Raw genomic sequence first — 72089 nt, forward strand, 5'->3', positions numbered from 1 at the left:
ATGCTTATCTATGTAAAATCTGCCAGATTCTGACTTTTGGAAAGGATCCACTGAGAACATGATGGAGATGGAAAGAGACTAACAGAAAGCTTCCACTGCTCCACCCCACTGCAGCCCTCCCTCCATGAGCAAGAAGGATTTTTCTTGTACAAAAACCAAGGAAGTCATTGGGAATTGAGCACCTTAAAGAATCCAGGAGATGAAGTGACCTCTTCATAGCTCTGGGAGGCTGTCTAGCTTCATTCATTTGGCACATACATATGGCAGTAACCCTGATCTAGGCATTGTTGTCACGGGGAGAAAGCATCAAACAAACCTGACCCACCCTCTGTACTTAGACAGCTGCCATTCTGTCTCCAGGGCCCTCAGGGAGAAGACCACAGGGAAGATATGTATGGGTGAGAAGGTGAGAAAACAAGAATCTGTGAAAGCCTCATTATGCTCAGGAAAATTAAGGTTTTTTTCATTCATGAAGAACACTATGTACCAAATTAATAGGTGACTAAATGGGAAGAGGCATTTTCAATGCTTAAAACTACAAAGGAATGAATTATTAGCTGGGAATTTCTGTAAATTGGTAAGTCAGTTTCTGTCATAGGAAGACAGGTAAAGAATATGAACAAGCAACTTAAGAGCTCTCAAAGCCAAGTTCTTGAAGGCATATTAAAGATAGTAATCAGAGAAATTCAGGTTCCATTGACAATATTAAATTGGCAATATTAAAACTGGATAATGCTGAGTGTTGCCAGGGAAGCAACTTGGCAAAAAGCTTCATGGGGAGTAGATCGGTACAGCCATTCTGAATAATCTGGCATGATAAAGACAAGTATACATGCATACCATGGTGCAGTAATTTTGCTACTGACAATTTATCCCAAAGAAAATTTCTAGCATTTGTATACTGCAAAATATATAAAGATACTCATTACAGTGATGTGTACAGTGGAGGGAGTTGGTGGCAGTTTGGGTAGAGTAAATACGGAAGATGTGAAGAATACATGGTTTTGGAGCTTTAGGAGGTACATATCTGATGTACACATGGAAGTGTAAGATTGGGTCTTAAAAAGATAGTACTTGGTGTGAAAGAATATGAAAATGAATGAGATCTGTAAAGGTTTACATAGTTTAAAATATATGCCAACAAAAATTACACATTTTGGAGCACTTTAAAATAAAAAGCAATAAATCCAACAGAATGATTACCTTGGAGCTGTGGATTAAGTGGACTAAATGTTAAAACAAGAGTGCATCACAATGATCCATCAATGATTCCACTGTGCCCTGAAGTGTGGAGTATTATTCATTCCACCCTGTCTATTGGATAAACAACTAATAAGTAGAATGAAGTGTAGTGCATCAAAAGAACCTAAGTGTTCATGGCTATTGGTGAAATGTGCCTTGCTTACTCCTTGGCTTTGCTTAAATCCTGCCACTCTTGCCTTCTGGGGTGTGGCCCATCTGAAAGTCTGCTGGGGGCTGATTTTGGGTTTTCATGTGCTCTAAACTCAGAGACCAGCAATTCTGAAGGAAGGAGCAGGGCACAATCACAGCCGTTCTGATCTCTACTTTTGTGCGTGTTCTTAAAATACTGCAAATGTTTTGAATATTTTCTCGGCTGTGAAGTACCATGGTATTTCTGCCTCTCCTCTCCTGTTTATCTAGTAGATCATTTTCATGTTTGTGCTTCTACATTTTTCTAGCATCAAATTGCTTTGATGAAACATTGTTGTATCCTATCTTCATTATGACTCAGCTGGAGGCCCTCTCTTTTGCAGTTGAGAAAACAAAAGCTAAAGACCCCACAGAACTTTCAAAATGTCATATTTCTGGGAAGTGATAAAAATAATACTTCACATCAAGTCTCCTGTCTTCAAACCACACTTCTTGATCTAACACTTAAGGCTGCTTTAATGCAAAGAAATCTTCAGTTCTAACTGAATTTCAAGTAATTGAAAAAAATTAATGAAGTTCTTACAGAACTTTCTTTTGCTATTTATGTAGGAGTTAACTAAGACTTAATTGGTACAGAGTCAGTAGATATGACAACCATGAAAAGGCAATTTTCAGGTGTAAGTCTGGAAGGCAGTGATAAATAATATAATTCCCTGGTCATCCACTACTGTTTGGAAACCATAATGCCTTTTATTGTAATTTCTGAATTTCAAGGAATTTCAACTTGTCCAAATGCATTAGGCTATGAACTGCAAATACTCTATAGTGTCATTCCATATGCAGTTTCCAAAAAATGAATATTTATGGCATTAAACTTTTCAAAATCAGAAAATAGTTTAGGTATGTATGTAATTCAATTTTGCAAAAATAACAGATATGCCAAAACTGATTAAAATAGAACTTACATGCTGAAGAAAAAGCAACAAGAATCTCTTATAAAGTGGCCGATGGGTTTTCTCTAAGTGTCTCTTGGAGGTGAGACCAGGATAACCTCTCTCCTGAACCACACAATGTCTACAACCTCCCAGTGCTCAATTGGCACACAACTATCAGATCTAATTAGAGTTCTCTGGCACTCCCCTTTCACATTTGCATTCAGAATGAAGATATAAACATTGCCTGATTTAGCCCCATCTACATTTCAAACGTTATTTATACAATTCCTCTCCCACCCTAACCTTAACCTCAAGTAAATACATTGTCCTTCTGCCTCCTCAAACTTGCTGTGTTCCCTCTCTGCATATGTACTTCCCTTGAATGGAATGTTCTGGAATGTTCTTCAACCCCCTTCATCAGTTTATTTCTTTTTATTTTTTAAAAACTTTTTATTTTGTATTGTGGTATAGCTGATTAACGAACAGTGTTGTGATAGTTTCAGGTGAACAGCGAAGGGAATACATGTATCCATTCTCCCCCAAGCTCCCCTCCCATCCAGGCTGCCACATACCATTGAGCAGAGTTCCATGTGCTATACAGTAGGTCCTTGTTGGTTATCCATTTTAAATATAGCAGTGTGTGCTTGTCCATCTCGAACTTCCTACCTATCCCTTTCCCCTGTTCTACCCACTGGCAACCATAAGTTTGTTCTTTAAGTCAATGAGTCTCTTTCTGTTCTGTAAGTTCATTTGTATCATTTCTTTTTATGTTTTACATGTATGGGCTGTCATATGATATTTCTCCTGCTGTGTCTGACTTATTTCTCTCAATATGACACTCTTTAGGTCCATCCATGTTGCTGACAATGGCATTATTTCATTGTTTTTAATGGCTAAGTAATATTTCATTGCATATGTGTACCACATATCCAGTTCTCTGTTGATGAACATGCAGATTGCTTCCATGTCTTGGGGCGCATGTATCCTTTTGGATCATGAGTTTCTCTGGATTTATGCCCAGGATTGCGATTGCAGGATCATATGATCGCTCTATTTTTAGTTTTGTAAGGAAACTCCATACTGTTCTCCATAGTGGCTGTACCAGTTTACATCTCCACCAGCGTTGTAGGAGGGTTCCCTTCTCTCCACACCCTCTCTAGCATTTGTTGTTTGTGGATTTTTTGATGATGGCCATTCTGGCTGGTGTGAGGTGGTATCTCATTGTAGTTTTGATTTGCAGTTCTCTAATAATTAGCAATGTTGAACATCTTTTCATGTGCCTATCCTATTGGCCTCTCTTCAGTTTAATTCTTAGTCCTTCTTCAATCCCAGATCAGAAATCATTTCCTCAAGAAATCTTCTGGACCCCCAGTTCAAGTCAAATCCTTTTTATATCAACTCTCAGAGATCTTTCTCCTTTGGATCACATATGTGGCTGGTAGTTATACATTTATTAATGTGATTATTTGCTTAATTTTTGTCCTGTCTTCTCCAAGAGACTAAAACTTTCATAAGAATTGTTTGTTGACATGATATTTTATTTTCTTCATCATTTTCTTATCCAGTATCTAACTCCCTCTTGTTTGGGGGTGGAGGGTGCTTTGGCCATTTATTTTGTGTACCGATCTTGTGTTTGGGGAGGTCTTCATCTTATCAGCCCACAGTTTAGGTGGCAGAGCCCATTACCTTAATTTTCTAGCCATTGTGCTTTGCAGCCAAACACAAACACACGACCCAGGCTGTGACATGCAGCCTGCCAGGGCACAGTCCAAAAGAGGCTGGTTGTCTCCAGTCCTGGAACTGGAACCATCAGTGCAAACTGTGCTGTTGTGCCAGGTGGTAGCCCTGGTGGTGGCACAATTTTGTGTCTTGTTTTGAAGATTGTTCTTGGAAGAATTATCCATCGTCCCTGCTTCTGGGGCTTTCCCAGAGATTCTGAAACTTATATCCTCTTAATGAAGAGGTTTTCTTTCTGCTTTAATGACTAAGAGCAATTTCTTTGGTTTGCAGCTGAGAACCTCAAGATGAATGAATAGTGGAATATCTTTGCCGCCAATACAAATTGGATGTTTTAATGTCTATGCTGTCCTATGAAGTTATTGCAAAAGGGACTTAAATTATAGAAGTAATCTGAGTGTTATCTCGAGGCTTGTTATGGCTCAGTATATTTCAACTGTAGGAGGCTACAAAAATGATCTTAAATTCATGTAAATATATGCATTGCCTTCCTATTGTTTAAAATCTTCTGACAAATGTTTTGGAGTTCTTTATGATCAATTTCAGAATAATTCAGCTCTTAATGCTTTCTGTTCGCTGTTTTATTGTACATCAAGGCAAAATGTTAGATATTTATGTGTCAGGATTTGTAAGTACTTCATCCATTGTTCACTTTCACTTTTCACTTTCATGCGCTGGAGAAGGAAATGGCAACCCACTCCAGTGTTCTTGCCTGGAGAATCCCAGGGACGGGGGAACCTGGTGGGCTGCTGTCTATGGGGTCGTACAGAGTCAGACACGACTGAAGTGACTCAGCAGCAGCAGCAGCATCCATTGTTCTATACTGAGAAAAGATATTGCAGGCTAAACAATACTGAAAAAAGAGATCTATACTGTGATTCTTTGAATCACACAGAAAATATTTCATGAACATATATATTTTGTAAGAAGAGAGCAATCATGACTACATATTTTTCTGGTCATGAACTCTGAATCCTGAATGAAAGTCCTAGAAGCTTAAAATACAATATAGTTTGCTTTTTGTTAAATATATTAACTGGGGTAACAGAAACAGTAATCTAACAGTTTAATTGTCCTTTCCTTGAATCATTTACCAATGGACCCACCTCATACTCACAGCAGAGGCTTTCAAGCTCAAATGTCACTGAGTCACACAAATGTGAGACATAACTGTTAAAAGACAGTTGAGAGTCATGGGGACGGTGAAGGACTGGCATGTTCATGCTGTTAAAAGATAAACAGGCATATTGAAATTTTTGAGCTAATTTGAGCAAAAATTGACTTGAATTGGACAGTTCCAAATCAGAAGTATGTAGGAATGATCCACAAATAAGAGCTCGGGGAGAAGCTTTTATAGAGAAAAAGCAGATGCAAAGTAGGGAAATTATTTATTGGCTATAACTTAAAGCCAAGTTGACTATGATTAGTTGTCCTCAGTATTTTGATTTTGTAATCTTGAGACAGTTATAGACTGAGGTTTTGGTTCACTTACAGATGGTGCCACAGCATTAAAGCCACATTAGTCTAATGCCCTCCTTGCTTATTAGTTTAACCATTCCACCCTTTGGTCATCCTCTTATACATGAGAGATTGACCAAATATTGGTGTTAGCCCACTCTCAGTTACCATCAGAGTTAGGGTCCTCCTTGTCTCATTGTGAAACTTTAAGGTTAAATTGCCAGATCATGAAAGAATCGTTCTTGCTGTTCATCTCACTGTTTGTCTTGTTTCTGTTTCTCCAAGTGCAGTAACTCCATTTGATGTGCTTCTAAGGGCTGCAAACATGCATTTAAGACCTTCGAGAGAATATAGCACACCAGGGAGACTACAATGATAACTATTAGGAGGATAATGCCAAAAGACTGAATGTATTCCTTAGCCAGAGCCCCCATGAATTAAATCAACCAGTATCAAATAAATCAGAGAATGTACCTGAAGGCGAATCAACTTGTTTTAGCCAAGTGGCTTGTTTGCTAATTTCCTGTATTTGCTATAATACCACAAGTGTATATCCAGGTACAGTAAGAGATATTTACTATGGCACAGATTCTTCTTAGTTCTGTAATTTTATTATCTAAACCATCTTAGCAAGATAGTTCAGGGACTTTTATTGTGCAGCTATGACCTTAGCAGTAGATTCAGTGAAAGATACCAGAGATAAGGAGCCTTATCTTCCTGTACAATAACAGAGAGAAAAGGCAAGTAGCAAAAAGGCCAAGAAAAGAAAGCTTTCATCTAGAGATTAAGATCTTGACCCATGAACTTGGGGGAACTGTCCACCTTAAGATGCCAATGGCTTCTATAGAGAAATCTCCCTAGTCAACTTGAACTTACATCTCCAGCTGGTTCCAAGAGCATGGTGTAGCTCTTTTTTAACTGGAGGATGTGAACCAAAGGTTCAAGTCCTTGAAGGTGCTCTGGGTCTGATCCTAGACCCAGACTGGTTTTAAAATCACACTCAGTTTGACACCACTGGTTTTCAGACCCAGTCTGGGAAAAGAGGTGCTCAAATAAAGTCAGAAAATACAGCATGCAAAAACCATGGAGCTAAGATCATAGGACTTAACCAACATCTTCAGAGGCAGCAAGGAATTTGAGAGCTCAAGGGCCTCAACAGGTACCTGCAACCTTCCCCTTTCTAGCCTTTCTAGGGGCGCTCAAGGGGAAGGTTATCTTACATAAGATTTATACCTCTTTGTGTCTCTGCTTCTGTCTGCTGTAGCCACTGCTCCTGTCACTTCTAGAATGCTGTGTAAAACATGCCCTGCTGTGTTGTCAGCACTGGCTGCATTGCTGCTGCTGCTAAGTCACTTCATTCGTGTCCGACTCTGTGCGACCCCATAGACGGCAGCCCACCAGGCTCCCCCGTCCCTGGGATTCTCCAGGCAAGAACACCGGAGTGGGTTGCCATTTCCTTCTCCAATGCATGAAAGGGAAAAGTGAAACTGAAGCCGCTCAGTCGTGTCCAACTCTTAGCCACCCCATGGACTGTAGCCCACCAGGCTCCTCCATCCATGGGATTTTCCAGGCGAGAGTACTGGAGTGGGGTGCCACTGCCTTCTCCGGGCTGCAGTGCTACCAGTACTCTATCCTGGTCACCCATCTAGTGCCCTTGGCTCACCCTTGACCTCTCAAGCTCCTTGTGGTTGTTTTCTCTCTACGAGTCCAGGACTATGAATCTTCACCAACTTTCTGATGAATCTCACATGCTCATCCCGTTATCTGGCCAATCGGAAATCAGTTCAGTTCAGTCCAGTCACTCAGTCATGTCTGACTCTTTCTGACCCCGTGGACTGCTGCACGCCAGGCGTCCCTGTCCATCACCAACTCCCACAGCTTGCTCAAACTCATGTCCATCGAGTCGGTGATGCCATCCAACCATCGCATCCTCTGTGCTTTATTGTGTCCTGTTCCTCATTTTTAGTGCCAGTAGGAGGGGATTCTACGTCGAAGTCTTAACTTCTCAGTAATATGGTTTATTTAGGCTTATTCACCCTCCCCCACGAGAGGGCTGGTTTGGATAAATTGAAGTTCATGCTTCAAGTCTGTGGAAGTCTTCCTACTGTTCTAACACAGAGACTCTGAAACTGTCTTGTCTTACAGGTGAGGCCCATAGCTAGGAATGGACCGATTGGCTACCCAATATCTCTATCTCAGCAGGGTCTTCCTGGTCTGTGCTTATTTCAGCATAGACAAGAATATTTAGGATTACTGTATACACTGTGTAAAGAGACATTGTTATTTAGTTGCTCAGTTGTGTCTGACTCTGCAACCACATGGGCTGTAGCCCACCAGGCTCCTCTGTCTTTGGGATTTCCCAGGCAAGAATACTGGAGTGGGTTGCCATTTCCTTCTCTAGGGGATCTTCCTAACCCAGGGATTGAACCTGCATCTCCTGCATTGACAGGTGGATGCTTTATCACTGAGCCACCAGGGAAGCATAAAGAGACCTCCTGATGATGATAATCTAAGAGCATAGTGTTATTGCTTACAGGGTTTATTAAGCTTTGTTCATGGGTGAGGGGGAACTACATTAACGATCTGATAGGAAAAAAAAAAAAAATTACACAGTGCCAGAAGCCAGCTTGAGTTTTCTCCCTGCATAATGAATTTCTAAGAGACTTCTCTAACTTCTCAACAAAAACATTCAGTCCATAAAGATTATCAGTAAGAATAAACTACTGATACATGCTCTTGTTCCTTTTGTCCTGATAACAGAACCTCACACAAGCTGCTTTGCAGCTTGCTCTTCCAGTGTGAAGTGTCTAAAAAAAGAAAAGAGGATGAACTAGAGAACATTGCAGACAATAGTCACTTGGAGTGAAGTGTACCAAGGCATTGAAGGCTTGGGATGAAGGAGGAAAAGTGTTGTGGTTCTGGGAAAGCACTGCCTTCAACTCCATCTGTGGAGAGATGTGTGCCACCAAACAGCTGGGATCAACCTCTCACACCAGGAGAAAATGCTGCTGGTCTTCAAATCATAGGGAGAAAAGGGACTTTGCTGGACTTTGGGGTCTTTCATTTCAAAGCTGGAAAGTTCATAAAACAACTGCTAGCATTTTTCTAACCTCTGTCCACGTCAGGACTGAGAGTTGTTTTGTTTTGGATCATGATAAAATAAGACAACTTCTAGTTTCTCAGTCACTGACTGTCATTTATGATGCCAAATGTTTTCTGGGTTTTGGTCCTTTATCATGGTGAACCCGAGTTACAAGCTACAATTGAAGCTAAAGCGTTCCTTCTGAAAGCCAAAACCATATATTGTAGATGGCTATGCTTGACTGTTTTTTTGATAGTGTCTAACTTATGTCTAAAAAAAATTGACATTCAACCTAAATGTCTGTGTTGTGTCTATTGAAACATCTTTATTCTTTTACAAGGTTTGCCTGGCTTTTATTGTTATACTTTCGTTATGATGGCAGAGATATTAAGAGAATGGCTATAGTTTCTACATTTACACTATCTTTTTTAACCTTCTTGTTTATATACATGAGTTTTCATAATGTGATGGTTTCTCTTTTTCTTTTTCATGTGTCTACTCAGCTAAGCACATCCCCAGTTTCTCAAACACTAATCTGCTTATTGCTCTGAAGGGAATTTGCAGTTGTAATTGAAATCCTTATTCTGTTGGCTTTCACTATGGGAGATTATCCTGGATAATCTAGGACCTGATTAAAGCAGTTGGAAGGTCTTAGAAGCAGGGGTTACACTCCTCAGCCCTGCTTCTAAGGTTTTTCAACTGCTTTTTAACTGTTTGTGTGTTGAGAGAGAAAAAAATGTCTACTTGCATTTTAAAATTGTTTTCCAGCTTTACTGAGATACGACTTTTGTATAACACGGTGTAGGTTTAAGGCATACAATATGGTGATTTCATTTTGTTTTTGCTTTTTTTGGTTGTCTGGGTCTTCGTTGTTGCGCGTGGGCTTTCTCTGGTTGTGGTGTGCCGGCTTCTCAGTGTGCTGGTTTCTCTTGTTGTGGAACATGGGCTCTAGGAGCTCAGCCTTCAGTAGTTGGAGCTCTCAGGTTCTAGAGTGTGGGCTCAGTAGCTGTGGCACGTGGGCTCAGCTTTCTCTCGGCATATGGAATCTTCCTGGAGCAGGGATTGAACCCCTGTTCCCCACATTGTCAGGTGAACTCTCAACCATTGGACTACCAGGAAGTCCATGATGATTTGATATACGTATATATTACAAAATGATGACCACAATAAGGTTAGTTAACACATCCAGCACCTCCAATAGCTAGTTTTTTTGTTAACTATAGTTACCATGCTTTACATTAGATCCCAAGAATGTATTCTACTCATGCTGCTGCTGCTAAGTTGCTTCAGTCATGTCTGACTCTGTGCGACCCCATACACGGCAGCCCACCAGGCTCCCCTGTCCCTGGAATTCTCCAGGCAAGAGCACTGGAGTGGGTTGCCATTTCCTTCTCCAAAGCATGAAAGTGAAAAGTGAAAGTGAAGTCTCTCAGTCGTGTCCGATTCTTCGCGACCCCATGGACTGCAGCCCACCAGGGTCCTCCGCCTATGGGATTTTCTGGAAGTTTCTACCCTTTGACCACCTTAATTCATTCCCCATCCCCTGCTCCTGGCAACAACTAATAATACACTCTGTTTCTATGAATTCAGTGTTTTTAGATTTCATATATAAGAGAGATCATAGAGTATTTGTCATTCTTTTTTCATTTAGCTTGAAGCTCTCTGGTTTTATTCGTGTTATTGCAAATGGCAGTATTTCCTTATTTTTTAATGACTGAATAATATTCATTTGTATGTGTATGTGTAAAGAAAAGAGATAACAATTGATGGCAAGGATGTGGAAAAAGAACTCTTATGTACTGTTGGTGGGAAGGTAAATTATCTATCTATATATCTACTTTCTTTATCCAAGACACATAGACTCTTTAAGTTGTTTTCATGTCTTGGCTATTGGGAGTAATGCTGCAATGAACATGAGAATGCAGAGATATCTTTGAGATCATGGTTTCCTTTCTTTGAGTATATAACCAGAAGTGGGATTGCTGGATTATAGGGTAGTTCTATTTTTAATTTTTTTTGGAGAAAGTTCCATGCTGTTTTCTGTAGTGGCTGCACCAATTTACACCCCACCTTTTCCAGATACATAATTGGCAAATATTTTCTCCCATTCCATAGGTTGCCTTTTAATTTTTGTTAATGGATTGAGTGATCAGTGGGGCTGAGAGCTGTGCCTTGAAGATGTGAAGGTCTCATCCTGGGCTTCATTATTAAGTAAACTGCTGGCTGCATCCTACTATTGGGGTGATGTAATAATTTGTGGGGTAGGACTATAGATATATCCTGTTTCTCACCAAACTCACTCACTACCTTTATTTCCCAAGAGTAATCTATCAGTCTTACCTAAATAAATTTTTATTATGATAGTTGCATATAATTTTATGATTGGATCTTTCCAGATTTATTGGTCAGTATTCTATAGTTGGAAAGTGAAAGTGAAGTCGCTCAGTCATGTCCGACTCTTTGCGACTCGTGGACTGTAGCCCACCAAGCTCCTCCGTCCATGGGATTCTCCAGGCAAGAGTACTGGAGTGGGTTGCCATTTCCAAAGATCTCTCTATATCACTTATTTATTTATTTAGTTATTGATCACCTACTTATTGTCAATATGGCTTCTTGTTTTATTCAGTGGGTTATAATGTATTATGGTCCTTGTTTATTTTGATGCTTAAATTAACTTGCCCAGTGTGAACCCCTTGGAGCTGCCTCCATGCATCCTTTTGACATGTCCTCAGTTTTAAAAAACTTTTACAGGTGTAATTCATTTTTAGCAGTTCCTTACTTCCTGGCACGAAATGTTCAGGTTCTTTTTGTACCTCCCCAGTGCTGACCCTGCAATCTGTCATTTCTCTAGGAATACCTGATTCCTTTTAATAGAGAATGGTATTTTGGGATACAGATCTGGGTGTCAGGTGTGCTAATTTCTCCTGGAGTGTAATTGCTTTTGGGTTTCTAGGACCTTTCAGTGGACAGAGCTGGGAAAAAATTAAATACCTCTTAAACCTGATGCTGGGAAGGATTGAAGGCAGGAGGAAAAGGGGACAACAGAGGATGATATGGTTGGATGGCGTCACTGATTCAATGGATATGAATTTGACCAAACTCTGGGAGACAGTGAAAGACAAGGAAGCCTGACATGCTGCAGTTCATGGAGTCACAAAGAGTCAGACATGACTGAGTGAGCAACAACAAACTGAATATTAAGTCTCGTTTTAGAACCTAGCTACAATGAGGCTTTTTAAGTGTGTCTTGATCATGGCATCCGGTCCCATCACTTCATGGGAAATAGATGGGGAAACAGTGTCAGACTTTATTTTTCTGGGCTCCAAAATCACTGCAGATGGTGACCGCAGCCATGAAATTAAAAGACGCTTACTCCTTGGAAGGAAAGTTATGACCAACCTAGATAGCATATTCAAAAGCAGAGACATTACTTTGCCAACAAAGGTCCATCTAGTCAAGGCTATGGTTTTTCCTGTGGTCATGTATGGATGTGAGAGTTGGACTGTGAAGAAGGCTGAGCACCGAAGAATTGATGCTTTTGAACTGTGGTGTTGGAGAAGACTCTTGAGAGTCCCTTGGACTGCAAGGAGATTCAACCAGTCCATTCTGAAGGAGATCAGCCCTGGGATTTCTTTGGAAGGAATGATGTTAAAGCTAAAACTCCAGTACTTTGGCCACCTGATGCGAAGAGTTGACTCATTGGAAAAGACTCTGATGCTGGGAGGGATTGGGGGCAAGAGGAGAAGGGGATAACAGAGGATGAGATGGCTGGATGGCATCACTGAATTGATGGACGTGAGTCTGAGTGAACTCTGGGAGTTGGTGATGGACAGGGAGGCCTGGCGTGCTGCGATTCATGGGGTTGCAAAGAGTTGGACACAACTGAGCAACTGATCTGATCTGATCTGAGCTGAATAAAATTTGTTTTCTTATTCTTTTGCATTTCATTACATATTTCTACTTCCTCATTTGTGAAGTTGCTCAGTCATGTCTGAATCTTTGTGACCCCATGGACTGTAACCTACCAGGTTCCTCTGTCCATGGCATTATCCAGGCAAGAGTACTGGAGTAGGTTGGCATTTCTGTCTCCAGGGGACTTCCTCATTTACTAGCACTTTATTTCCTTGGGTTTTCTCAGCCTTCCAGAATCAAGTGAAAGTTTTAAATTTGATTTTCAAGGTAGATTCTCAAAAATGAAGGTGTTTCCCTGATACATGACTTTAGGAGTCCCAATTTACATTGTCGATGCCTTATGCATTAGTTCATCTTTTCAAAGCACTCACAAGTTGATAAATATATAACTGACCATAGTATTTGAGTAAAGATTTGGGGAACTGGTAAAAAAAATTTAGTGGATGATGTTTTCATTATTTGGATTCTGTTTCAAAAGTCTAGTGAAAGTAGCCTTTTCTTACAAGTTTATTGTAATTTGATTTACTCTAATACCAGCCTTCCTCACACACATTCTTAGGTGTTAAACATCTAGCAGTGGACATGTAGTTACTATTGTTGCCTCAAATCCTCCTCTGACCTGTTACTTCTTTGGTGGGTTAAACCACGTTTGAAAGTTTTTAAAAGCCTCACAAATGTTATATTGCAGACAACATGCCTCAGACAGTTGTTTTGGTTATAGAGTAAAAATGTTTTTGCAAGAAGAATAAAATTCATTAAGGCCAGGGCACTTATGGTTTTGATTTAGCTGGGATTTATTTTTTTCTATTACTTCTTTCTTTACACATCAAGGGAGAAATTTGATACTGCACATAAGAGCAAGTTCCACATGGGAGATTTGTTTCTGGTACTTTAAACCCTGGGAAAATAAATCCCTATTTTTATTTGTTGTACTTGAGTCTATAATAGAAGAATATCATATAATTTACAATCCTAAATATTTCTTCTTATCTTGAATTTATCTGTCTTATATAAATTAGTTAGCTCTTAAATATCTTCCATGAGTTACTTTTCTTTAGCTGCTGGATCCAAGCCATCCATGGGAAATACCATCCAAGAAACGGCCAGGGAACAAAACCACAAAAAGTCTTGCTTCCCCTTTAGGGTTGTCCTTTCCATTCATCCCAATTCATTTTATCAGGAAAGAATTATGACAGCTTGATAATAGAATCTAAAGATATATAAAGAACTATAAAACAATTATACTCTAAGGAAGTTTACAAAATTAATTTTTATTTTTTAAATTTGCAAATTATCATAATCATTATGATTTGATGAAACCAAAGAACAGGGATTTGTTCAATAGGAGAAAAAAAATGCTTGAAGTAAATGTGTCCAAATATCTTTGATGTATTAAATAGAAATACACATGTATATATGTAGATATATTAAAAATATTTCTGTCACTTAGAATTCATAAATACAGAGGTGAATTATTTTTTTGGTAACTTTAATATCAAGGGCAACTTTTTATGTAGGAGATCAGCTATGCATATCAGAGGTGGTTTCTAAGATTCTAGAACACATTTCTAAATCATTGTATAGCATAATAAGGTCAGAATTGCTACCAGAAGATGATGTCCTTCATTCTACTAAATACTGAATAAACAAACATGATAAATTGTAATTTAGAAAAGAAAATGTGAGGTTTGAAACTAGAAAAGCCATGCTTCTTTGAACCTCAAACAAAGTAATGCAAACTGTTGCATTCAGATGAAATGGCAGAGAATGGATTGTTTCTGTAGAAATAAAGCCCTAACCAGTCCTTCAAGGGGGTGTCAATGACAGGGGTGACTCATCCCAGTGCTCCAGAGACAGATGTGCAGCTGAACAGAACAAGAGTGGTTTATCTTAGACAAGGACAGAAACAGCAGAGCCTCATGCCAATTTTTGCAAATTAATTATTTGGAAAGAGAAACAGCATATCACTTTAGCCATTTACTGAAATGTGCAGGAGACCTCCATGGAGCCTCCCTCTTCATCTGATCTCAGGAACACACAGCATGACTCTTCAAAGTACCCAGCTTCCTGCCAGGCTGATTCTGGCCAACAACCCAGGGGGCGTCGCTGTGAAAGAAAACCCTTATGTTTCATCTTCAAGGCTGAGGGTGGAATGTGATGATATTCAAGGGAAAACTGCAGGTAGAAACGCACTTTCTCTGAGGAAAGAAAATCACAAAGTATCAGTGCAATTACAGTTAGTTTTTGTCATAACTGATAAGCTACTGCAAACAAAGAGCAAGGACTCTCTAAGACTCCAAATGACTATGTTGAACTTGAAAATGTGCATTTGTGTGTGATTTGATCATACGTTTAAAAGAAAATTGTGTATTAATTTTTAGATTTTTTTTTCTTTCACCACAAGATGCATTTAGTTGGTCTGAGGTAAATTTTTCTTTGGAAATTCTGCTGGGTGGAGACAGCATAACAATGGGTTTTTGAATGTATTAAAATTTGTAACAGATATATGCTATTTTAACTTATCTAGCATCTCTCTCCATTCTACAGAAAAAAAATATGCCAATTTTCCTTTGGGAAACTAGATTTCCTATTCTCTGGCCAAGTGTCCTGATGAGACTCTAGAGTGTGAAAACTGTGACCCTGATTTTCCAAGGTGTTATGTTTATTTTACAGAAAGGCACCCAACCTAAGTGGACCGATCAAAGTGAATTATTTAGGTTCTAAACTGAGCTTTCTAAAAGAGATGCTGTTTATTTTCTGCTAAACTTGAACATGAAAGGTATGGGTTAGCTGTCTTGCTTCACTGTGGAACCTGAGAATAAGCCATCCCATTAGGGGATCAGGTGGAGAGAAGGAGAAATTTCTTATGGTGACATAGTTCAAGCCTTAGGCTCAAGTCATATATGAATTTTTATGTGATCCAATACATTCTTTCATTTGACAAATTAGCATGAGTAAGATGTCTGTTATGCAACAAAAGATGATTTGACTAATATTGTAACTGAATAAGATTCAGGCTCCTATTCTAATGCCCTGTTGAATACAATCAAGTGTTTATATGGAAAAACTAAAAGAAAAATTATCCTGTTGCTGTGCCTCAGAAACTGAAAAGTTCACACAAACACACGATTGCATTGAATGTTGGTACCTGCAAAAATGAAACTGAAAGATCCGAAGAGGGTATTGATTGGAGCATTTATGGGATACTTCTCTTGCAAAACAAGTTTAATAAAAGATAATGTCTAGTCAAGGCTATGGTTTTTCCTGTGGTCATGTATGGATGTGAGAGTTGGACTGTGAAGAAGGCTGAGCGCTGAAGAATTGATGCTTTTGAACTGTGGTGTTGGAGAAGACTCTTGAGAGTCCCATGGACTGCAAGGAGATCCAACCAGTCCATTCTGAAGGAGATCAGCCCTGGGATTTCTTTGGAGGGAATGATGCTGAAGCTGAAACTCCAGTACTTTGGCCACCTCATGTGAAGAGTTGACTCATTGGAAAAGACTCTGATGCAGGGAGGGATTGGGGGCAAGAGGAGAAGGGGACGACAGAGGATGAGATGGCTGGATGGCATCACGGACTCGATGGACGTGAGTCTCAGTGAACTCCGGGAGTTGGTGATGGACAGGGAGGCCTGGTGTGCTGTGATTCATGGGGTCGCAAAGAGTCGAACATGACTGAGCAACTGATCTGATCTGAATGTTAATTAAAATATTAAATGTGAGAAAGTATTATGTTCCACTTTTTAGAGCTTTCCCCTTCTCTTATTTGTAATTCTTATTCCAAGATCCTTAGTAAAATAATTGTTTATAGTTTAATATCCCTAAATTGTGAAAGGCTGAATAAATGCCTGCAAATGTAGGTGCAGAGAAATTTCCCCCCTTTCCCTTTTATTAATAGGTTCCTTGGCTGGTCTAATAATTAGATTGACATTGTACAGATTAATGGGTTGGAAATAAATTTAATTTCATATGTACTGGATCCCCAAAGATTTGAGACTCAAGAGCAAGCTGGGTGGTTGAGAATTATATGCCACACTGAGCTAAGGAATGGAGTAGGAGTCTGGAGCTTCAAAGGGGAGGAGGGGAATTCACAGGAGAATCAGAAGAGCCAGTGTTTGGTAATTAGGTGTTTGCCTTGCCTGTGTTTGATCTTTTGGAATTTTCTTTGGTAATAACCATCTTTCTGGGCCAGGCCTTCCATCTAAATTCTCTTATTATTATTATTTTTTTGACTGTGCTGGGTCTTCGTTGTGGTGCAAGGGCTTCTCTTTGCCCTGTGTGGGCTTTTCTAGTTGCAGAGCACAGGCTCAGCAGTTGTAAATTCTTTTAGGTAGTTAAGGGAGTAAGAATTTTGTTTTGTTTTGTTTTGAGTCTGCTGGGTCTTCATTAGCTTTAGCTCAAAATAGCCCATATGCCAAAGTGACCTATTTTGGGGTCGCACATTCTGCTTCCCCTCATAGGCAGCAAGCTTCCATGGTATATTTTTCCAGGCTTACAGCTTTACTTGGAGCATATTCTATGTATGTTCCTGATTAAAAAAAAAAAAAGGAGCATAGAAAATAATTTTTTAAGAATAATCAAAAAATATTTTGAGGAGATTTTCACACTTGAATCAAGGTAGTTGGATATAAAATTCTTGATTGAAAATAATTTTCTCTCATAGTTTTAGAGAAGTCATTCCATTTTTTTCCAGTTTGATGCTGCTGAGAAATACAATGCCCTTTTTGTGCCCAGTTCTTGGCATTTCATCTGTACTCCTCTTCCTCCCACACCATTTGTAGTGACAAAGTGACAAACTTTAGTCAGTCTCCTTGGAGTCTTTCTTTTGACTAGGCCGTACTCTTAGGCTCTACTATTGACTCACTTAGTCCAATTTTAGCAAGAATCCTGCTGGTTCAGTTTAGTGAAAATCCCCCCACCCTTGATATCTCATCAAAATGTTCATCTCTCATCTTTGGCATCTGACCAAATTCCTTATCCTGCATGCAAGTATCTTATTACCCTTGCCTGCCTTCAGCAATATTCCTGTCAAATTTGTTATGCAGACTCTCTCCTCACCCCTGATGTTTCCTCTTAGTAATTTTCCATCCGCTGATTCCACCCTGCTCTTTGGCTATCTAGTTCCTCTTTTCCTTGTTGTATTCAGAATTGACCCAGTCTCTGTCCCCTACTACAAACCCCATTGTAATAGTCTCCCTAAAAAAGTCTTTCCCAAGCGGCAGAATAATATTTTTATTTAACAGTAGGCATTGTCTTCATTCCTGTTTTTAACACACGCCTTGTTCTCTGTTAAGCCTGAGTGTCTCTGAGTCCTAAGTCTTCCTGAACTCAATTCCTCTAGAGTACATTTTCTCTTTTCTTGAAGGGATGGAGAAGAAAAGTCACCTGGCACAGGGTAGAGGAGGTATGTAGTATCATATGAATCTTTTATATAGCCCCACCCTTGTCTCTGTCTCCCAAGGTACCTGGTGACTCCAATTCCTGAGAGCTTTCCGGGGTTCTGAAGATAGTCTCAGTCTACTTTTCATCAGTATCATTCTCTGCAGGTTTCAGCTTTCGTTATGCTTTAGGTCATTTGCCAATTCATTTTCCAACCTCTTAAGTGTTTTTTTTTTTTTTTTAATATATATATTTATTGATTTATTTGGCTGCGTTGGGTCTTGGTTGCAGCATGTGGGATTATCACTGTGTCATGTGGAACCTTTTGTTGTGATGCCCAGGTTCAGTAGCTGTGGCATCTGGGGTTAGTTGCCCTGCAGCATGTGGGATCTAACTTCCCCAACCAGGGATCAAACCCATATCTCCTGCATTGCAGGACAGATTCTCTCTTTCTTTTTAACTTTTTATTTTGTATTGAGGTGTAGTAGAAATGGCAACCCACTCCAGTATTCTTGCCTGGAGAATCCCATGAACAGAGGAGCCTGGCAGGCTATAGTCCATGGGGTCGCAAAGAGCTGGACATGACTGAGCAACTACCACACACACACACAGTTGATTAACAATATGTGATAGTTTCAGGTGAAGAGTGAAGGGACTCAGCCATACACATACATGTATCCATTCTCTCCCAAACTCCCCCCACCTCCAGTCTGTAAGGTGAATTCTTAACCACTGGACCAATAGGAAAGTCCCCCTCTTAAGTTTTAATAATAATATCTTATTTATCATTGTCTCTTTTCCCATTTTCTTTGTCCTTTAGAGTTTATGATGTTTTTTTATTCTTTTATGTTATGCTAGAGTTGTTTCAGGGCTTCCCTGGTGGCTCAGTGGTAAAGAATCTGCAAGCCAATGCAGGAGACACAGTTTCAGTCCCTGGGTTGGGAAGATCCTCTGGAGAAGGAAATAGCAACCTGCTCCAGTATTCTTGCCTAGGAAATTCCATGGACAGAGGAGCCTGGTGGGTTACAGTCAATGGGGTCACAAAGACGTTGGACATGACCGAGCATGCATGCATTTAGCAAGTAAACAACAACACAAAGTTGTTTCAAGAAATAAATCCATGGAGTTAAATCACCATTTAATATAGAACTTCCTATTTACTACTCAACGAATGGCTTTATGCATATATTCAATCTTTATAAAATCCATTGAGAATGTAGGCTGTGATTGACATCTTCTGGCTCTCTAGTTCCCCAAATGCTGACCCTTGTGTTATAAACTCAAAAGTGTTTAGCATTTATGAGTTAGTTTTACACATTATGATTCTTCTGTTCTCATTCACCACATTCCTGTAATGGCCAATATGAGTAAGGGACAGAGGCAATGTATATGTATTTGCATATGTGTTTTCCTGCGTCTGAATACAGCATACTTCCTGCCTATAAGTGACTCATTATCTGTTTGGAAAAGCAAAAACTTCTATTCTTAGGATATTAAAGCAGTATGATAATTAGAAAACAGTAAGATAAAACTAAAGACATATCACAAGATGGAGTTATTTGTCAAATGAGAGACCAGTGTTTGTATTCAGAACCTGGGCAGATCTTTATTTATTTGACTGAGATGGAATTGAAAACTTTAATAAGAGAGCTGTATTTGAGTGAAGGCTTGATGGATGAATGGATGGACTTAAAATTATTTAAAGTCTAGACTGGTGTGTCAATAACTGTCATATGTTCATGAAATCTAATTTTCTAACCCACTTATCTCTCAGGGCCCATGGCTAGGTGATATTTCTGAGTTAGGTGGAGCCACAAAAAAAGCTGATAGAAGTGATGCCCTCCACACTCTCCTAACCCTTAGAAACACCCCTCATATGATCACTGTACACTCTCATCCCTCACTAGGCTGTGCCCAGTCTTCATACTCTTGTTTCCACCAACTTGACATGTGGTTGTAAATCTCCACGTGCTATTTTCTTCTTCCCTAACTAGGCTTGTTTCCTGCTCTCTCCTGGCTTCCTTGTCTCATTGTCCCTAGAATGTGACCTGACACAGATTGAATTGAAAGTGATAGTAAAACACTCAGCTGTCCAGTAGGCCCTTAGCCTGTGGACACTCCAGCAGGAAGTTGAAGGTGTAAACTGAGTTCTACTATGAATATTTTTCTGGATTTGAACCCCTGAGCTGACCAAAATGGTCTTAGAAAGAGTGGTTTATGTTGACTTTGGAGTGCAGTATTTGACTGAAGTGAAAGTTTGTTGTTTTGAGCCAATAACTATTTTCTGGGAGGAAATTTCAGTCATTATAAAATCCTAAGTTTCTTCTTTTTCTTGTTGTGTGGCTGCTAAGTCGTGTCCAGCTGTTTGCAACCCTATGAACTGTAGCCCACCAGGTTTCTCTGTCCATGGGATTTCGCAAACAAGAATACTGGAGTGGGCTGCCATTTCATTCCCTGGGAATCTTCCTGACCCAGGGATCCAACCCATGTCTCCATCAATTGCATAGACCAACACAGATTTAAAAACTGTAGAAACACCTTGGCTGAAGTGATTTATTTCCTTTTAAGCCTGAGCATGCTCTGTGAACATCTGAGTGCCAGAACCCATGAGATCCTTAGGATTTGGGGTAGTTGTGAAGTAAATCTAATCTGTACGATATGAATAAAGTACTTGATGGAATAAACTTTAAAATGTAAACAATTGTGGGCCATGTACAACACTCAGACTCTACCTGCTCCAAATACTCTACCTGAGTATTTGGTAGTAATGAGTGCATTAGGAGAATAGAATTGATTTGGGTTCTTTGATATAACCTACTGCATGTGAGCAAGTCAGCTTTGTATAGCTCTTAATTCAATTAGTTTTTTCCACATTAATTAACTCCTGCATATTCAAAATTTCCCCCCACCATGACTAAAATGTTAACCTGTCTTTTCAATTTGTGCTGCTAAGAACAAGCACATCCTGGATTGCATTTTCAATCCACTAGGCACAGATTGTCTCTGAGGACAGGCAAACCCAAGGGCTGAAGTTAGAGCTACAGGAAAAAAAATATTCCAGGATCTTTTGAATATTGCATAAGCACATATGGGATTCTCAGCCTTGGCATCCTATGAGAATGAGGGTGATCAGATTGTTTTGAAGGAAACAAATTATAGGAAAGCTTTTGCCAGAATCCATTGAAATCATCTTCTGTTACCTAGGGACTGTTTTTTTTTTTTTTAAATCCCAGATGCTTGGAATTAATTCCACATTCAAAGCCTGTTTTTTAGAAGAAGAAAGATAGGTTTCTTTATAATTTTTTAAGAGGTTAAAGGTGGGGAAGTTTCTTAATTTATTTTCTTGGAGGAAACAAAATATAGCAAGGCAGCATTATAATCTCTTTTAAGGATTTATTTAAATGTCAAACTCCGGGGGACTGAAACTGTCTAAGGAAAAATGAATAAACAGCCGATTAGCATTTAGACAATATTCTTTTATTGTTTGACTATAGAAAATAATGCTGAAGAGAATTAATTTGGATTTTGGCAGAAATTTGAATAGTAGAAGTAAAGCATGCAAATAATTGAGTAAATTTGTGTCTTGTAAGAACATTTATTGGAATAAATTAAGGAATGGCACAATGACAAAAATTCTCTGGAGGCTCTAAGTACCAAAAAAACAAGAAAGTAGGAATTTTATACGTATTCAATGGTTTTTTAGAATTTTTAAAAGGAAGGTCTCTTTTTCTCTTTCTTTTAAAATCAGGGCTTTTAGCACTAAAGCAATTGAGAACTAAATTCCATTATTGGGTATTGAAAACTATCACTTGTTGCTCTGTTGTCCAGGTTAGAATTTAAATGATCTCAAATGTTGTCTGCCCATTTTAGTCAGGAATAGAGAAAGAAGGAATCTCGAAGTAGTTATTTGGAATCTTTGGATGTCTTTAGGTATAGAAAGGGTATATCATTTAAAAAAATTTTTTTGGCTGTACCACGTAGTATGTGGGGTCTTTGTTCCCTGACCAGGGACAGAACTGTGTGTCCTGCAGTTTTATCTGTAGGAATCTTAATCACTGGACCACCAGGCAAGTCCCTAGGTGTATCATTTTTAATAGAAAATTTTCTTCTAGATAATAATATATTCTGATAATTTGATTACTGTAATTTATTGAGCATGAACTGTGGACATTTCAGCTATTTTCTCCATTTTCAGATCTAATTAGACTAGATGGCTTATTGAAATGTATACATGCAGAAATACTTACATTTAATGGAGAAGCTTGAAAATATCCTAAATTAGAAAGCCGTTTATTTTACTGATGAAGTCTTCATACTGTGTAGTGTTGATCAGCTTATACAACTAAATGGAATTAATTTACCCCACTCATTTCCCTTCTTATATGGTGTGACCTATCAGGGCATTTCTGGGAGAGCATCTTCATTATGTGTATTAAAGATGCCTGGGTCTGTTATCACTTTCAGTGTAGAAAATAATGGTTTAATTTTCTTTCCCAAGTGCTTTAGCAAGTAGAAGAGTCCAGAGAGAAAGGAGGTGGGGTTCTGCTGAATGTGGTCAGGAGCTTACATGGGGACAGTCTGCCTTCTAGAGGGCAGTGATGGCAACAAAACCCAGAAAGTTGCTTACAGAAGTCATAGTCTTAAGAATTGCCCTAACTTTGCATTCCTTTCTCTCTGATCCTATTAGTTTATTTCAGTGGGCACCTGTGATGAGGATTTCCTTGTTCTGCCTAATTTTAGAAAAAAGAAGAAAAAAAAAAAGTCAGCTCAGGATCACAGGAGCCCAGGCTATCAATGTGGTTGTGGTAGGTGTGGTTAACTGAGAGCCGTAAGGTGTTACCTGATGGCAGTGCCTCTAGTTGCTGAAGAAGAGAACTGCCTACGAGAACAGGCTTCATCTTTCTTGCATGGATCCCGTGCCGTCTTACAGTGATGCATGAATAATGCAGGGGACCGCTGTGTGCAGAGAGCAGACACTTGACACTCCCTCCTGTTCCCTCTCTCTCCCCGCCCCCCCCTCCTCCGTTCACTTCAGTCTCTTTTCTAATGTCCCTTTCTGCTCCCTCTCCACTTCTCTTCACTAATCAAATGGCTTCTTTGTGGTATAGACTTGATTTACTTCAAACATGTAATAAAACCTGCCATTTATTCAACCCGCTGTCTTTAGTGTATTTGTCATGGCTGGAATATCTAGAAGTGAATTAGAAAGGAAAAATGAGATTTTCCAAATCCATTAGTTTTATGACCTAATCTGATACGGCAGTCCGTGTCCCTTGAGCACAATCATATTATTGATACTTAAGCATAATCATAGTAATTTGAATTTAAAGATCTCCTGAAGCTACAAGTAGAATTAAAGCCCTATCACAGTGTAGCACTCTCAGCATAAGAAAAGCTATTTGAGTCAGGACATGTCAAGACCAAATGGTTTTTATTATTATTAAAGTATAGCTGATATAAAATATTGTTTTAGTTTCAGGTGTATAGCATAGTGATTCAGTATTTATGCAGATTATATTACATTATAGGTTATTATAATAGGTATAGTTCCCTGTGCTACACAGTAATTTCTTACTGTTTATCTATTTTATATACAGTACTGGGTTGGCCAAAATGTTCAGATTTTTCCATAAGATATGAAAAAATTCAAATGAACATTTTGGCCAACCCAGTAGTTTGTATGTGTTAATTCTAAACCCCTAATTTGTCCCTCCCTTTTTCTCTCTTCTCTTCGGCAACCAGTTTGGCCTTCTATATCTGGGAGTCTGTTTCTGTTTTGTATATACATTAATTTACATTATTTTTAAAAATTTCACATATAAGTTGTATCATATAGTAATTGTCTTTCTGTCTGACATTTCACTAAGTAGAATATTCTCTTGGTCCTCCTGTGTTGCTGCAGATGGCAAGGCCCAAAGATTTATCCTCAGCATGTTTGAACATGAAGTAATCAAATATCTTTTGCATGTATATTAAATTATTTTAAATATTGAGTATAAAATTGGGAACATTTAATTTCTTTAAATATATTCAGCTGCACAAAGCCATTAATAAAAGGTTTGCAGGGCTAACAGACCGCTTTCCTCTTTGATTCAAAAGAAACTGTTGTTTGAATACATATTGCTAGTAAATGCTAGCTAGTCCTCAGATAATTTATCATGAATGATCTACAGATTCACCTTTCTGTTGTTGGGAATGAAATACCTCCCTCTGAACGGGTGCTGTCATGTTATAATGGAATGTCTTTTTATCCATCCACAGAATCCCTATCATTTTCCAGTTCAGTGAAGCCACATAACACTGTGTCTTTTTCTGTCTGACTTCTAAGTCCACTCATATCTTGAGAGAATCTCTAATTATAAATAGTCTTGGTGAACCAGTGGTGGCAATATCCTGGCAGATGATTGCTGCTAAAAATGACTGCTGTGCTTCTAGCTCCTTGGGTTTTAGAGATGTTTATTTTATAAGCCAGATCATTATGTCTATCAGTTGTGTGGATTCTTGATACTTTTCTAATAATTTTATTTTTGGTAATTAGAGCCAGATTTAATATCTGTGGTAGGTAGAAATACCAGCCCTGGTCTTTAATGTCTCTTTTTATTCAGGCTCCTTTCCATATGATTTTGCCATCCTCCCCATTTGAAATGGTGCATATATCCTAATGTCTTGATTTTGGGCTTGTCCATGAATTTGCTTTGTCCCGTGGAATGTGGATGGAAGTGATACTGTGTCAGTTCTGAGTCTAGACCTTAGGAGGCATCACATTCTGCCTGCCTTCTCGTGCTTCCGCTAGTGACATGAGAAAGCTTCTTCGGGTATGTATTACAGTATTGTAAATTATAGTTACCATGCTGAAATTAGATCCTCAGAACTTATTAATCTTATAATGAAAATTTGTACCCTTTGACCAACATCTCCCTGCTTTCCCTATCCCCCAGCCCCTGGCAAACATCATTCTCTGCATCTATGAGTTTAGTGTTTTTAAAGTTCACATGTAAGTGATACCATACAGTATTTATCTCCCTCTTTCTGACTTATTTCACTTAGCATAATGGCCTCAGAATTCACTCATGTCATCACATATGGGAGGATTTCCAGTTACTGGTTTCTAACTCAGCAATGATACAGTGTTAGTTACTCAGTCATGTCTGACCTTTTGAGACCCAATCTACTGTACCTGCCAGGCACCTCTGTCCATGGAATTCACCAGGTGAATACTGGAGTGGGTAGCCATTCTCTTGTGCAAAGGATCTTCCTGACCCAGGGATTGAACCCAGGTCTCCTGCAAAGCAGATAGATTCTTTACCATCTGAGCCAGACACTAGAGCCACCAGGGAAGCAATGATACAGGTTATGTCTATACAAACAAAAAAGTTGGAAAGGTCAGAATCCAAAGAAATTCAGTAAAATAATTTAAAATTTGAACTAATTTGACATTTTGGGTCTGATGTATCCAGAAATCCTATGAAACAGGGGTCACCAACCTCTGGGATCTTAAGCCTGATGATCTGAGTTGGAGCTGATGCAATAATAATAGAAATAAAGTGCACAATAAATTTAATGCACTTGAATCATGCCCCAAACCATCGTGGTTTGTTCATGTGGAAACTATCACAGTGTCAGGGCACCCTTTTCTCCATGTCTTGCTTTATCAGTGAATTAAAGAACCAAGATAAATGGATAGAAAGAAGAATTAAGAACTAAAAAAAAAAATTTGGCAGACTGTAATGTGACTAGTCTGAATTTGGCTATAAGGAATTCATGAGCCACAGTCAGCTCCAGGTCTTGTTTTTGCTGACTGTATAGAGCTTCTCTATCTTTGGCTGCAAAGAATATAATCAATCTGATTTTAGTGTTGACCATCTGGCAATGTCCATGTGTAGAGTTTTCTTTTGAGTTGTTGGAGGAGGGTGTTTTCTATGACCAATGCATTCTCTTGGCAAAACTCTATTAGCCTTTGCCATGCTTCATTCCGTATTCCAAGGTCAAATTTGCCTGTTACTCCAGATGTTTCTTGACTTCCTACTTTTGCATTCCAGTTCCCTATAATGAAAAGGACATCTTTTTTGGGTGTTAGTTCTAAAAGGTCTTGTAGGTCTTCATAGAACCGTTCAAATTCAGCTTCTTCAGCATTTCTGGTTGGGGCATAGGCTTGGATAACTGTGATATTGAATGGTTTGCCTTGGAAACAAACAGAGATCATTCTTCGTTTTTGAGATTGTATCCAAGTACTGCATTTCGGACTCTTTTGTTGACCATGATGGCTACTCCATTTCTTCTAAGGGATTCCTGCCCACAGTAGTAGATATAATGGTCATCTGAGTTAAATTCACCCATTCCAGTCCATTTTAGTTCACTGATTTCTAGAATGTCGACGTTCACTCTTACCATCTTCTGTTTGACCACTTCCAATTTGCCTTGATTCATGGACCTAACATTCCAGGTTCCTATGCGATATTGCTCTTTAGAGCATCAGACCTTGCTTATATCACCAGTCACATCCACAGCTGGGTATTATTTTTGCTTTGGCTCCATCCCTTCTTTCTTTCTGGAGTTATTTCTCCACTGATCTCCAGTAGCATATTGGGCACCTACTGACCTGGGAAGTTCCTCTTTTAGTATCCTATCATTTTGCCTTTTCATACTGTTCATGGGGTTCTCAAGGCAAAAATACTGAAGTGGTTTGCCATTCCCTTCTCCAGTGGACCACATTCTGTCAGACCACTCCACCATGACCCGTCCATCTTGGGTGGTCCCACATGACATGGCTTAGTTTCACTGAGTTAGACAAGGCTGTGGTCTGTGTGTTCAGATTGGCTAGTCTTCTGTGATTATGGTTTCAGTGTGTCTGCCCTCTGATGCCCTCTTGCAACACCTAGTGTTTTACTTGGGTTTCTCTTACCTTGAACATGCGGTATCTCTTCATGGCTACTCCAGCTAAGCGCAGCCTCTGCTTCTTACCTTGGAGGAGGTTGCCCCTCCTGACCTTGAACATGGAGTAGCTCCTCTTGGCCATCCTGCACCCACGCAACTGGCGCTCCTTGGACGTGGGGTTGCTCCTCTTGGCCGCTGCCCCTGACCTCGGATGTGGGGTCACCCTGATAGAAAGAGTGCCTGATGAACTATGGATGGAGGTTTGTGACATTGTACGGGAGACAGCGATCAAGACCATCCCCATGGAAAAGAAATCCAAAAAAAGCAAAATGGCTGTCTGAGGAGGCCTTACAAGTAGCTGTGAAAAGAAGAGAAGCGAAAAGCAAAGGAGAAAAGGAAAGATATTCCCATTTGAATGCAGAGTTCCAAAGAATAGCAAGGAGAGATAAGAAAGCCTTCCTCCGTGATCATTGCAAAGAAATAGAGGAAAACAACAGAATGGGAAAGACTAGAGATCTCTTCAAGAAGATTACAGATATCAAGGGAAAATTTCATGCAAAGATGGGCTCGATAAAGGACAGAAATGGTATGGACTTAACAGAAGCAGAAGATATTAAGAAGAGGTGGCAAGAATACACAGAAGAACTGTACAAAAAATATCTTCACAACCCAGATAATCATGATAGTCTGATCACTCACCTAGAGTCAGATATCCTGGAATGTGAAGTCAAGTGGGCCTTAGAAAGCATCACTATGAACAAAGCTAGTGGAATTCCAGTTGAGTTATTTAAAATCCTGAAAGATGATGCTGTGAAAGTGCTGCACTCAATATGCCAGCAAATTTGGAAAACTCAGCAGTGGCCAGGACTGGAAAAGGTCAGTTTTCATTCCAATCCCAAAGAAAGGCAATGCCAAAGAATGCTCAAACTACCGCACAATTGCACTCATCTCACATGCTAGTATGGAGAAGGCAATGGCACCCCACTCCAGTACTCTTGCCTGGAAAATCCTGTGGACGGAGGAGCCTGGTAGGCTGCAGTCCATGGGGTCGCTAAGAGTCGGCTACGACTGAGTGACTTCACTCTCACTTTTCACTTCCATGCATTGGAGAAGGAAATGGCTACCCACTCCAGTGTTCTTGCCTGGAGAATCCCAGGGACGGGGGAGCCTGGTGGGCTGCCGTCTATGGAGTCACACAGAGTTGGACATGACTGAAGCGACTTAGCAGTAGCAGCACATGCTAGTGAAGTAATGCTCAGAATTCTCCAAGCCAGGCTTCAGCAATACGTGAACTGTGAACTTCCAGATGTTCAAGCTGGTTTTAGAAAAGACAAAGGAACCGAAGATCAAATTGCCAACATCTGCTGGATCATGGAAAAAGAAAGAGAGTTCCAGAAAAACATGTACTTCTGCTTTATTGACTATGCCAAAGCCTTTGACTGTGTGGATCACAATAAACTATGGGAAATTCTGAGAGATGGGAATACCAGACCACCTGACCTGCCTCTTGAGAAACCCGTATGCAGGTCAGGAAGCAACAGTTAGAACTGGACATGGAACAACAGACTGGTTCCAAATAGGAAAAGGAGTACGTCAAGGCTGTATATTGTCACCCTGCTTGTTTAACTTATATGCAGAGTACATCATGAGAAACGCTGGGCTGGAAGAAGCACAAGCTGGGATCAGGATTGCCAGGAGAAATATCAATAACCTCAGATATGTAGATGACACCACCCTTATGGCAGAAAGTGAAGAGGAACTAAAAAGCCTCTTGATGAAAGTGAAAGAAGACAGTGAAAAAGTTGGCATAAAATTCAACATTCAGAAAACGAAGATCATGGCATCTGGTCCCATCACTTCATGGCAAATAGATGGGGAAACAGTGGAAACAGTATCAAACTTTCTTTTTTTGGGCTCCAAAATCACTGCAGATGGTGATTGGAGCCATGAAATTAAAAGACGCTTGCTCCATGGAAGGAAAGTTATGACCAACCTAGATAGCATTTTAAAAAGCAGAGATATTCCTTTGCCAACACAGGTCTGTCTAGTCAAGGCTATGGTTTTTCCAGTGGTCATGTATGGATGTGAGAGATGGACTGTGAAGAAAGCTGAGTGCCGAAGAATTGATGCTTTTGAACTGTGGTGTTGGAGGAGACTCTTGAGAGTCCCTTGGACTACAAGGAGATCCAACTAGTCCGTCCTAAAGGAGACCAGTCCTGGGTGTTCATTGGAAGGACTGATGCTGAGGCTGAAACTCCAATACTTTGGCCACTTCATGGGAAGAGTTGACTCACTGGAAAAGACTCTGATGCTGGGAGGGATTGGGGGAAGGAGGAGAAGGGGACGACAGAAGATGAGATGGCTGGATGGCATCACAGACTCGATGGACTGAGTTTGGGTGAATTCTGGGAGTTGGTGATGGACAGGGAGGCCTGGCGTTCTGTGATTCATGGGGTCACAAAGAGTTGGACACGACTGATCGACTGAACTGAACTGAATGTGACTAGGCCTAGACTGCATATTAAAAAGCAGAGACATCATTTTGCTGACAAAGGTCCATATAGTCAATACTATGGTTTTTCCAGTAGTCATGTATGGATATGATAGTTGGACCATAAAGAAGCCTGAGCACCATAAATTGATGCTTTCAATTTTTTCAAAAAAATTTTTTTAGTACTCTTAAGAGTCCCATTTACAGCAAGAAAAACAAACCAATCAATCCTAAAGGAAATCAGCCCCGAATGTTCATTGGAAGGACTGGTGCTGAAGCTGGAGCTCCAATACTTTGGCCACCTGATGCGAAGAGCCGACTCATTGGGAAAAAACCTGATGCTGGGAAAGTGTGGGGATGAGGAGAAAGGGGCAACAGAGGATGAGATGGTTGGATGGCTTCACTGACTCAATGGACATGAGTTTGAGCAAGTTCCAGGAGACAGTGAAGGACAGGGAAGCCTGATGTGCTGCAGTTCATGGGATCACCAAGGGTTGGACACAACTTAGAGACTGAACAGCAACAGCAAATGTGACCTGAGACAGCTTTATTTTGTCATGGTCCTTTAGATCTCTGTTTCTTTTTTTTTTTTTTACAGTTTTTTTTTTTAATAGAGGAGATACACTGAGTATGCAGTCTGTGGCTAATTCTCTTTTTATTTTAATGTTTTTCTTGGAAAAGAAATTATCCTGAAATGTGCATGAAACTTTTATTTTTCACTGTTTCTGTTACTTTCATTGTATTGGCAGTGCTGAAATCATTGTCATTTTTTTTCTTGTTCTCTCTTTTTTGCTTTATAAAGAGGTACAAATTAGAAAAAATAAAAAGAGGTAGAAATGAACTAACTGATAAGCATGTAAAGAAAGTGTACATTTAAGTGGAAAAAACAAAAGTTCAACCTTAATTGTGGTGGTGGTTTAGTCACTAGGTTGTATCTGACTGTTGCAATCACATGGACTGTAGCTTGCCAGGCTCCTCTGTCCATGAGATTTCCAAGGCCAGAATAAAGGAGTGGATTAGCCATCTCCTTTTCCAGGGGCTCTTCCTGACCCAGGGATTGAATCTGGGTCTCCTACACTGCAGGCAGATTCTTCACCGACTGAGCCACCATTTTAACCCAGTATTGTGAAAATGTACTAATCTGTTCTTAAGCCTGAAAGATTAGCAAGCTGATTGAATTGTAATTAGTGATTTTAATTTTAGAATTATGGTTTTTAGCAATAGAGATTTCTCTGTTTTTTTTTTTAATCAAGGATGAGAATAACAAAATGAAAAATTTTGAGTGATATTACATTCATATCAAATATGCTCATATTAGACTTCAAATTATATGAAATGTAAATTTCATGGCAATTAAGATTAGCAAATTCAGAAAACAACATATCCTGAGATTATATCTTTCACATTTTAATACTTAGACGTGTAATACATTTTGAGTGTATAATCATGACGTTGCCAGGTTTTTGTGCATAAGAGGGAAAGATTCGCGTGTTATTTATAACTACAAATACCTAATAATCATTTTTGTGTCTTCTCCTAGTAAAAGAAATATCCATTCCTTTGACTTGGAGATCAGTACTTGATGATTTACCATTTTTTTGGTGCTTTTTGAATGAACACTATACTTTCTGGAGAAACAGCTGGAATAGATTATGAGAAGCAGGATGAGATGCCAAGCAACAAACGAGGAAAGTAAATTTGGGTTTTTAAGGGCCTATCTTCAGTGTGGGAGTGGGTTTTCCTTTGGTCTCTTGGGGAGTCTCATTCTAATCTTTAGCTGGAATTGTGTGGTGTGTTTCCTCTTGGCACTTGAATGGGAAACTAGAGTGAGCCAGGCTTTAAATTAAACACCAGAATGCTTGCAGGATGGGGACCTAGTGCTATGCATAGGGAGTTGTTTTTATTCTCTGCTTTGGCCCATTTTGGATGAGTTAGGCTGGAGTGTGCCCCTTAATTTTCCATTCTGTAAACAGAATGCAATCACTCATTTACAGAGCTTTGATAATACTAAAAACACTTTCAGGGACTTATTGAACTGATTACATAAAACTTTAAAGTATTATCCTTTACCTTAAGATCTTTGTTGACTCTTGGACGGTCTGGCTTATTACCAGTATCCATCTATTTTGAAAAAGGAACAGTGTTTTAAAGACTAGTACTGTAAAAAGAATTGTCTCCTAAAACAAGTTACAGTCTTTCTTGCTCCAGAAATATTGAGAATTCTTGGCAAACTGGGTCCCTGAGTGAAAGCTGCTTACAGGAAGAAAAGTTTGAAACAGCCACCCAGTAAGTCAGAATGACATTTAAACGGGAATGACAAATAGTCCACTGAATAAGTCAGAAATGAGCCCGGATCAACAAATGAGGTGATTTCTGCCCTAAATTAGGACTAAACAGATTTTAAAGTCATTTATAACAATTAAAATCCACGGCTATCCCCTGACCCTCATTGCCCACCTCCCCTCCCAACCACAAGGCTGTAAGCTGAACCTCTGGAGGACAGTGGAGTATGATAACTGAATCAGATTGCTTCTGTGTCACTTGAGGTATCAGTCAATCTGTGTGAAAACTGATTCAGGTCCTAGCTATGTCACATCAGGCAAAACACTTAATTTTTTTTTTTTACTTTTTTATTTTATTTTATTTTTAAACTTTACATAATTGTATTAGTTTTGTCAAATATCAAAATGAATCCACCACAGGTATACATGTGTTCCCCATCCTGAACCCTCCTCCCTCCTCCCTCCCCATACCATCCCTCTGGGTCGTTTTATGGGCTTTATTTATTCATCTATAAAATGGAGTATTCTCTGTCACAGAAGTGTTGTAAGATTGAGTTTAATATATGAAATACATATATAAAATACTCCGAGTGATTGCTAGCAAGAATTAAAAACTGATAGGTTTTATTGTTGTCATAGAAGTGAATACATATGTCATCCTAAATATTAACTGAGTTAATATTGGCCACTTTTGTCCATTTCAGGACATTTTATTTTTTTAAATGATTCATTACTCTTACTTTTCTTATCACTTTTGTTTTCATTCACCACTTTGCTTAAAACCTGTTTATGCATTGATTGATTTTTTTCTGATTCTTTCAATAATTGCTCAGTCAATTATGCCCAATATTGATAGTTAAGACAAAAACTTATCTAAATTTGAAAGTTTGTATATGCTATGCTGTGTCCCCCCACTTTCAGAAAATGATGGTAAACAAGCTGATGGTCCAGTCATTCCTAAACTGGGAATGCAACGTGTGGTTGTAAGGAGGGAGATGTCAGTGGTCCTTAGCTCTGCTGCATGGGAAAGTCACCTGCCTGGGCTCCACCCATGAAGGTTCTGAGTTAGTGGACCAGGTGGATGTTGTCTTCAGTGAGTTTTAATAGCTCTCCAGGTGCCTTTAATATGCAGCCAAGATTGAGATTCACTGGACTGTTGGGAGGTAAATGTGAGTTTCTCTTAGCAAAGCATAAATCTCTGTGAATCTGTACATGTTTTCCATAGAGGTTAAACGGTAGTAGGGCTAAAGTTCCATATATTTTTTTTATACTGCTTTAGTTCAACTCCCTTGCTGGGGATTTCAAATTCAGTTGTGACTTTTAAGGAAAGTCCCTTTCTCCCCTACTGTTTACATTATAGTTCATAAGTGAAAGGCTCCTATTTCCAATGTGAGAGATAATTGGACTCATTTTCAGAGTCCAATTTAGACAGTGGTCTTAATTTAGACAACCAGTAAAAATTAACCAGTGTGGGTACTAGTTTGGCATCTTGTTCCTGTCTTGCTAATGGTACCTAAACTAAATTATTTAGAAGAACATGCTGTTGCATTTCTTTCACTGTTTGGTTAGCGAGATTGCCCTTCAGCACAGGTTTATCTCCTTTAGTGATGGATTCATCTGCAGATGAAGAGAACATGTGAGCTTCCTTACGGTTTCCCATCAACCCTTTCCTGGTTCATCTCTGCCTCTTTGTCTTATTCAGGCTGCTAGGCTTTTCTCTTCCATTCTGGCTGTGTGAGAGACACCCTTCTTCAAGGACAATCTTCATCTCTATCTCCTCTGTAAACCCTTCCTACTTCCTACCAACCCTCCTGTCCTCCTCCACATATCTGTGTTCACTCACCTCCAGATCCATGACTACTGTGGGTGGTCGTTTACACTTTTTAGGGCGTCTTCACAGCTAACTTCAGACTGTTTCAAGCTAACAACAGTGATGACTTCAGGAATAAGGTCCTGCACTTCAGTAAGTAATAAATACGCAACGTGCTAGTGAAGTAAAAGTCATATTTCAGAGACGATGGAGGATGGGCTGGATTTAAAAAATGAGAAGACCACAGAGAAGGCAGATCTTGAACAAGGTTTCAGGACTGGATAGAATTTGGATTGTTGGAGAAGAGAGCCTTTCTACACAGTGTTATTTTTGGACTGGTTTGAATAATCTATAAAACATACACATATGTACCTGTGGAAACCTCTGAATTCCTAGGCTGCTTTAATACCTTCAGAATCTGTGTGTGTGTATATATATATATATATATATATATAATTTGGATATTTCATATATTACATATATATATATACACACACACTATTAGTAAATTTCGCATACTTCAGGTTTTATATATATGTAATTTCCAGTCTCTAAGATTAGGGCAAAACATACCCAGTTGAGCCTTACTACTAAATACAAGCAAAGGAATGCATTCACTGTTTTGATTTGTACATTCTCAACTAGAGGGAATTCTACAGGTTGTTCACTATCACTTTGTAGTAATGCAACGGGGGAAGAAGAAGTACTAGTATTGTCTTATTACATGACTTGCTCATTCAAAATGTATAGCCCAACCCCCTTCCTCAGGTGCATTTTGAACTGACAGAATTACTGCACTGGATTTGAGAGATCCGGTGATCTTATTCACTTAAAAAGTCTGATCAGTATTGCATGTGAAATTAGAAGCTTTTAAATTTAATTGTGTATTACTGATGTGACGGGGGCCCTTGTCATCACTCCCTAGCTCTGATAGTTGCAATAGATGGATGATTGAAATAAGGTATTGTAAGAAGAGGGATGATAAAACCGGCCAGTAACTAGGTTTCAATTATTGTGGCATTGATGTCCAACAGTGACAAGGTTACAAAACCATTTTCTGGTGCCCGTTGGGCTTGGGGCCCTAGATTTTTCTGTCCAGCAAGACATTTATTTATTCAAAATTTAAAGCTTAATTTCCGGTTGAGTGCTTTTTAAATAGAACCAACTTTTTTTTTTTTTTTTTCTCCTCTAAGGATCACTCAGCTTTCTTTACAACATATATGACCTTGAATCAAGTCTTCCTCTTATATCTCTCTCTGCTTTTGTATTCAGCATTAGCTGACTCCCACAGTAAATTCAGTGTGGCCAATTACTTTTCATAATGAAGCTCATGTAAATTGGAGTAGAGCAGAGGTTTTATTAATCAGACTGATTTATTATTCAAGCTGCTATGACCATCCTTTCTGAATAGTGAGATAAAAGTCAGAAATAATATAATGTCCCCTGTCAACAGGCCTGATGAAGAAAATGAAGCTTGGAAATTTTACACATATCAATTTTTCTTGAACATGGCAGAGCAGTTTATTTTGAGTCCTATTCCATTTTTTAAAATAATCTTTAATAGAAAAATCAGGATTTTCTGCTTATATCAGTCTGACATAATGACAATTTTATCCCTACATAACATGAAACTGAATGGTGATGTCTTTCAGGGACCACGAGCAATGAATTTTCTAGGATTTTCTTACTCTTTCATATTTTGTTTTTTATTCATGGATATACTCATAGATGTCAGGCTATAAATTTGGACTGTTAGTTTGCAAAACATGTGCAATGAGTTTACTGTCCAGCTCACTTTTTTAAAACCTCAAATGGTAAAATTATTAATGTTTTAAAATTGAAGTCTAATTTATTTACATTGTTGTATTAGTTTCTGGTGTACAGCAAATTGATTTAGTTATACATATGTAAATATTTTTTTTCATATTCTTTTTCATTATGGTTTATTACAAGCCATTGAATATAGTTCCCTACGCCAAACAGTAGAAACTTGCTATTTATCTATTTTATATATAGTAGTGTGTATATGTCGGAGAAGGCAATGGCACCCCACTCCAGTACTCTTGCTTGGAAAATCCCATGGACGGAGGAGCCTGGTAGGCTGCAGTCCATGGGGTCGCTGAGGGTTGGACATGACTGAGAGACTTCACTTTCACTTTTCACTTTCCCGCATTGGAGAAGGAAATGGCAACCCACTTCAGTGTTCTTGCCTGGAGAATCCCAGGGACAGGGAAGCCTGGTGGGCTCCCATCTATGGGGTCGCACAGAGTCGGACACGACTGAAGTGACTTAGCAGCAGCAGCAGCAGTGTGTAAATGTTAATCTCAAACTCCTAATTTATCCCTCCTTACCACCTCCTTCTCCTTTAGTAACCATAAATTTGTTTTCTATGTCTGTGTATCTGTTTTTGTTTTGTAAATAAGTTTCATTTGTATCATTTTTTAGAGTCTACAATAAGTGACCATATATTTGTCTTTATCTTTCTGACTTGCTTCACTTAGTATGATAATTTGTACAACCATCCATGTTGCTGCAATGGCATTATTTCATTTTTTTATGGCTGAGTAATATTCTAATATTCCATTGGTGTGTGTGTGTGTGTGTGTGTATCAAATGGTAAAATAATTAATAGTGGTTTCATAGGAACTATGATAGACAATGGTTCTATGAAGACCTACAGGACCTTTTATAACTAACACCCAAAAAAGATGTCCTTTTCATTATAGGGGACTGGAATGCAAAAGTAGGAAGTCAAGAACACCTGGAGCAACAGGCAAATTTGGCCTTGGAATACAGAATGAAGCAGGGCAAAGACTAATAGAGTTTTGCCAAGAAAATGCACTGGTCATAGCAAACACCCTCTTCCAACAACACAAGAGAAGACTCTACACATGGACATCACCAGATGGTCAACACCAGAATCAGATTGATTATATTCTTTGCAGCCAAAGATGGAGAAGCTGTATACAGTCAGCAAAAGCAAGACCAGGAGCTGACTGTGGCTCAGACCATGAACTCCTTATTGCCAAATTCAGACTTAAATTGAAGAAAGTAGGGAAAACCACTAGACCATTCAGATATGACCTAAATCAAATCCCTTATGATTATACAGTGGAAGTGAGAAATAGATTTAAGGGCCTAGATCTGATAGAGTACCTGATGAATGAGGTTCGTGACATTGTACAGGAGACAGGGATCAAGACCATTCCCATGGAAAAGAAATGCAAAAAAGCAAAATGGCTGTCTGGGGAGGCCTTACAAATAGCTGTGAAAAGAAAAGAAGCAAAAAGCAAAGGAGAAAAGGAAAGATATAAACATCTGAATGCAGAGTTCCAAAGAATAGCAAGAAGAGATAAGAAAGCCTTCTTCAGTGATCAATGCAAAGAAATAGAGGAAAACAACAGAATGGGAAAGACTAGGGATCTCTTCAAGAAAATCAGAGATACCAAAGGAACATTTCGTGCAAAGATGGGCTCAATAAAGGACAGAAATGGTATGGACCTAACAGAAGCATAAGATATTAAGAAGAGATGGCAAGAATACACAGAAGAACTGTACAAAAAAGATCTTCACAATCCAGATAATCATGATGGTGTGATCACTGACCTAGAGCCAGACATCCTGGAATGTGAAGTCAAGTGGGCCTTAGAAAGCAACACTATGAACAAAGCTAGTGGAGGTGATGGAATTCCAGTTGAGCTGTTCCAGGTCCTGAAAGATGATGCTGTGAAAGTGCTGCACTCAGTATGCCAGCAAATTTGGAAAACTCAGCAGTGGCCACAGGACTGGAAAAGGTCAGTTTTCATTCCAATCTCAAAGAAAGGCAATGCCAAAGAATGCTCAAACTACCACACAATTGCACTCATCTCACACGCTAGTAAAGTAATGCTCAAAATTCTCCAAGCCAGGCTTCAGCAATATGTGAACCGTGAACTTCCTGATGTTCAAGCTGGTTTTAGAAAAGCAGAGGAAGCAGAGATCAAATTGCCAACATCCGCTGGATCATGGAAAAAGCAAGAGAGTTCCAGAAAAGCATCTATTTCTGCTTTATTGGCTATGCCAAAGCCTTTGACTGTGTGGATCACAATAAACTGTGGAAAATTCTGAAAGAGGTGGGAATACCAGACCACCTGATCTGCCTCTTGAGAAATTTGTCTGCAAGTCAGGAAGCAACAGTTAGAACTGGACATGGAACAACAGACTGGTTCCAAATAGGAAAAGGAGTTCGTCAAGGCTGGTTTTGTCACCCTGCTTATTTAACTTATATGCAGAGTACATCATGAGAAACGCTGGGCTGGAAGAAACACAAGCTGGGATCAAGATTGCCTGGAGAAATATCAATAACCTCAGATATGCAGATGATACCACCCTTATGGCAGAAAGTGAAGAGGAACTCAAAAGCCTCTTGATGAAAGTGAAAGTGGAGAGTGAAAAAGTTGGCTTAAAGCTCAACATTCAGAAAACGAAGATCATGGAATCTGCTTTCATCACTTCATGGGAAATAGATGGGGAAACAGTGGAAACAGTGTCAGACTTTATTTTTCTGGGCTCCAAAATCACTACAGATGGTGATTGGAGCCATGAAATTAAAAGACGCTTACTCCTTGGAAGGAAAGTTATGACCAACCTAGATAGCATATTCAAAAGCAGAGACATTACTTTTCCAACAAAGGTTCATCTAGTCAAGGCTATGGTTTTTCCTGTGGTCATGTATGGATGTGAGAGTTGGACTGTGAAGAAGGCTGAGCACCGAAGAATTGATGCTTTTGAACTGCGGTGTTGGAGAAGACTCTTGAGAGTCCCTGGGACTGCAAGGAGATCCAACCAGTCCATTCTGAAGGAGATCAGCCCTGGGATTTCTTTGGAAGGAATGATGCTGAAGCTGAAACTCCAGTACTTTGGCCACCTCATGCAAAGAGTTGACTCCTTGGAAAAGACTCTGATGCTGGGAGGGATTGGGGGCAAGAGGATAAGGGGATGACAGAGGATAAGATGGCATCACTGACTCGATGGACGTGAGTCTCAGTGAACTCCGGGAGCTGGTGATGGACAGGGAGGCCTGGCGTGCTGCGATTCATGGGGTCGCAAAGAGTCAGACACGACTGAGCGACTGATCTGATCTGATCTGATCTGATGATAGACAATGAGGTGGTAGAGTTAGGGGATGAAGAGGGGACCTCCTAATTTCTCCTCAACCTATACTAGCTACTTGCTCTGCCTATTTTAAAATCACCAATTTGTGAAATATGTGTCTCAAAGCCCTCATCAGTGATCTTATTAATTTATATGTTTGTTGTGAATTATTTCTACATATTTTTATTGATTTCCCTATTTGAAATATATTAATTTTTTTTTTAATTTAAAAGCTTAAAGCATATTTTGGGAAATATGAAAGAAGCAGAAGGAACTGAAATACATTCTGGGATGAATTAGTAAATCAACATTAGAGAAATGACTTTGCACAGTGCATGGTGAGGGTGAGAAGTTGTAGTTAGAATAAAGCCCAAAGGTGTTTCTTGAGTTTGTAGATGATGGTTATATATCAGGCCCTGGAAAGAGGTATGCTTATGAGCACCACAGAATAGAGGAGGTGGCCAGGCTGACACTGATTTTTGGTCAGAGAGGAAGGTGGTCAAAGAGTGTATGGTGCTCCATGGCAGAGGTCCCCAATCTGCAGGATCTATTGCCTGACGATCTGAGGTGGAGCTGATGGAATAATAGTAAAAATAAATTGCATAATAAATGTAATGCGCTTGAATCATCCTGAAACCATCCCCCCTGTCATGGTCCGTGGAACGACAGTTTTCCACGAAATTAGTTCTTTGTGCCAAAAAGTTTGGGGACTGCTGCTCCATGGCATACCAGCTATGAATCTTTTCATTTATAAGGGACAGAAAATAATTTCAAATCAATTTAATTATAAAAAAGAGAATTTATTTACAAACTGAATTAAAAACCAAACTGGCTTACCTGATTAATAATCCAGAGATGTCACTGAGTCCAGGCGCACAATTAGTTGTATTAGAAATCTCTCTTTTCCACCTTTTGTTCTGCTTTCCTGTATTGATTTCATCTTTAGGTGGGCTTCTCCCCAGAAATGTCTAAGCTATTAGCAACCCAATTGGAAACCCAAATCTAAGGATTCCCACAAGTCTCTGGCCTGATTCTTGTGAATTCAGCTTGATTCATTAATCCTTTGTGAACTAGACACCATAGTCAGGAGAGAAAGTGATGTGACTTCACAGGCTGGAGTGTGCCCATTTTTAGGACTTAGGGTAGAGTCAACTCCACCAGCCCAGACCACAAGGGCTGAGGGTATGGGGAAGGGAGTTTTCCCAAAAGAAAACTGGGACCTGATAAGAGAAGAAAGGGCTATGAATAAGATAGGCAAATAAAGCAAAAAAGCAAGATGTCCACTGCATATGGTTACAAACAATATCAAGATGGAGAATGGTCCTTGGGGAGTGAGGGCTTCAGGAAAATTACAAAACAGGCATTAATGTCATTATAGGGGAATCTGATGAACACTATTCAAGAAATTATCATGCTAATACTCAGTCATGGTTATTAAGAAAATGAATAGCGTAAATCAAAGAACGTATTTTCATGCAGTTGTCCTAAATAATTAGAAAAACATGGAGGAAGATTGATAAAATTATAAAGAATTTTATCAAGGTTTTCTGGGGGAAACTTTTAAGTCCAAATTATTCATTCTCAGCAAGAGTGGATGTTTTTGTGAAAACAGAAAACCTCCTTGCAAAACAACATTTGTTTTTCAGTCTCTGCTTCATATATGTTCTAATCAGTAAGATTTCAATGCAGGCACAAATGTTTTCATTTTGCTAACAAACTACTGCATGCTTGTCCAGAATAAATGTCTGGGAGAGAAAGATGTATTGTTACCAAATCCGTTAAGGTGAATTATAGACACAAACTTGTCACTCCTACAGGGATTGGCTTGGTTAAGATTTCAAAGTTAAATATTGTTTGGGAAGTTAATCCAGCTTTCTTTATTTTCTAACATTTTAAAAATGAAATTTAGTGTCAAGATATAGAAGCTATATACTGCATGATTTTTCAATTTATGATAGTCTTTGTTTAATTTTAGAAATAATTTTCTCTGGAAATTTGATATGCATATCAGAAAATGTACTACAACTCAGTACCATTGACATTATTTTTTTGGAAACAGGTGCTGTGGAGGGTAAAGCAAATAGGATCTTTCCTGCTTTCAAGCAATTGAAATTTAGCCTAGAAAATATTTCTGTATTGTAGAATCATGAGTATAATATATAACACATTATTATTATACAAAACAGTATCATACATAATAGTAGTCATGATTATAATATATAATACATGATTATAATAAATACCAGAGAACAAGCCTATTAAAAGGGGTATGTCAAATAGTCAGAAGAAGAGGAGGACTTTTGGCTGGAGAAAGAAAAGAGGGAAAAGTTTTTGAGGAAAGTGGCACTTGACATGTGTCAATAGGGTTTTTTGGCAAAAGATTTTTTTATTAAATAATATAGAGGCAAAGCTTGCATTGTATTCCAAGAAATGGGATGATGATGATGAAAAGAAGCGGTGAGAGACAAGGCTGGAGAGGAAGACTGAAACCCATAGAAGTTACAGTGATTCACCATCTGGATTCTTTGACAACAGACTTAGAGTTTGTCAGGAAAGGTAGTAGAAAGATGTCTGAATTAGTGAGCATGGTGGAATGGGAGATGGCAGACACTACCCATATAAAATAAGTAGGTCAGGAGGAGTGGCCAGTTACTGTGAAAGGATGAAGATATGATAAGTGTGGGATGAGTTAATTTTGAGTGGCTAGGGAATATCCAAGCAGTTGGGGTGGTAGTAACTGAAGAAAAAAGTTTAAGTTAAAAAAAAATCACAAAAACTTTGTATTATTCTGCCTGGAAGATAAATTGAAGGCTTAAGAAGAATGGATAAAATTATACAATGGGAGAAAATCTGGGGATAGAAACTGCAAGACTTGGAAAAAAGAAAAGTGAGAGTGGTCTGTAGATCAGTTTTTCTGTACTTTATCCCTGTGACCAATCCCTTCTATGTCTGTTTTTGTCATGATTTACTAGCTATTTCTTCCATCGGTTTGTTGGCTTCAGTTTGTCTTAGAATAAGTGTAGAAGAGGTTTCTTATTTAATCTGATCTTGTATCAGAATCAGGTTTTTAGTTTGGCACTCTGACTGCTGATAACTTGATTTCTTTTTGTCTTGCGTTTCAGGATATTTATCTACCCTGACTCAGATACGTGCTTCTTCTGATCTTGTAACCCGAGGTATCAGTAAGAGTCCATGCAGCAAACAGATGGCAAATTCAAAGTGGTAAGCAAAAAAGAGGCTTAACAAAGTGGCAGTTAGCAATGGTGTCAGTAGGCTGAAGGGAACAGACAAAGAATGGTGAAGCATCTTTGGTGAAACATGCTACCCCTGGATCTGGAAGAACAAAGGAAGGTGGTAGTTACGAGAAAGGGGGGAGAGTTGCAGTCAGGGGAGAGGGTCCGTGTGACAGGAATTGTGACCAAGTTGTGGCCAGAACACAGCCACAGCCAAGCATCACCAGAGGAGGATACAGTGGGGGTAAATTCCTTGACCTTTTCCTTCTCCCACCCTTCATCTCCTACCAGTCAACCAATAGCAAACCAGTGTGGAAGCCAGAGGTCAAGGGGCCCAGGTGGTACCATCTGTAGAGGTCAGTGTGCTGGGGAAAAAGGCAGGGTAGAGAGGGTGGACAGTATGTTTAGAAGGGCAGAAAGGGATACCCATTATCCTTGACTTCCTGGCTTCTTGTTCTCTTTTCTACTCCTGATTTCTGATAAGAACCTGCTCTGTACTCTTGCTTGTGCTACTTAGAGCGTGGCTTCTTGCTTTTTATGATCTCTAAAAGACCAGAATGGGTATTTCAGAGGCACTACAGACTTGTCAGAAGCTTCCTTCTCTCTTTTCATTTTCCTTTACTTTTCCTGTCCCCTATTCAGCTCTGGAATGTAAAGAGATTTTAAAGGGAAAAAACAAAAGTCAAAAAGCTAGGAAGAGATGCATAGAATATAGCTATCTTTCTACATCTGTACAGAAAAGGCTGATTCTAAACATGACTAAGGTTATTATAATTCTAGTATTAAAATGATGAATAATTGGCTTGGGAGTTCTGTGTTTTAGCTCAGTTTGGCTAGAGGAAAATTTTCTTTTAAAGCCACTGCAAGCACCTTCCTTGTGGTGGGTACTCCTGTCTGCCTACCCAACATCATTCCCCTTCTTCCTTGCTGACAGACTCTCACTTTGTTCCCGTGTTGGTGGTCAAGGGCTTTTGAAAAGGCTGGTCTCTCCCAGCACCAGGGGTGAATTTTGATTAGTCTCAGAAGCTAGTTGAAATGTAGCAGGATACTGCATACTGTTTTGTTTTGTTTTGTTTTTCATGAATTTCAAAATTGTAGTACAGGTTCTGAAGTTGAGGACAGAAAATGTTCAGGGACCATATATTCTAAAGAAAGGTTGCAGATCACCTATGAAGCATTTCGAATGACTGATTCAAAACAAATCTGGTGACTCTGAGTCCATTACCTACATCAAGAGTACCTGAGAATAAGTAAGTGTACCCTTGAGAGAAGATTATATTGCAGAGTATATCCATCTTCTAGAGCTATTATAACAATACACTACAGACTGAGAGGCTTAAACAGCAGGAATCGGTTTTCTCACAGTTCTGAAGGCTAACGGTCCAAGATAAAGGTGCTGGCAGGACTGGTCTTTGGTGAGATGTCTCTTCTCAGCCTGTAGATGACTACTTTCTTGCTGTGTTTTCAATGGCCTTTCCTCTCTGTGAATATGGAGAGCTCTCTGGTGTTTCTTCCCCTTCTTATAAGGATGCCAAACTTATTGAATTCAGATCCCACTTTTATGACCTAATTTAGCTTTAATTAACTTCCCAGAGTCTCTGACTCCAAATATCATCAAATCGGGAGTGATGGCCTCAAATCATGAATTCTATAGGGGTGACAGTCCATATATTTCAGTCCATAGCAGAGAGGGTTGTTGTAGCTTTACTTCTGTCAACTGCAATCTGAAAGTGTAGAGGACTTGAGCAAACTATTCACAGAGTATGGCAATATTTTCCAGGAGGAGAAATAGAGTTACTGCAGTCACAGAGGCCCTGGTGCAGCCAAGTGACCTAAACAGAGTACAGGGAGATAGAGCTTGCAAAAGCCCAATAGAGTCTCCATTGATTAGGAAGTCAGGGACTGCAGGTGAGAGTCTCATTGGAGCTAGACAGTAGTGACTAGAAATGGTCTCAGTGGATACGAGTTGTTTCTTGTTGAATCAGTGTGTGTATGTATGTACGTATCTATTTTTGCATTACCTTGGTAACACCAAGACCATTGGTAGTAAGAGCTCCTGACACTCATATGCATAAATATACCTGATTTAGTTCTGGGAAATGCCTTTTAAAAGACTAATACAGAAAACATAAAGGAAAATTCTGATAGTCCTGTGTACACAAAAACTTAAACTCTTCAAGTAAGTATCAACGATAAATATAAAAAGTTTGCAGTGTAGGAAACCAGAAGGTTAATATTGTCAAGGAATCTCCCTCCCCAAACCAAATGTTCCAAAGACAGGCAAAATTGATTCATAAAAGAGGAAATGTAAAATTCCAATAAATACATACAAACACTTATTTTCATATGTTTGAAACTTGAAAATAAGCACTCTTCTACACTGCTGATAGGAGTACAAATTGGTAAAACCAATTTAGCATTAGGTGTCAAAATATGAGGTGTGGCAAGAATGTACAGAAGAGCTGTACAAAAAAGGCCTTAATGACCTGGACAACCACGATGGTGTGGTTACTCACCTAGAGCCAGACATCCTGGAGTGGGAAGTCAAGTGGGCCTTAGGAAGCATTACTACAAACAAAGCTAGTGGAGGTGATGGAATTCCAGCTGAGCTATTTCAAATCATAAAATATGATGGAATGAAAGCACTGTACTCAATATGCCAGCAAATTTGGAAAACTCAGCAATGGACATAGGACTGGAAAAGGTCAATTTTCATTCCAGTCCCAAAGAAATGCAATGCCAAAGAATGTTCAAACTACTGCACAATTATACTCATTTCACATGCTAGCAAGGTAATGCTCAAAATCCTTCAAGCTAGGCTTCAACAGTACTTGAATTGAGAACTTCCAAATGTACAACCTGGATTTAGAAAAGCAGAGGAACCAGAGATCAAATTGCCAACATGCATTGGATCATAGAAAAAGAATTCCAGAAAAATATCTACTTCTGCTTCATTGACTATGCTAAAGCCTTTGACTGTGTGGATCACAACAATCTGTGGAAAATTCTTCAAGAGATGGGAATACCACACCACCTAACCTGCCTCCTGAGAAATCTGTATGCAGGTCAAGAAGAAACAGTCAGAACCAGACATGGAACAATGGACTGGATCCAAATTGGGAAAGGAGTATGTCAAGACTATATTGTCACCCTGCTTATTTAATTTACATGCAGAGTACATTATGTGAAATGCCAGGCTGGATGAATCACAAGCTGGAGTCTGGACTGCCGGAAAAAATATCAGTAACTTCAGATATGCAGATGACACCACCCTAATGGCAGAAAGTAAAGAGGAACTGAAGAACCTCTTGATGAAAGTGAAACAGGAGAGTGAAAAAGCTGGCTTAAAACTCAACATTCAAAACTCAAAGATCATGGCATCCAGTCCCATCACTTCATGGCAAATAGATGGGGAAACAGTGGAAGCAGTGACAGACTTTATTTTCTTGGGCTCCAAAATCACTGCAGATGGTGACTGCAGCCATGAAATTAAAAGATGCTTGCTCCTTGGAAGAAAAGCTATGACCAACCTAGACAGCATGTTAAAAAGCAGAGACATTTCTTTGCTGGCAAAGGTCCATCTAGTCAAAGCTGTGGTTTTTCTAGTAGTCATGTATGGGTGTGAGAAAGAAAGTGAAAATGAAGTCGCTCAGTCATGTCTGACTCTATGCGACCCCATGGACTGTAGCCTGCCAGGCTCTTTTGTCCATGGGATTCTCCAGGTGAGAATACTGGAGTGGGTTGCCATTTTCTTCTCCAGGGGATCTTCCTGACCCAGGGATCGAACCCGGGTCTCCCACATTGCAGGCAGACGCTTTACTCTCTGAGCCACCAGGGAAGCCCATGGATGTGAGAGTTGGACCATAAAAAAGGCTGAGCGCCAAAGAATTGATGCTTTTGAACTGTGGTGTTGGAGAAGACTCTTGAGAGTCCCTTTGACAGCTAAGAGATCAAACCAGTCAATCCTAAAGGAAATCAACTCTGAATACTCATTGGAAGTATTGGTGCTGAAGTTGAAGCTCCAATACTTTGGCAAAGAGCCAACTTATTGGAAAAGACCCTGATGCTGGGAAAGATTGAGAGCAGGAGGAGAAACAGGGGACAGAGGATGAGATGGTTAAATGGCATCATTGACTCAATGGATGTGAGTTTCAGCAAGCTTCAGGAGATAGTGAAGGACAGAGAAGCCTGGCGTGTTGCGGTCCATGAGGTTGCAGAGTCAGACACATGAGTGACTGAACAACAACAAATCAAAATATGAACCCTTATATCCATTATCTACAATAATTGTATTGTGTCTAAAATGTAATCAGAGATTCATGGAGAGAAATCTGTCAAAGAATATTCATAATTATATTGTTTATATTGATGTAAAATGGAAACAACTTAAACATCTACAAAATATTTTTGCTGAAATACTGTGCAGCTATTAATAATAATTTTAATAAACAGAATAGTCTTGTGATATGTTTGCTAAAAAATGATATACATAGAACACAAAAAGCAATACGAGAGTAAAAAGTAAACTGGATCTTCATCAAAGTTAACATGTTGTTCTCATTCTTATTAAAATACAGACTGGTAGTAAAATAAAAAGGCATGTCACAGAGTGGGAGAAAACCACTATAATACATATATCTGACAACTGCTACAAGTCAGTAGTGAAAAGGAAATAAAGTCCATAAAAAAATGGGCAAAGGAGCTGGACACTTCTTAAAAGATGATAGAGGAATGGTCAGTACTCACAAGAAATGGACTCTACATCATGTGATGACAGTAGGCAGCATGGAAGTGAAAATGCTAACCATGGTGACATACCTACTGGAATGACTAAAATTAAAATGAGTGATAATGCCAAATACGACAAAGATAAGGGATCCTGGAACTCTCATACACTGCTGGTAGGACTATGAAAATGTACTATTTTAGAAAACTGATTACTTACAAAGTTAAATATACTCCTCTGCTTTGATCCAGCAATTCTGTTCCTAAGAGTTACTCAAGAGAAACAGAATCATTTATCTACAAAAAGACTTATACCATAAGATTCTTAGAAGCTTTATTCATAATAACCAAAAATTGGCAGCAAAACCAATATTCACTAACAATGTGCCAAGTTGCTTCAGTCGTGTCCAACTCTTGGCGATGCCATGAACTGCAGCCTACCAGGCTCCTCTGTCCATGGGATTCTCCAGGCATAAACACTGGAGTGCGTTGCTATTTCCTTCTCCATCACTAACAATAAAAATGGATAAACAAGTTGTGATATACATATTCATATCTATCAATAAAATAGAATGTGCCTCTTGAGAAACCTATATTGCAGATCAGGAAGCAGCAGTTAGAACTGGACATGGAACAACAGCCTGGTTCCAAATAGGAAAAGGAGTACATCAAGGCTGTATATTGTCACCCTGCTTGTTTAACTTATATGCAGAGTACATCATGAGAAACGCTGGGCTGGAAGAAGCACAAGCTGGAATCAAGATTGCCAGGAGAAATATCAATAACCTCAGATATGCAGATGACACCCCCTTGTGGCAGGAAGTGAAGAAGAACTAAAAAGCCTCTTGATGAAAGTGAAAGTGGAGAGTGAAGAAGTTGACTTAAAGCTCAACATTTAGAAAACGAAGATCATGGCATCTGGTCCCATCACTTTATGGCAAATAGATGGGAAAACAGTGGAAACAGTGTCAGACTTTCTTTTTTGGGGCTCCAAAATCACTGCAGATGGTGACTGCAACCATGAAATTAAAAGACGCTTACTCCTTGGAAGGAAAGTTATGACCAACCTAGATAGCATATTCAAAAGCAGAGACGTTATTTTGCTAACAAAGGTTCGTCTAGTCAAGGCTTTTGTTTTTCCTGTGGTCATGTATGGATGTGAGAGTTGGACTGTGAAGAAGGCTGAGTGCCGAAGAATTGATGCTTTTGAACTGTGGTGTTGGAGAAGACTCTTGAGAGTCCCTTGGACTGTAGGGAGATCCAACCAGTCCATTCTGAAGGAGATCAGCCCTGGGATTTCTTTGGAAGGAATGATGCTGAAGCTGAAACTCCAGTACTTTGGCCACCTCATGCGAAGAGTTGACTCATTGGAAAAGACTCTGATGCTGGGAGGGATTGGGGGCAGGAGGAGAAGGGGACAACAGAGGATGAGATGGCAGGATGGTATTGACTCGATGGACATGAGTTTGAGTGAAGTCTGGGAGTTGGTGATGGACAGGGAGGCCTGGTGTGCTGCAATTCATGGGGTCGCAAAGAGTCGGACACGACTGAGTGACTCAACTGAACTGAACTGATAAAGTAGAATACTATTTAGCAGTAAAAGGAAATAAACTACTGATAAAAGCAATACACTGGGTGAATCTTGTAAACATTAAGTTAAGCAGAAAAAGTCAGACACAGAGGATGTAAGTATGATTCTATATATGTGAACTTCAAGACTTGGCAAAGCAAATCTATGGTGACAGAAATCAGAATAATGGTTTCTTCTGTGTGGGAAGGACAAGAAACTTGAAGGGGCATGAGAAAAATTTTAGCATTGAAGGAATAATTGTATCTTTTTAAAAGATTAAAATGTAGTTGATTTATGATGTTTCAGGTGTTAAGCAAAGTGATTCAGTTTTATATATATGTATGTGTGTATATACACATACATATTCTTTCTCAGATCTTTTCCATTATAGGATATTACAAGATATTGACTATAGTTATATTCTGTAGGTCCTTGCTGTTTATCTAGTTCATTTATAGTGGATGGTTTTCTTGATTAAAGTGGAGTTTCTTTGGGCTAATAAAATTATCAAATTTATCAAGCTGTACAATTAAAATTAATACAATTCATTGTTTGTAAATTATAACTCAATTAAAAAAATCAGCTCAAAACTGTACAGTCTGGATAGGTGACTCCAATGGGCAAGAAGTACTCAAATTTTCCTTTAGCTGAGATCTCACAGAGGGCTTCCAGGTAAAGAATCTGCCTGCCTATGCAGGAGATGCAGGAGACATGGGTTTGATCCTTGGGTCAGGAAGATCCCCTGGAGAAGAAAATGGCAACCCACTCCAGTACTCTTGCCTGGAGAATTCCATGGACAGAGGAGGCTGGTGGGCTACAGTCCGTGGCATCACAAAGAGTCTGACACAGCTGAGTGACTGAGCACTCATGGATGCATGATATCCCACAGAAAGAGATGGTTCACTAGTTGGCTTTGTGGGTGTTTCTCATAGGCCAGAATAGGCCAGATAGAAGCATAGACTGTTGATTCTTGTGCCCCAGTGGTCATCCAATCCACTTAGTTCCTGTTGCACTGGCTGTATGTTCACCATGAATACTCGCATTGTAGCTGTTTTTTCCTCCAGTGTAGATATTCTTGTTGGAAAGAGAGGCTGATCAATACCTGTGCACTAAGGAGCTATGTTTCTAGTTACAGACTGACAAGTGGATATTCTACTTAATAAATTGGTCAACATCAATGGATCCTCCTTAGGAAAATCACTTTCATCAACCTTTCATCCTGATCCTACAGTGTCCTGGCACAGGTGGCTACATACAGAAGCCCTACCTGGATGTCCACAGGCCTCTTTTTAAAAAATTTAATTCTCTCTGCTCAGTAACTTTGTGAAATAGCATTTTTTTTTTTATTGTGGTGTACACATGCCTTCTCATGTCTTTAATTTCATTTTGAGAGTTTGGTTTATTTATATCAGACTCAGTTACATCCCAGATGTGATGCTGATTCTAAATTCAAGCAGAATCCTGAGCAGGTAAGGGATTGTAGGGTTGGAGAGGGCTGCCTTCCAATTTGAAATGTGTCATATTTTTGACAGTAAGTGACTTTTCTATCATGGTGGGTTAAAAGCCTAATGTCTGTTGTTTACTGACATCTCACTATAGTTGGTACCGACTGCATTCACTGAAATAAAAGAGATGCGGTTAAAGTGATGATGGTTAATGGAAAGATAGGGATGCTGTTTTGATAGAGGGAATGAGAAGACGGGAAGCAATACCATAAAAAGTCCTTCAGAGAGGCAGAGGGGCACTCTTTTCCATTTATCTTCCAAGCTGTAATTTTTTTAAAAAATTGCTTTAAGAAGAATCAGAAGTTAGTTTAGTACTGCTTTCAGATAACCTGGTAATTTACCATTAAATGAATAGAAAATAAGAACAATATGAACATTAATAAAAGCTTGATTTGGGAAAAATTGCTTTGTGCAGAAAGAAAATTCTGTAATTTATCCCAAACTCAACTCACCAGATTCATAGCATGATACAGTCCATGTCCATTATGTGCCATTCATTCTGTGTGGCTAAACTTGTAAGATCTTTTTCTTTGTCCTTTGAGATGAATCATGCATCTCAAACAATATTTTATTCTTAGAGATTACAGAGTATATATGAAAAGAATATAAAATGTTTACAATATACAATATGTTCTACCTTTAGGTATGGGGGGAAAAGACTATTTAATATTATTTTAAAGATGCTCTATGAGAGTACTTTTGAATATGATAGACAAAATCAGAAGCTGCTCTCTGTTGAAAAGATATTTTATGTTGATACAAATTATATATATTGGAGAAGGCGATGGCACCCTACTCCAGTACTCTTGCCTGAAAAATCCCATGGATGGAGGAGCCTGGTAGGCTGCAGTCCATGGGGTCGCTAAGAGTCGGACACGACTGAATGACGTCCCTTTCACTTTTCACTTTCATGCATTGGAGAAGGAAATGGCAACCCACTCCAATGTTCTTGCCTGGAGAATCCAAGGGACCGGGGAGCCTGGTGGGCTGCTGTCTATGGGGTCGCACAGAGTTGGACATGACTGAAGTGACTTAGCAGCATATATATAATTTTGATTATAAAAAAATTCTTTTCAAATTTCATGAAACTTTTGGAAAACACTGAATGACTTAGTATAAGAATTAAAAACACCTCAAATTCAACATCCAGAGATAAGTGCTGTTACCATTTTAGTGCATTTTCCATGTCTATTTTTTTCAGTTTAAAAATCTTTTCCATTTAGTATTATATGGTGCATTTTTAAAAGTCATAAATATAATTCAAAGGCATTATTTTAAATGGCTACCTAAGGTCTTGCGATGACATCATTATGATCATGATGTAGATTGTTCCTGACTTTAGTGCTTCTCACAAGAAGAGCAACTAGCAGTTATCCAGATACACACCATTGTGAAAATCCCAGAACCTAGAATGATCCTGATGCACCCCAGGACCACGGAGACTGAAAGGACCACCTTGGAAGGATCAGAGGAGGCTACACTCTTACTGCACCGTTGCTCCCCCAGGCCTGTGCAGTACCGCCCTCCCCAGCCCCAAGGTCACCAGTTTCTCCTCTTGGGAGGCAGAGCCCAAGGTGAACATCCAGCTTCCCCACCCTGAGGGAGGCTTCCCAGAGAGCTCTCTCTGGTTTTGCCTCATGGGGATCACGGGGAAACCTTTGGGGTTTTTCCCCTAGAGATCAGATAGAGATAAGGAAGTGGGCAGGGCTTACGGCAACCAGCACTGAGATCTTGGCTGCCATTTCTGCTTATAGTCATGCCTAAGCAGAAATCCCAGCCAGTGGCTCTACCCTTCTGCAGAACCAAGTCAGTGGTCCCATCAGATAAATTTGTTCAGTTGGCATTTCTGCCAGATTTGGGCTGAAATGGGCTATTCTGGCTGTGGTATAAACTCAACAGTGAGATCCAGCTGGAGGCCCTGCTGACCAGTGAGCCAGGCCAGTCAACATGCCCAGTAGTGCATCACAGCCAGTGGTCTATAGGATCTTTCAACCCAGCCTATGGCCCTGTCCAACTTCAGGGCATAGCTTGTAGCCTCACCTGATTGCACAGTGTAACCTGAGGCCCCGTCCAACCGCAGTTCCCTGACTGAGAGCCCATCTACATCCGCAGCACTGTTTGGTCAGGAAACAGCCTGGGAACCTACTAGATCAGGAGGGATTGTGGAGCCCAGTTCATAGTCTTGCCCAATTACAGAGTCCAGCTAGTGGTGCCACCCACCAGTGAACATGTTAGAGTAGGCAACCCCATCCAAACAGTGATGATTGCAGAGACAAGCCAGTGGACCCCACCTAATTGCATAGCTAGCAGACCTGCCTGACCAAGGAACCTACCTAGCGGCTCCACTTAAACACTGAGTCCAGCTGGCAGGCCCACCCAACTGAACATTCTTGTATTTATAAACATGTATATATGTGTATATATACATGTGTGTGTTAGTTGCTCAGTCATGTCCAACTGTTTGTGAGCCCATAGACTGTAGCCGTTCAGGCTTCTCTGTCCATAGGATTCTCCAGGCAAGAATACTGGAGTGGGTCTCCATTCCCTTCTCCAGGGAATCTTCCCAACCCAGGGATTGAACCTGTGGAAGTGAAAGTCACTTAGTCATGTCTGATTCTTTGTGACCCCATGGACTATACAGTCCTTGGAATTCTCCATCCAGAATATTGGAGTAGGTAGCCTTTCCCTTCTTCAGGGGATCTCTCCAACCCAGGGATCAAACCCAGGTCTCCTGCATTGCAGGCGGATTCTTTACCAGCTGAGCCACAAGGGAAGCCCAAGAATACTGGAGTGGGTAGCCTATCCCTTCCCTATCGGATCTTCCCAACCCAGGAATTGAACCAGGGTCTCTTGAAATGCAGGTGGATTCTTTACCAACTAAGCTATCAGGGAAGTCCCAGGGATCAAACCTGGGGTCTCCTAGATCACAGGCAGATCCTTTACCATCTGATACATAGGCACACAAAAAAGTATTTATGAAGATTAAATATAAAAATCTTTCCAGAAAAAAATTTAAATTAAATTTTAAATTAAAAAGTGTTTTTCTGACTCAGGCAGAAACCTACCTTAATAAAACAATCAGATACATACAGAGATTTATGTACAAGATTGTTTATTACAGAGTTATAAACAATAATGAAAGTCTGAAAAAATGTAAAATCTTCTGAAAAGAGGAAGAAATATGTATTATGAAATGGTTGCCATGATAAGTTAGTTAACACATCCATCACCACACTTGGTTGTGTGTGTGGTGAGAAATTTTGAGATTTTTCTTTTAGTGACTTTGTTCTCAAGAACGCTTATCTTTATTTCATTATTTTGTTCTCATCTTTTTTAAACTTTTAAGAAAACTTTGAACTTGTTTCCTACTTCACTAATTTGCTATTCTTATGGTAGCTAACTGTACGTGTTTTGCTTTCCTATGGTTTTAAATTTTCCATGGAATGTTTCCATTCATGTACAGTTTTATATGATTTCAGATATATGTATATATCTTTGTGGTGACTATCTAACCTAGTTTCATGGATGAAATGCTCTTTTGAAACTTGTTGAAAACTCAAATTGTTTTAAAAAGATGTTATTGTACTAAATTGGAGAAGGAAATGGCAACCCACTCCAGTATTCATGCCTGGAAAATCCCATGGACCGAGGAGCCCGGTGGGCTACAATCCATCGGGTTGCAGAGTCAGACACGACTGAGCGACTTCTGTGTGTGTGTGTGTGTGTGTGTTATTGTACTAAATTAGTATTAACAGTTTCTTAAATTTATTAACCAGGAAATTATTAATTCTGATTCTGCAGAGTCATCTCTGAGTTGAACTGCTTTATATACTTAAGATTTTTTTTTAATTTATCCTCACAGAAGAAAGTCTACATTTGTTCCTACTGGAAGATGAAGAGAACTTGGTAAGAAGTCCATGTCCATTTCTGTGTACTGAATGTCTCAATGAAAATGAAGATTAAATTTCGTATTATCAGTTAATTTTATAGATCAGAAATCCAGAAACCAAGTTTCATGTGTGGTTGTGGGATGCATAGAGATAAGACATTGATCAAAGTACTCAGATAGAGTTGCAGTGAAAGCCTTTTTCTGTCTAGATGAGTAGTTTCTCTTCATGTTTCTTTTGTCACCCAGCAGTTAGGAACATGTTGGGGCTTCCCCGGTGGCTCAGTGGTAAAGAATCTGCCTGCAATGCAAGAGAGGCAGGTTCAATTCCTGGGTCTGGAAGATCCCCTAGAGAAGGAAATGGCAACCTACTGAAGTATCCTTGTCTGGGAAATCCCATGGACAAAGGAGCCTGGCTGGCTACAGTCCATGGGGTTGCAAAAAAGTCAAACATGATTTAGCGACTAATCAACAACAGGTACCTACATGCCAGAAGATTGTGTGGCTCAGATGCCTCTCAGTTTAGCCATAAGGCCAGGAAAGTCTGCCATGGCTTCTGACAAACTCTATTTGTGTTTTTTAATCTCAGCGGCTTCACCTCTCCTTGTAGGAGCATTGTAGGAGTGTGGTCATTCCAGGGTTTGGTTCGCTCACCCCTGGGCTTAGTCTTCTTTCACCGTGACGTGAGACTGAACGTGATTCAGCCGTTCGTCCATAGTCCCATCTGTGATGCATTTAGTACACATCCTACCTGAAAGTTTAGAAAGGTTTGACATGTGGCACCCTTCTGTAGTTTCCATTCCTTATGCTTTGTTTTCCATTTTTTTTCCATTTCTTACTTTGTGAATTGAGAGGCTTAGAAGATACCATATTCTTTGGTATAATAACATGGAGGGGTTAAGTTTCAACATATGAATTTTGGGGAGTCATAAGCATTCAGTTTGTTGCAGAATTCACCTGCTTTAAACTGGAAAGTATAAAAGAATTAGCAGCAACAAAATGCCAGCCAATTTAAAGCTATGTCAGAATATTTTTAACTATTCATTTTCCAAATGTCTAAAATAATATATATTCAGAATTCAGTTCAAAATGAGATAAATATGTCAGTCGTATTTACCTCAATACATGACTGTCATTGATTTAGTTAATTTTTTATTTATGAGTTTATTTCTAAAAAATCCTTCAAAGTCATCAACATTAGATAGCGTTTAGTTGTATGTTTAAGAAATCCAGTCTTTGAAAAGAATAGAATAATACGAAATTGAGAATGCTTGGTGTGCATCTAAGGGTAAATCCATTTTCCTTCCAGATGATTATGATGGGAGCATTTCTAACTTAAAGCATTTTCCTTGTTATAGCCAAGCGGTTGCAGAAAATATGCACATAGGGATCCTGGATTTGTTATCAGAGAAACACAAGGTTCCTCGGTGTTTAAATCAGTTAGTCAGCTATTCTTTAAATAAGCTACTTTTTGAACATGAATAAAATGTTGCCAGAGTTTCTGGGTGTTGGTGTGTGGGGTGTCATTTACCTAATTGCCCAGGCCCCTCTCATAACCATGGTGGTTTGTCTGAAAATCAGGGAGTAAGCATGTAATATTCTTTGTTAACTGCCAGTTTTCCTTTGTTGGGGCTGAGGACAGCTTGCATCTGTTTCCAGGACATTACTCCTTAAACAGATGTTCTGTATCTTCTACTTACTGCTTTGTTTGTGCATTTTATGAAATGTTATATTGTGTGTTTAACTGGAATGATTTTGTTCTACCAAAAGAGATTCACAGAGAATCACATGATTGTATTTCTTGAATATATATAAAAAGTTAACTTTAGCTAGGTAACTCTATCAATTTCCTTTTAAAAAATGTTTTGGTGGGGTTGATGGTATAAAGGGGAGGATTACATTTCTTTGAAGTCATATAAAAATCCTAGAAAAATGGTACAAATCAGAAAAGCTGGACATGAGTCTTAAGTATATCAAGTCTATTACTTGGGTCTTTGCCTTTCAAGTCTACTAGGGCATGAGGTATTTCTGTTCTTCTTTTGCCAAGAACATGCTCAAGTTGCTTTTGATTTGGTTTTCAAAGTTACAACTCAATATTTAAATTACAAAGTATCCATAAATATCACTACTACTGCTGCTGCTGCTGCTAAGTAGCTTCAGTTGTGTCCGACTCTGTGGGATCCCATAGACTGAAGCCCACCAGGCTCCCCCATCCCTGGGATTCTCCATGGTAGTACAAAAATACTCCCTACTCAATCCTTCTGTGTCAGAGATGAACATTGGACACTTCCACTTGCTAAAAGGCCGTTCTCCATCTCAGAGAAGACACATGGGGATGAGGCTGTTGTTCCTTTTTCAGTCAATACTGTCATCCCTTCTTCCTTAAAGAAAATCTAGTTTAATACTTTTCCATGAATCTATATCCTTCCCCCCTCAAAGCTTGAGGTTTTCTTTAGGATTCCAGCTTTAGACACAAAAGTTTGGCTATTCCATTTCTAAGGGTATGGGCAGAAAAGAGTTCTCACAGCAGGCCTGAGGCTACTTAGAAAGGACTGTTTGCAGAGTTGTCCCTTGGCTGGTATTTGGAAGCTTGGATTTCTGTTCCCACCATTCCCTGCCTAACAAAAGAGTGGCTCTCTGTGCCTGTTTTTTTTTTATGCAAGCAGTGTGGTTTATGCAGAGCACCTGTTTTACTTCTGGGAGTCTGGAATTTGGGCAGAGGTTGTGTGTGTCCATGTGACCAGTCTTTGATGAAACTTTGGGCACAGAGTCTCTCAAGAGTTTGTCTGATAGATGGTTCTGTACGTGTACTGTCACAGTTTGATGCTGAGGGAATTAAGATCTGTATGACTCCACTGGGAAGGGACTCTCGGACGCTTGTATCTGGGTTCCTTTTGACTTTGTCACGTGTGCTTTTTACCTTTTGCTGATTTTTTTTTTTTGTATGCATTTGCTTCAACAAGAGTTAAGCATGAAGACAACTATATGCTGAGTCCTGTAAGATTTCCTAGTAAATCACTGAAGTAGGATGTGGTCTTGGGGATCCTCTACATAGGAAAAATGACCGTTTACTATTTCCTACAATTTCTCTACCAGTAATAACAGTAAAACCAAGAAAAGAATTAGTATCTTAATGACTTAGAAATTTAAATGAAACGTCAAGGATTGTTAAACTAAAACAAATGCTCCCCAAAGGATATCCTCGGTAATTCTGAAAGTTCTAATGATTAGTTGTTGCAATGTGGTTAGGGAAGTTTTCACAGAAGAGGGAATCCTTGAATCTATGTTTATGTCTTTTTAGAGATGACCTCTCTTTTTATGAAAAAAACATTAATAGTATCCTAAGGCTATATCGTGGGATTCCAGTTGAATCAAATACTACTTTGTCTATAGAGCCTATGTAGATGGAAAGATAATATAAGAATACTTAAAAAAAAATCTTGTTAATTTTTCTCTTTGATGCCATTGAAGTTATTTGCTGGAAATTTGTTGCGTGTGAGTGCATGTCTGTGTTTGCCTCAAAGCTTCAGGAATGAGCACAGTTATAAAAATCCATTAAATAAATAAATAAATAGAGAACAAAAAATCATCAAGACAGTCTGGGGCATTGTTGAATCTGTGCTGTGCTTTACTAACAAGCATATCAGACGTTTCCAAAATAATACCAAAGCTGAAAGCTGGTGATTGTGTATGTGGTAAACTTATCAAATTGCTTTTTATCTCTTAGCCTCAATGGAATAAGTATTGCTGACTTTTCACCTATGAATGTGGATATAAAATATTCATCTGCAAGCTGGTAAAAGGTGGACAAAATAAGTCACTGCCCATCGAGAGCAGGCCAGGTTTTTCCTGTCATTTTTAGGAAGCATTGGTTTGATCTCCAGTGATTGCTTCTTGAGAAACCTGTTTTGTATTTCAAAACAACCAATACAAAACAAAAAATATAAACATACATGCCCTGGCACAAAGTAATATTGTCTGGATATCAATCATTGACAAGATTCTTTTGTCTATGGTGAAAGACCTGATATTCACAGCCAATGGCTCAGAAATGACTTTGTAGGAAAAATTAGCCAGAGTTAGAATTTTTAAAAACAAAAAGGGTAAAGATGTGATATACTTTAATTTTTAAAATCTACATTATAGTTGATTTACACACAAAAAGAAATATTTTTTGATGTGTTATAAAATTGCCTTCTAGAATTTTTTTCTTGTTTTTGTTTTTTTTCTTATTTTGTTTGTGTGTTAGGTTGATTGTTTATTTGGGTGGGAGGAGCTCCAGCTAACTTTGTTCTGTTAGTCTTTTTTGCTTTGTAAATAATGAGAGGCCTCATTTTTAGTTGTTCAAGTTAATTTTGGGACTGTACCCTGCTAGCCAACTTAATGGACCTGATTCACTCCCTCTCAGTGGTGCTTTATGTTTTATTTTAGTTTTATTCATTCATTCATAAATATCTTGAGGACAGCCCGGGTCCTCCAGCCATGGTCTGCCACGCAGATTGTTGTCTCTCTTCCATAGGGCCTAAGGAGCTCCCCACAGCTCTTCCCTCGTTCCCTCCTCCACAGAGGAATGTGCTGACTGAACCCCTCTCACAGAAGCTTCTGTGTTACCTCATATGAGGTCTTAACATCTGTGAGAACCTTTCCAGTGAAGAGCTGTCACTTCTCCTCAGTGTTAACCCTCTGCCTGCATCTTTGATTCTAATACCCAACAGAAGTTGCCTTATATACCTTCTCTTGAATTACTATTATCAGTTTTTATTGATTAAATTTTACTTCATTCCTTCGAAAGTAAAAGAAAGTGAAAGTCACATCCAACTCTCTATGGAATATTCTAGGCCAGAACGCTGGAGTGGGTAGCTTTTCCCTTCTCCAGGGGATCTTCCCAACCCAGGAATCAAACCCAGGTCTCCCGTATTGCTGGCAGATTCATTACCAGATGAGCCACCAGGGAAATCCAAGAATACTGGAGTGGGTAGCTTATCCACCCTCCAACAGAAATCCCAACCCAGGAATTGAACCGGAGTCTCCTGCATTGCAGGCAGATTGTTTACCAACTGAGCTATAAGGAAAGCCCAAAGGCAGCTTTTTACAACCTGTCACTCTCCCTACAGCTGTTATCATCTTTACTTCTGCTGAATATCTGGAATGAATGCTAATTATCACCATTTTCTCACCACTCATTTTTTCTGTTTATAAAGGTCTTAATTTTTGCTATTTAATGAGTATCTCCGGTGATTTTCCAACCACTAAGTTCAATGGCCCTCGTTTCCCATTATTCTGACATTGAACTTTGCACTTTGTTGAATCTCTCAATAACTTATGTTCATTTTCCTCTTTGAAATGTGACTCTTTCTCTTCAGCTTAGATTTTGTTTTTACTATTCCTGAACTTTAATCACTGTCTTATGCCTCAGAACTCTGCTTTTCCTTGTATATACTCACCCCTTGGAGAATTTAGTGATAGACTTGATTTTAGATGTTATACCTTTGCTGAATTTAATTCCTAATAAGTATTTTCGGTCTTGCCCTCTAACCTGAGAAGAGCATCTAGAACAAATCAGTTCAGTTCACTTCAGTCGCTCAGTCGTGTCTGACTCTTTGCGACCCCATGAATTGCAGCACACCAGGCCTCCCCGTCCATCACCAACTCCCAGAGTTCACTCAAACTCATGTTCATCGAGTCAGTGATGCCATCCAGCCGTCTCATCCTCTGTCGTCCCCTTCTCCTCCTGCCCCCAATCCCTCCCAGCATCAGAGTCTTTTCCAATGAGTCAACTCTTCTCATGAGGTGGCCAAAGTATTGGAGTTTCAGCTTTAGCATCAGTCCTTCCAATGAATACCCAGGGCTGATCTCTTTCAGAATGGACTGGTTGGATCTCCTTGTAGTCCATGGGACTCTCAAGAGTCTTCTCCAACACCACAGTTCAAAAGCATCAATTCTTCAGCGCTCAGCTTTCTTCACAGTCCAACTCTCACATCCATACATGACCACTGGAAAAACCATAGCCTTGACTAGACAGACCTTTGTTGGCAAAGTAATGTCTCTGCTTTTGAATATGTTATCTAGGTTGATCATAACTTTCCTTCCAAGGAGTAAGCGTCTTTTAATTTCATGGCTTGAACAGATAAGTACACAATAAACATTCACTGAGTATTTACTGAGTGAACATAAAGGTAAACCCAGCATGAACTTTTATATATATATTTGTAAGAATGACAATTTTTAATGCCTAAGTTGAGAAAACTTTGAACAGAAGAATGATATTAGAAATAAAATGATTTTCTGCCAACTTTCTCAGAAAAAAGACAAAGGGGATTTTCTTTATCCTAACATTTATAATTTTCCATTTCATATTGTGTTGACCTAAGTGCCAACTGAAATTGAACACCCTACTTTGATTAGAGTCGGACAATTCTAAGTAATAATGATTAAGCTTCAAGTTCAGCTTGAATTAGTTCCAGGGATGAGTAAGGGTAATAGAGGGAGGGATACTCCAATTTTTTTCCATCAGTCATTTTTGTAAACTTTCATCAAAGAAATCAGATTTCAAAATACTTTATTTCTATAGATGTAAAATAATCTCCAAAGTTTTTAAAAGTTTAGTCTGAGTATTCAAATGTAATGGAAAATTGATTCCTTATGAGCTTTATAATTTTAAAATGTGAGATTATTTTAGGTGTGGCTTTTGTGTGTGTGTGTAAAATATCCTCATAACTTGGATTTTGGGAGCTTCATTCCAAAATGGTCTTATATTTGCTTCTGACAAACACCTCAGGGCTAAAGCTGGGTTTACATTAAATTTTTATCTCAAGGGTTTTCTTCACCTCTAAGGAACATTAGTTTAGAATCAAAATGTACAGTTCCTTAGAGGTGCAGAAAACCCTTGGGAAGAAGTGAGACAACTGCAGACAGCCTTTCATATTAGTTAACACTGCTTTCATCGTAAGAACCTTGGGGAGAAACCCTTGCCTATTTTAATTCAGAGAGAATTGCTCATTCATTTTTTCAATATGCGGACCATTTACTGTGTTAAATCAGTCTGATATGAAAAATGTTTGCTAACCAGAAGTAGGTTGGTAGTATTTTACCCGTCAAGGAGTTTTTCAGCTATTACCATCAACTGTGAATTTTAGGTCAACTAAATGATCTGAAAGAAAGAGAAAGCAGAGAGGTAAATCTTGGAAAAAATTCCCTTTGAGTGCCTGACTGGAATGTGAGGCTAAAGACGAGGCAGAGAGGGTCTCAGTGTGGGAGGATGTTGGGGGGCTTGAGATGACATACTTTCCCCCTTATTTCTTATTTTTGGCTTTAGGAAATTATCTGCCTTTAGTTCCACTAAGACGCAGCGAGGTTGTTGAATTCAGTGACTGATTTACAGAATCCAAGTTCACATGAAGCTCTCTGACTACCCTCTTTTTTTCCGTCTGACATTTAATTACATGGGCAGTAACCTTGGCCTGTGTGCTGTTTTAATTCAGGGTCTTATCTCACAGAAACCTTAGCTGTAGACAAAATGAAAACATTTGTTTGGAATAAACAGTTTTCTCTAGTTGTTTTTTTTTTTCTATAACTTTTTTTTGACATTTTAAAGGCATTGCTCTTTACAGACATCAGGCAGTTCAATTTGGAAGTGGTTTTAGTGACTGCAGATATGTTTTGCATCACTGCTGAGCTTAGAAGAGGGCAGCTTCCTAACTGAGCAGATTTTCTTGCATCTTGAAAAAGTTTGGTCAGAGAATTGTCAACTTGGGACTTATTTTTATAGCTTAAAATATTTGATGATCTTAAAAGAGTGCCTTTTCAAAAAAAATTGTAATGATTGGTGAGTGTAAGGTTCTTGCTTTGTCGCGAAAGAATTCGGAGATGAAGTGACAGTTAAGAAATGGATTTATTTAGAGAGGAAACATTCCACAGAGTGGGGGCCATCTCAGAAAGTGAGAGCCTGAAAATATGCAGTGGTTAGTTTTTATGGGTTGGGTAATTTCATAGGCTAATAAATGGGAGAATAATTCCAATTATTTTGGTGAAGGAGTGGGGATTTCCAGGAATTGGGCCACCACCCACTTTTTGGGCTCCTATGGTTGGTCTCAGAACTGTCATGGTGCTGGTGGGTGCATCATTTAGCATATGCTAATAAATAAGTGGATAATGAGTCTCAAGGTCTAATGGAAGTCAAATCTTGTGCCATCTTGGACCTAGTTGGTTTTAACCAGTTTTTGTCTTGTCCTATGGCTAAGTCATTCTTTAAAGATTGTGCCCTGCCCCCTTCCCTCTTGTTTCGTTGCTCCCTCAGAGACTTTACCCCCATAGTCTTATGAAGCAGAGGGATAACAGTCTTTCTTCTGTAACTGCTTCAAGGCTAAGTGTGGGCATCGACCCTGCCTGTCAGGGAATAGAAATCTCTAGATGCCTGATCTGGGGGTCCCAGAGGCTGGAGAACTCCTTGTTTTAAGTGGGTATGGGTTGGAATCCTCTCATTGCCATCATTTTGATGTGGAACTGTTACAACAGCTTCCATAGTCTTTCTACAAATCTCTTTGATGATGAAGCACTTTTTGCAACCGCATCAGAGTACAAAAATATCTATAAATGACAAAAGACTTAAAAGCCATGGCTAAACATCTGATTACACTGTAATCAATAAAGAAACTTGGTTACAATAACTAGAATTATGAATGATTACATTTAATTTAACATTCCAAATAATCCTAGTTAAATAACTTTCTTTGAAATACCTCAGGGACCCCCTAAAGCACCCCAGAACTAGCTGGAAATCAAAAGAACTTTCATTAAAATTTGATATTTGGGAAGCTTGTCAAAAAGTTTTAAAATACGTGGTCAAATAAGACCACAGGTCACTGTGGGACAATACTAATTTCTTAACCAAAATGACAATAAAATATTTCAAAGGAAAATACAGACTATATCACTTAAAAGATAAGGAAACTTAAAATTTGTTATAAAGGTGGTTCAGCATTTTAAGAAAACGTCTACTTTTAACAAGGAGAAAACCCAAATCCAGGTTTTGTATCAGCTTACCTTTAAAATTCATTTACTCAGTTAAATTTATTCTAAACTCACTCAGTCCTGACCATGCACAAAACCCGTTTCCCAGGATCCAATTTCCACAAACCTTCCATCACTTTCTCTCTACTTATCACTTTGTTTTTTTTCCATCCAGAAAGAATCAGAAAACACTTTCTTTTCTCTTGCTGCTACTGCTGCTAAGTCACTTCAGTAGTGTCTGACTCTGTGTGACCCCATAGACGGCAGCCCACCAGGCTCTCCCATCCCTGGGATTCTCCAGGCAAGAACACTGGAGTGGGTTGCCATTTCCTTCTCCAATGCATGAAAGTGGAAAGTGAAAGTGAAGTCGCTCAGTCGTATCCGACTCTTAGCAACCCCATGGACTGCAGCCTACCAGGCTCCTCCGTCCATGGGATTTTCCAGGAAAGAGTACTGGAGTGGGGTGCCATTGCCTTCTCCGTTCTTTTCTCTTAATAACATGCAATTCCACTCCTTATACTTTCTTTACTGAAAACACATATCCTGCTTTCCTTATAAGTTTTTTTACAGTTACTTTTATTATTGACAAATATGTAACAGAGAGAATAAAGTTTTATTTGATCTCTAGTAAACTTAGGTACAACTGACATACTTACACTTAACACTGATGACTCTAAAAATATGTCTATATTAATCAGACCAACAACTTAAGCCATCTTCAATACCAAATACTATAGTTTAGTATTGAATATTTCTCAGATGACATAAACCTGAAATTAATTTTGACCAGTTTTATATTTATGAATATTTATATAAGCTATAAACACTTTTCTTTAAGCCAATTAAATGGAGGTCTTTTACAAATTAATTTTGGCAATACCATTGTCTACTAAAAAAAGATGCACAATGTGAGAGTTGCAAGTTAAGTTTTATTTGGGGGAAGAACGAGGACTGTACCCCAGGACAGAGTACCTCACATAGCTCTAAGAAACTGTTCTAAAGAGGTAGTAGGGGAAGGTCAGTATATATAATTTTGGTGAAGGGGGAGTTCAGTGCAATCAAGCACTTATTTTACAAAAGGTTTTCTGCTAGTCACAAGGAGCTGATGTCATCATGAAAGGATTTAGTCCTTTTTTGGATATGAGGAGATGTAAAGATTGGGATCATGAAATCAGTTTCTGAAAATATGAAAAGTGTGTTAGTCACTCAGTCATGCCTGACTCTTGTGCAACCCTATAGACTGTAGCTACCAGGCCCCTCTCTCCATGGAATTCTCCAGGCAAGAATACTGGAGTGGGTTGCTATTCCCTTCTCTAGAGGATCTTCCCAACCCAGGGATTTAACCTGGGTCTCCTGCATTGCAGGCAGATTCTTTACCATCTGAGCCACAAAGGAAGCCCCCAAAGACCTATTTAAACCATAAGGGAAGCCACTTAAAGGGGCTTTAAGTCCCAGCCTTTTCTTCTAAAAACCTGGTAAGTTTTAGGAAACAAGCACCGGCCATTAACAGAGATGGTTTGTGAAAAAGAAAAAAAGAAAAAAACTTCTCTTTTCCCCTCCCTTTCCTGCTTCTCAGGTGGCGCTAATGCTAAACTCACCTGCCAATGCAGGAGAAGTAAGAGATTCGTGTTGTATCCCTGGGTCACAAGATCCCCTGGAGGAGGGCAATGGCAACCCACATCAGTATTCTTGCCTGGAGAACCCCATGGACAGAGGAGCCTGGTGGGCTATGGTCCATGGGGTTGCCAGAAGTCGGATATGACGGAGCCAGTGACACGCACACTTTTGTGGGTAGTACCCCTGGGGCCTTGGGGCCATCTTCTCCCCACACCTTCCCACAGGTGCTCTGCCCAGCAGACAGTAGGGCTGGGTGCAGGTGCAGATGTGGCAGCTGATGTGGGGGGACCTGTGACTCTAGTTAGAGAGATGGAGGGCCCTGCAACATCCCCAGTCGAACACAGTAAATGTGGGTCATTGCTCAGGCATGTATCCCGGGGGTGGGGCCGTGCGCCTGACCCACCCAGCATGAGTTGCCTGTCCTGCCCTAACCAGGAAGGGTGGCAGAGAAGTCACAGTGGACCCTGGAGGGGTCTGACCAAACACCAAAGTTGGGCAGTTAACCTTAGACCCACTATGAGTCCCAACCACATATGTCGAGACCATCCACCACTTCTAATACCCACCTCGCGAGGGAGTTCCCGAAGGGATTGCAGCTGCCATAACTGTGGCACAAACTCTGAGTTAGGCTGTATTTTGTATTTTTACACCATTGAATCTATTAAAGTGAAGTCGCTCAGTCATGTCAGACTCTTTGCAATCCCATGGACTGTAGCCTACCAGGCTCCTCTGACCACGGATTTTTCCAGGCAAGAATGCTGAAGTGGGTTGCCATTTCCTTCTCCAAGGGATCTTCCTGACCAGAGGTTGAACCCAGGTCTCCCACACTGCAGGCAGACTCTTCACCATCTGAAGCACCAGGGGCTCCTGTATTGAATCTGTTAACAGTTAACAAACCGGAGGCTCCACTGCTGGCAGTAGCTCAGTGGTAAAGAATCCACCTACAATGCAGGAGATGTGGCTTTAGTCCCTGGGTTTGGAAAATCCCCTGGAGGAGAGCATGGCGACCCACTCTAGTATTCTTGCTTGGGAAAATCCCACACGCTGAAGTGACTGAGCACAAGGCAAACCCAGGGGGCAAAGATCCTGTGGTTCGGGTCCCTAGCTGCCTGTAAGGATGCCTGGAAACATTCCCTGACATGCCCTGCACATAATAGTGGAGCATCTACTGGGCAAGGTTATAAAATGTCTGGCAGTCTATGGCCATACCACCGTGAATGTGCCTGATCTCCTCTCATCTCGGAAGCTAAACAGGGTCAGGCCTGGTTAGTACTTGGATGGGAGAAAATGCCTGGTGGATTTCTTTTTCTCTATTTCTAGCAGACCGCACTCCAGTATTCTTGCCTGGAAAATCCCATGGGCAGAAGAGCCTGGTAGGCTGTAGTCCATGGGGATGCTAAGAGTCAGACATGACTGAGCGACTTCCCTTTCACTTTTCACTTTCATGCATTGGAGAAGGAAATGACAACCCACTCCAGTATTCTTGCCTGGAGAATCCCAGGGACAGGGGAGCCTGGTGGGCTGCCGTCTATGGGGTCGCACAGAGTCGGACACGACTAAAGTGACTTAGCAGCAGCAGCAACAAGGCACAAGAAAAGGGTGGAAATTAAGAGTGAGGTAGGGAGAGAGTGGGAGAGTAATTGTGGAAAGTAAGGGAGTGACTCTCAAGTGCCATAGAGGTGAGAGGAGAGGCTGAGGTTTAGCAGATTCTCCTGTCTGGCTTTGCAATCATGCTGCTGGTGAATTTAAGGTTCTTGCTTTGTTGTGGAAGAATTTGGAGATGAAGTGATAGGTAAGAAGTGGGTTTATTTTGAGAGAAAACACACCACAGATGGTGTGGGCCATTTCAGAAGGTGAGAGAGAGACTCCAAATATGGCACAGTGAGTTTTTATGGGCTGGGTAATTTCATAGGCTAATGAGCAGGAGAATTATTCCAGTTATTTTAGGGGTGGAGACTTCCAGGAATTGGGCCACCACCCACTTTTTGACCATTTATGGTTGGCCTCAGAATTGTCATGGAGCTGATGGGTGTCCCATTTAGCATAAACTAATGTATTACAATGGCAGATAATGAGGCTCAAGGAATCATCCACCATCTTAGACCTAGTTGGTTTTAACCAGTTTTCGTGATGTCCTGTGGCCATGTCATTCTTTTAATGGTTGTGCCCTGCCCCCTTCCCTCCTGTTTCAACTCTGAAATGTAAAACTAAAAGCTAAAATTATCTTTTATTTACTCCAGTTTAAAAGTGTGTTGGAGAATATTGTTATTCATCTCTTGTCCCATTGAGAGTGGAAGAACAGAGCTTTATTAGTATTCAAGTTGAAATGGAACATGCAACTTGGATCCAAAGGCAAATGTAACTTCTTCTTTTCCCCTCATTTCTGATCTTGTGACCTTCTTGTATGGAAAGCTCCTTATGTGGAGGAGCCAATGAGGGCTAGAGTAAAAATTGTTTACTCTGAATGTTTCTTCTGGGTATAGCAGGTAGAGTGGAAGACTCACCCACCCAGTAGAAGCCCAGGTCATGGAAAGTCAAATGTCTCCCTGTCTCCCTCAATGAAAAGACTCCTGAAGGCAAGTCACAGCTGTAGCGGAAACAGAACTCACAATCCTAAAGTTGGTATTTGAACACTTTGTATATTACCTTTTTTCTTGAAAAATATTTTATGAAGGTTGGATAAGACTTAAGTTAGTATTTGAGTTAATAAGTTTAGTGGTTCACTTCTTTTTTCTTACTTCTCAGTCACCATTAACAATTGTCCTTCAATGTCTATGAGTCAAAACCACATTTATGTTTTCTGCTAACCTGTGTGCAAGGGACAGAAACTTTTTATGTCTCACTGCTTTATGTACAGAACCTATGTAGAGTGGTGTATTTCAAAGATAAATAGCACTAAATATGTGTGGTTTCTTAATCTTCATGGTTGTGAAATGGAAAAAATAGAATATTTATAATCCTTTGGGAAGTGGTGGTCAAGCTGTGGCATAAGCATACATGCATTAGATTTTCAATTCTCTTGCAGACACAGTGACTAGTGGTCCTAGTTACTGTACTACTCCTATGTTAACAACAACAACGAAAAGCACCCAATGAGCAATTCTGGGTGATACTGATGACTTCAGGTAAGGGATATGGGACAAATAGTCAGACCACGAATGACAGGAAGCTAGCTAATTCAAGATGAACAGCTAGTTGGGCACAAATTCATTTTCCCTTTGAAGAAAATAATAGCTCCTTCTTCCATCTAGTGTTTTTACTCTAAGTCTTAAACTATACATTTGTGGGAATAATGGATTGTTCATTTAGCTACCTAACTAGTCCAGACTTGAGGATTTGAAAATATTTCTTTTGTGTAGAATACTTGATCAACCTGATACTAATATCTGAAAGAACTATTAAAGTTTTTCTCTTGTAAAAATAAAGATATACTTGGGGGAGATAGTTTCTGGCTTTATCACAAATTTATGTCTTGTCTTAAATGAGTTTATTAGGTAATGTCCTAAGAATTTATTTTGATGGGATGAAGTTGAAAGAGTTTGAGGTTCACTGAAAGTGAAAGTCGCTCAGTTGTGTCTGACTTTTTGTGACCCCAAGGACTATACAGTCCATTGAATTCCCCAGGCCAGAATACTGGAGCTGGTAGCCTTTCCCTTCTCCAGGGGATCTTCCCAACCCAGGGATCGAACTCAGATCTCCTGCATTGCAGGCAGATTCTTTACCAGCTGAGCCACAAGAGAAGCCTAAGAATACTGGAGTGGGTAGCTTATTCCTTCTCCACTGGATCTTCCCAACCTAGGAATCGAACTGGGGTCTCCTGCATTCCAGATGGATTCTTTACCTACTGAACTATGAGGTTCAGTAGTTATCTAGAAAGAGGATGATGGTGATGGCTTAGTTTGTAGGACAGGAAGGACTAAAACTATTCTTGACTGTTTTCACCATATACAAAAAAACTGTCTTGTCCCAAATGACTTCAATACATGCCAAGCATTTAGTCATGTCAACATGAGTTTTAATTCTGTTTCTCTGACACACCAAAGCAAGGTGGTAATGTTATGTAGATGTGAAAGGGAAAGTTAATTTTAGTTTAGCCTGCAATAAAGGGTGACAAAGGAAAAACCAGCAAGAAGGATCTTTTGAATATCATTGTCCCCATCTCATGATTCTGTGGAGTACTATGTTGGAAAAAATATATGTTTACATTTACTTCTATAAAAAAATAAATAAAAATGTAGTAGGTGTGCAGTAGGATATATGTCTCATATTTTATTTGGTACCTAAATAGAATTTTTGATATGCTATTCAGACAAATGAATGGAAAATATCTTTAGTGAGTTGATAAAACAGTATATAATTGTATTCATTTAGAGTATTTCAATCCAGTGAGTTTAAACTTTTCATTTTACAGCGTACATAGAAAATGATAACATCTGGGTAATTAGAGTAAAGGGAATAGGTGTTTGAGGTCAAACTGAGTGGATATTCAGCTTCTAAAATCCATGAAGTCCAGCCTTGGAAACCTTGCTTCAACAACTGAGTAGAATAACATTGGTGTATTTAAACCACACAATATAGTGCAGTGGTTTCGGACATGACATCACGTGACAGTCAAGGTTAAGAATTAAATGATAAAAGTTTCCCCATTAGATCAGAATTGCAAAAGTGAACAACTTGTATTTTTTAGTTTTATAAATTATACCTTCCAAATCTTACGATATAATTTTGCTTGTTGCTTAAAAACTAGGATTTTACTAAGCTTTGTTTTAACAGATTGCTTGAAAACTCATATCTTGCCTGTCTTATTTAAATGGAATTAATATCGAGACTCTTTATGTATGATTAAATACCCTGAGCCCCTCTTTTATATGGCTAGATCATGGAAAAATAATTTTCATACTATTGCATTATTTCCTGGATGTTGTTGCCTCACATTCACTGTGTTTAAAATTGAACTTTATCATCCCTGATAATCCTGTTACTCTTGTGTTTTCAGTCTTTATAAATAGCGCCACAAAATATCTATTCATCCTGGCCATCCATCTGGCTAGATTCTTCCCCCTTTCACACCCTTTTATTGAATTTGTGATTATCCTATTGATTCTGTACACTTTTATAAATTGTAAAAGTGAATGCTTTTTTAAAAGATAATAAGTTTAAATCATATACAGTGTGTAAAGCAAAAAGTGAGAGTTTCTATCTTGTCCCTTTGTTCCCTGAGAGTCTAAGGAGCCATAGAAAATGCTACTCAGAGCTTTACCCTGGGACAGGAAGCTTAGGTGTACCTAATGTGGACTGAAATGAGGTCTGATCACCTTGTGCCTGTGCAAGGCTGGTCAAAGACTATGTAGAAGCAGCAGTGTTTGTGGGAAAAGGCTGGAAGTGCTGGGGTGATTTAAGATGTGCACAAGAGGTGTCTGATACAATATCTTTGTGGATTATGTCTGTATTCTATATATTAGTATGTATGGTCAGACATTTCTTTTAAACAATAAAACAGATCACATTTTGTTATAACAAAAATTTGGCTGACGATATTTCATATTGGTACTTATAGAACTACCTTATTCTTTTTCCCCCTTTAGGTATAATTGACATATAACATTATGTAAGTTGAAGACGTACACTGAGTTGATTTGATGCACTTACATATTGCAGAATGATTGCCACTGTAGAATTAGCTAACATCTCCATCATGTCATATAATTGCCACTTCTTTTTTGTGGTAAGAACTTTTAAAAGATACACTCACTTTGCAGTTTTCAAGGGTACATTGCCTTATTATTAGTTATGATCACCATGTGGTACGATAGATCCCTAAAACTTAATTGGAAGTTTGTACCTTCTGACCAACATCTCCCATTTTACTTCACTCCTCACTCCCTAGGCTTTCATAACTACCACTTTACTTTCGGTTTCTTTGAGTTTCTATCTCATTCTTTTTAACAGATTTTTGTTTGTTTTGTTTTCTTTTTGGAGAGGATTCATCCTGTTGATGTATTGCAAAGCAAATTGTATTTCCTATATATGAACATTTGCTTCCAGTTTTTTTTGTTACATGAACATTGATACAATAATCATCCACAAACATATCTTTGCCTTTATGTTATATATCTAAATTTTCTTCTTAATGTGTATCAGTAATTTTTATAGTTTGTTTTTCATGAGGCTTTTTATACTTTTTTCTTAGTCTTTTCTCTGTGTTATAGTGACTTTCATTGCTTTTGGATATGGAGTTTTGTTTTCAATATCATTTCTAATTATTTATGAATTATAGAAAAGGCTGATTAAAAATTTTTTTTTACCTTATATATGACTGCCTCATTAACCTCTTAATAATTAGAACAATTGATCGTCCTGACTCTTCTAGGTAAAAAATTATATCATATTCAAGTGAAACATATCAAAACTATTTATTTCCAACACTGATACTTCTTATCCTTTTTGCTAGTCTTATCGACAAGAAATTCCAGGAATAATTTTAGATAATATTAATAATATTGTGGAACTGTATTGTTTGAACCTTAATGAGAATGCTTAAATATATGACTATACACCCTCCCTTCTTCCAAATAATTAATGAAAGTATCCATTTCTCTGTATCCTTTTCTATGATGGATATTTGTCTTTATTCATTTATCTAAGTCTCATAGATAAAAATACAGTATTCCATGATAGTTTTAATTTGTATTTCCCTGATCATATGACCAGTGTGCTTCTGAGAACTGTGTATCCATATTGTTTTGGGTTGTTTATGTTTATAAATTAGATTTGTGTGAGCTTTTTGTGTGGAAAGCTTTTGTTTGAAATGCACATGTTGCAAAGGTTTTCTTCAAGGGTATCAGTTTAGAGTTGCTGGATAGATTAAAGAATCTGTTTCAGCTAGCTGAAGCTGAAAGGGAATTAGTTAGCTTATGCAGTTTCTAAGGAATGCCAGGAAACTGTCTTTAGTGAAGGCTGTACAGTCAGAAGTAAAAAGCTAAGAGCAATGCCCCAGCTCCTCTGAACTCAGCCTTGTAGAAATCCCACTGCTGCCTCTCCCTGTTTCTCAACACCAACAAGGCAAAGATCCAGTATCAGAACACCCACTCTGCTGTGGAATATCGAATTGCCTCTGCAGTTGTTTATGTGAGAAGAGCCTGGTGCTCATAATCTTCAAATCTGCCTTCCAAGTCTCTTGTTTGATGGTAACTAGCTATAAGTCTATGTACTAAAAGAATGGGATTCTGGGAAATGTGATTTTTTTTTTTTTAAGTATCAATGTTTTATTTGGGTGACAAAAACCTGGGGCATTGAGGATGAGAAAAGGGACACAAGGTAAGGAAGAATGGGAGGTAATGCAAGGTGACAGCACACAGTCTGCTTCATGACAAGCCTGGAAGAGCCACATAAGCTGTGTGCACTGGCTACCTGGGAGGTCTCCCCACTGGGAGAAACCTTGCACCAGTTCAGGGAAGGGAGGGAAGAAGAGGGAATTTATCCACCTGGATTTCTCCCAACTCCCAATAGTCAAACACTCCGCCTGGAGCATTAACTCTTCCACACTCCTGGGTTGCTAGTGGCTACTTGAGATGTCAGATCCCGTGTCCTGTGGGGAGCATTTAATCCAAGTCTGGAAATGATGGGAGAAGACAAAGTGGATATGTGGCTAGTGAGTGCCAGAGAGCGTTTGATATTGTACATAAGACGTGTGCACAACAGTCCAATACTGTTTTTTCATTTATCAGAAGAGGAAACCTGGCACTATGGTCAAAAACCTTTCCCAAGGTCACATGGCCAGTAAGTGGTAAATTCAGGATTTGAACATAGTCTGGCTCTGGAAACTGTCAGAGACCAAGATAAGGAACTTGGATTTTGTGTAGCAGGCAAAGGAGAGTCGCTAAAGGGTTTCAAGCTGGGAGTGATATAAGATAAAGAGCTTTTGAATAAAGCTTCCATTCTTTACTTTGCTCCATCTTCCCATGTGGCTGAACTTGGCACAAGTATGTGGCCCCAGAGATGTGAGGACATCCAATAGTTTCTGAGGAGCCCTGACTGGGTCCAGAGCTCATATGGGCTTC

The sequence above is a fragment of the Bos indicus x Bos taurus genome, chromosome 7 (assembly GCF_003369695.1).
Source record: "Bos indicus x Bos taurus breed Angus x Brahman F1 hybrid chromosome 7, Bos_hybrid_MaternalHap_v2.0, whole genome shotgun sequence".
In the NCBI taxonomy this organism is placed as follows: Eukaryota; Metazoa; Chordata; class Mammalia; order Artiodactyla; family Bovidae; genus Bos; species Bos indicus x Bos taurus.